At 37.9% G+C, this 70,903-nt stretch overlaps 7 protein-coding genes, 1 long non-coding RNA gene and 3 pseudogenes across 10 annotated transcripts; 8 read left to right on the top strand and 3 right to left on the bottom strand.

Annotated features, from left to right (window-relative positions):
* Positions 1–20,457: 20,457 nt before the first annotated feature.
* On the top strand, positions 20,458–21,852 carry LOC138130915 (transcription factor HES-2-like). Its single transcript, XM_069047628.1, has one exon. The coding sequence runs from the start codon at positions 20,833–20,835 to the stop codon at positions 21,577–21,579; it is 747 nt and encodes a 248-aa protein (XP_068903729.1). The 5' UTR covers positions 20,458–20,832; the 3' UTR covers positions 21,580–21,852.
* Positions 21,853–23,839: 1,987 nt separating this feature from the next.
* Positions 23,840–24,568, top strand: LOC138130920 (10 kDa heat shock protein, mitochondrial). The gene is made up of 3 exons (XM_069047633.1): positions 23,840–24,001; positions 24,061–24,222; positions 24,276–24,568. Exons 1-3 carry the CDS (start codon positions 23,999–24,001, stop codon positions 24,417–24,419), a joined length of 309 nt encoding a protein of 102 aa, XP_068903734.1. The 5' UTR covers positions 23,840–23,998; the 3' UTR covers positions 24,420–24,568.
* A 171-nt stretch (positions 24,569–24,739) lies between these two features.
* On the bottom strand, positions 24,740–30,233 carry mRpS22 (mitochondrial ribosomal protein S22). 2 transcript variants are annotated; one of them, XM_069047624.1, is made up of 3 exons: positions 30,056–30,233; positions 29,080–29,996; positions 24,740–25,585 (listed from the first exon to the last, which is right to left on the bottom strand). In XM_069047624.1, exons 1-2 carry the CDS (start codon positions 30,180–30,182, stop codon positions 29,080–29,082), a joined length of 1,044 nt encoding a protein of 347 aa, XP_068903725.1. In that variant the 5' UTR covers positions 30,183–30,233; the 3' UTR covers positions 24,740–25,585. The 2 variants fall into 2 exon arrangements, with proteins under 2 accessions (XP_068903725.1, XP_068903724.1); XM_069047623.1 differs by having other exon boundaries at positions 24,740–25,567.
* Positions 24,801–25,189, top strand: LOC138130919 (NADH dehydrogenase [ubiquinone] 1 alpha subcomplex subunit 7-like). The gene has a single exon (XM_069047632.1). It carries the CDS (start codon positions 24,801–24,803, stop codon positions 25,110–25,112), a length of 312 nt encoding a protein of 103 aa, XP_068903733.1. The 3' UTR covers positions 25,113–25,189.
* LOC138130912 (D-3-phosphoglycerate dehydrogenase) lies at positions 26,516–29,034 on the top strand. The gene is made up of 6 exons (XM_069047625.1): positions 26,516–26,674; positions 26,765–27,019; positions 27,903–28,054; positions 28,105–28,324; positions 28,469–28,601; positions 28,649–29,034. Exons 2-6 carry the CDS (start codon positions 26,891–26,893, stop codon positions 29,002–29,004), a joined length of 990 nt encoding a protein of 329 aa, XP_068903726.1. The 5' UTR covers positions 26,516–26,674; positions 26,765–26,890; the 3' UTR covers positions 29,005–29,034.
* Positions 30,234–30,281: 48 nt separating the features above from the next.
* On the top strand, positions 30,282–31,785 carry Spf45 (splicing factor 45). Its single transcript, XM_069047622.1, has 2 exons — positions 30,282–31,018; positions 31,071–31,785. Exons 1-2 carry the CDS (start codon positions 30,529–30,531, stop codon positions 31,742–31,744), a joined length of 1,164 nt encoding a protein of 387 aa, XP_068903723.1. The 5' UTR covers positions 30,282–30,528; the 3' UTR covers positions 31,745–31,785.
* On the bottom strand, positions 31,726–33,537 carry LOC138130909 (zinc finger protein ZFP2-like). 2 transcript variants are annotated; one of them, XM_069047620.1, is made up of 2 exons: positions 33,065–33,537; positions 31,726–33,015 (listed from the first exon to the last, which is right to left on the bottom strand). In XM_069047620.1, the coding sequence occupies exons 1-2, from the start codon at positions 33,188–33,190 to the stop codon at positions 31,783–31,785; spliced, it is 1,359 nt and encodes a 452-aa protein (XP_068903721.1). In that variant the 5' UTR covers positions 33,191–33,537; the 3' UTR covers positions 31,726–31,782. The 2 variants fall into 2 exon arrangements, with proteins under 2 accessions (XP_068903721.1, XP_068903722.1); XM_069047621.1 differs by lacking the exon at positions 33,065–33,537 and having other exon boundaries at positions 31,726–32,718; positions 32,781–32,947.
* Positions 33,538–42,185: 8,648 nt separating this feature from the next.
* Positions 42,186–45,676, top strand: LOC138130289 (CTP synthase-like; annotated as a pseudogene).
* A 1,916-nt stretch (positions 45,677–47,592) lies between these two features.
* Positions 47,593–49,178, bottom strand: LOC138130924 (uncharacterized). The gene is made up of 2 exons (XR_011159676.1): positions 49,109–49,178; positions 47,593–48,196 (listed from the first exon to the last, which is right to left on the bottom strand). It is a non-coding gene; the product is annotated as an uncharacterized lncRNA (long non-coding RNA).
* Positions 49,179–56,130: 6,952 nt separating this feature from the next.
* LOC138130288 (kinesin-like protein costa) lies at positions 56,131–58,655 on the top strand (annotated as a pseudogene).
* A 3,899-nt stretch (positions 58,656–62,554) lies between these two features.
* Positions 62,555–63,906, top strand: LOC138130916 (phosphomannomutase 2 pseudogene; annotated as a pseudogene).
* Positions 63,907–70,903: the final 6,997 nt, after the last annotated feature.

The raw sequence follows: 70,903 nt of genomic DNA, 5'->3' as shown, positions 1-70,903 counted from the left end.
TGATTTAGAATAATAATAATAAATTATGTTTCTTTAAATTATGCAGGGGTATTTCACGAATGGCAATGCGCCCGGCAGAATTGAAAATGCAACCCACAATACATTTACATTTTTAAGTCCTTAAAGAGATTTGTTATAAATATCTGGAATTAGATTTATTCCTGTCGGGGAACGATTCTATTAAAATATTTCAGTGAAGGAAAGACTTTCAAACTGTTAGAATCTGTTTTAACAAGATTTTGGCGCTTCACTTGAAAGGAAAGTGTAGTTCAATAAAGGATACCTAAATAAATGTTTCTTGACGTTTGGTACTCTGTTCAGTTTATTAGAGTAACTGTGTGAAGCACAAAGTTCACCAATGAAGACAAATAATGTTGATTTTTTTTTAATATGTAATTGAAAATATATTTATTGTTTTCAACTGTCATAAATTCTCATTTTTCTCCTTCGTAAACTGCCTCTTAACTGCCCTAAAGCAAAATGAGCAGATAACGAACCGTTGCCCTAGACAACACATTCAACGTTACATTTCTGACAAGTCTTGAAAAATTTGTCAAAACTGCCAAAAGCAAACGCGAAACCATTTTTAAAAGATTTGGAAGCTTCAGGGACGTCGTTTCAAACAATAAAATTTTGTATGCAACTCGGTTCTGGGTAAATTGGGCTTTTCTAATTGCCCTCGAGGCCTTAAAACCCTCGCTACGCTCGTGTTTTAATCTTGTCCCACGGGCAATTAGAAAAGCCCAATTTACACAGAAACTCGTTGCATAAATAACTATTAAAATTTTTCTCTATCTTTTGGTTGCCTTATAAATAATGAACTCGTCCGTCTGCAGAGTAAAAACACAAACAACGCAAAAAGTGAGGTTCGATTTAAACAGCCGATGCGTGATTTGTAATCCATGGTGCGTTCACAATCGACTCTTCAACGCCAACTTTGAGGATACATTTAAATGAACACAGTTTTTTTTCATTATTAATACTTTTTTGTCTCTGAACGTAGTCATTCCTATTTTTTTCATTCATTCTGATTCTTTCTCAAATTTGTTAATGTGAAGTCTGTTATTACTTTAAAAGCTTTACCTTATCCAGATATGTTCCAACATTGTGTATCCTTTTTAAATATCTATTATCTTCCTTTTACTCCTATTTTTGGACATTCTCTGCTCTGCTCCCAACTGTCAACAATAACCTTTGCAAAATCTATAATTACTGATTAAGTTGGCAATAAATTCTGGTGAATTTTGGTGACTTTTATGTCATGTTCCAACCAAGAAACCATTTTATTAATAAAAGATTACACAAACCAAGACTTTTAAATTTGAAATGTATCCCAGCTGTCAATCATGTCAATAAAACAAACCGAAATAGATACAATTCACAGTCTTGAAAATTTCATGTAAAATTTGTTATTGCCAAATAAAACAGTTCTTGTTGCTCACCCTTTATTATGTATTAGATTTACATTATCATTCCTCATTTATTTAAAAAATAAACGTTTGTTTTCCACTTGTGTAAACAAAAAATAATCTCTCAATAATTTTTGAAATATGTAATTATTGGACTTGTAAATTCAGACACTAAAATGCATTCAGGTTGTTGAATTGGGTTATGTTTTTCTAAGTTTGAGGTTATAAATAGCGTCAATGCCTAGTGCATTGTTGTCAGTTTTACTAGTTTACAATAGAAGAATACTCATCGCGGGAAATTCTGCAAGATGTTATGTTCGCTTTGATAGATCCGCATGTCAGGCGCTTTAGTGACGAAAATCAGTGTGCCAACGTAAAAAAAAAATAATCATGGCAAAACAACGTGAACGTGTTTATATGAACACATTTATAGTTTATTTTTATTATTATTTTTAAACAAATTGAACAAATGATTAAGGCATCTTGTTAAATTTTTATTGCAGGAGTATGTATAATCATTTCTCAACAGTTATCAAGTAATTATCACGAACACATGCAATTTATTAGTGATAATGACCATCAGTCGTGTTAATGATGCGTGAGGAGAGCTTTTCTATCGAATCTGTAATTTTTTCCTGCAGGAGGAAATTCCTGCTGCTCGCAGGCATCGCCGACGCAACGTGGTGTGGTACGCCGTTATATATCTCGGAAGCGAGATAGAAAGCGTGAAAGTATAAGAGCGCTAACGCTGGATTCGTAATCTTAAATCGTGTGTGCTTATGACACAAGCACAGAGTCCTGAATCTTGCAGGGCTTTTTCCACTTTTATGGATCGGGTTAATGACAGCACCAAATAAAAGAGGGAGGTGTAAATAAAGGAACGGCGGCGCACCGTCGTCACCGCAACTGTCGAAGATATCTAAATTCGAAACTCGGCGGATCCACCATTTGTCACATTTGGTGAAAGCTCGAACGCCGCAACGCTTTCCTCCGATTCGGTCTTCACCACTGCAGCCGCCCATTAACGAGACAAAGGAAAGCCGTACGCCGAATTGAACCAATTTATCGGTGGCGTGTCGTGATTCTTCGCCAAAAAGAAGACATGATACCGGGAATTATTTTTAGAAACGGAATTATTAACGAAAAACGGAGCGGAGGTGGCGATCGCGGGTTTCTGCGTCGTTGGGTGGCGGCGCCTTTTCGACAAATGCGTTCATAAAAATTCTCATTTGGTTAATTAAGGGGAGCGTGGCCCGAAACGCATCCGTTATGTGGAGGGAAATATTACTTAAGCAAAATGTACGAGATTAGTGCATGAGGCGGTCATTAAGCGTAACTACGCACACCCACCTGTACAATAAATCTCGACAAATTATTGTCAAAGGTGTTCTGCAACACTCACAAGAACAACTAAGTCTCCTCGAAATGTGGTTCTTGCATTCTTTCAGCTTTTTATAAAATCAAATGATTTTTGCTATTTGATCGAGATTACTCGAGTTTAATTCATTTCGCAAACCTGACTCATATGCAATCACATTTTTTTTGTTTTTTTTTTTTCTGAAAGAGAAATCTTAAGAATTTACGTTTTTTGTTTGGAGAGGAATGAGACGAGACGAAAGAATCGATTCTTCGACGAGACAAAACCAGAGGCATTACGTTTCTCGGTTATTTTACAGTTTTAAATGAATTTTTAACGGCAAGAATTGCATCGCAACCCTTGCAGGGGTGGTTGGGAGCACGTAATTTATGACTCATCTGTCATTTATGTCTGAATATGCCCCGTACTAATGAAAAAATAAAAGAAAATTTGTGTCAATTATTTCCTTCTCTAGTTTATTAATCCATCATCCTCTTGTGGAGGTCACCGTAAGATTTTTTCTAAATTCCAATCTTAGAATATTCAACAAAATTTATGAAAGCGTCAAAAAAAGGTGCTCAAGTTTCTTAAACATCATACTTTCTTAGTTTCGCTTTCCTGTTTTTTTATTTATTGGATTTATTAATTACATAAAAAAACTCTTATGCATGATAATGTTTCACTGAAATATTATTAGACTTCTTTGTCAGTAGTTAACAAATATTAGAAAAAGAGTTGTAGAGGTGTTGGATTCTCTCGTGGGCTGTGACCTTGGAAATATCTGCGCGAAGGCGGAGCCATAAACCAGTAAAAAATCTGTAAATGGAAACTGAAAACGTCGACTCATAGCCCATGAGAAAATCCAAGACTCGATACTGAGCCTCGAGGGACACCGTTTTTGCAAAACTTTGGAAGCGGAGACATCAATAAACATGAAAATAATGTGAACAACATCGATTTAAATTAATATATTATGTATTGCATTGAATAAATGAATTTGCATTAGGTAGTGATTTTTCTCATTTGAAACCACTTCGGTCAATCGCGCTAGGACCGGCTGCGATCCATTTTTTCTATTTATTTACTCGTCCCGTTTATTTAGACTTCGGCCGAGATGAAGCCACCTTTCATCGCACTCAAAAAATATTATTCCAAGAAATCCGAATTCGAAGTATTATTTTGCGCACTGGAACTGTCAAACTCGCCTGGTATGCTTTGATCTGAATCGGACGTTCCTCGACTCCGCTGAAATGAACCCTTTCACCAGCTCAGCCCGAATTAAAACCGACACCGAGACACTTCACCGTTCGTGATCGCTCCCCGAATTTGGAAATGTTCGGAAGTTGGAACGGACATCTATCCGGGAACTAGTCCGCACTCCGGAAGGCCACTTCCTTTTTGTTTTAAATTAAATTCTCGATTACACCCAGGTGCGTTTCAAATTTAATTCGACGCTTGTGCAGCGTTCCTCTAGTATTGGATTCTCTCATGGGCTGTGACCTTGGAAATATCTGGGTCTACTTGAGACCGATATTCGTCGTTTGCGCAAATATGACTCACAGCCCATGAGAAAATCCAACACTTATACCCCAATTTTTGCAATTTCACAAAAACTCTCGCTTTTCGTGTGGGTCTGCACCTTGCGGCGATCCCCTTTCCTTATTTTTGTTTTTAGGCGTTTTCCCGTGTCAAATCCCGAATTCTCTCCTGCATTATAGAGAGATTTATACTAGCGCCGCCCTTATTACGTATTAATAAACCTGTCAAAGTTGTACACATGTAACGACTGTGAAATTATTCCGTTAGGAAAATATTTCATGTGGCAATTCTGCAGACAAATCAGGAGCTGGCAAACCCACGACGGCAATAATAAAATCTAATACAGAGATGGACATGTTAAAACCCGTAATCCCTTTTCCGAATGGTCCAATCGGAATTTCGCCGCCTCTTTGATTTACCCCTAAACAGTTCTCGCTCTGTTGGCTTCTGAAGTCCACCTTGAAATGTGAATATGTTCGACTTGCTGGGTGACCACGAAGAGCGGATTTGTTTCGTTCCATTGTTTTAAAACGGCTAAGCCGGTGACTGGGTTTAAAATAAGTGGGCGACCCAGATACGGGGACATCTATTATCATCAGCGGATGTTGCAAAAACAAAAAGCTCTAATGGCGAAATGATGCATCCACAAATGTAAACATCGGGGGCGGAATACAAAACGAATTGCTTGGCCGCTGTTTTACTCCATTTTCACATTTTTGTGGTGCACTAGTGGGTTTAGGTGGTGTGCCAGAACGTTCAGTTTTTAACTGGAAAAAAAATTGCAATACTAATATCGAATAAAATTAATAAAGTGATAATGAATGTTGGTGTCAAAGATTCTGACACAGCAACATATGGAGCCACTTTCTGGATGTCCTTCTAATATTATTTTTTCTAAAATTTTCGTACAAAATTCGATGTCATAATTATGAAGAGTGTCTTTCCCAACTTCAAAATCTGTTGATGTTTGAATCATTATTTCAAGTAATGGTAAAACTGTGTTTGCAAAAATTCTGTACAAGAAACATGTCTGTTCAAAATACCCCTAGTGAAGGATCATTCTAAACAATTTTTTTTTTAATTTTGCAATGCTGCTAGAGAAGGAAAAGAAAATTGGTAAGTGATATCTCATGAACTTTATGAACAAAACAGATTGGATTGGTTAAATATGTGTTTTGCAGTCACGGTCCGTGGATCATAACACACGTGAGGAGAAATAGCTATTGTTCGAAAATTGCAAGACGTCATATCAAAGATCAACCTACAAGGGATGCCTGAAAACCATTTGGTGGGAAAAACGAATTGTTCCTGCTTTGAATTATTGAATTAAGTATCGGGCCTTCAAATAAATATATATTTAGAGTAGGCGTAGGCGACATTCTAATTCTTTTAACAGTGTAAAGTAATTTTTGTAGGTAACCATTTATTCTCCGGAGTTGCATAGTATGCATAGTAAGCTTTTTCCCAATTTCATATTGTCATATTCCGTGGAGGGAGAATAGGGAGAATGCACTACAAAAATTAAAAATATTTTCTAACCTAATTTTATTTCGTTAAAATGTCAGGCGTTTCTTGTGTCATTTTTTACGCTGGAAAAATGTTGCAAACAATTGAATTTCCATGGGTTGCTCTAAATATACATTTATTTGAAGGCCCGTTACTAATGAAATAAACTTTGATACTTCGTATTCGCCAGATTTGGCACCGTTGGATCATGATTTTCTTTCAAAACAAAAATATTTAAAGAGGAAGGTTTCTTCAAGTGTTGCAAAAAATAGTATATTAAAATATAAGTTGCAGAAGGCATCTATTCAAGCACGAATTTGAAATTCCGAAACGAGCCGCCTAGCGGCGAGTTGAGGAACAAATGAGTGCTTGAAGGACCTTCTGCAACGAATCTTTTAGGTATTTTCTCTATTTTGCCGCTTTATACCATTTTATAAAAAAATAAAAATAAAAATTTTAAATGTAGGGAATTTTGCGGTGGTTGGTGACATTTTTTATGTGGCATAATAATTTTAGCCGGCTGTGAAAAAAATTAATTTAACACGTCAGATTTTTTTTATTTTCACATTTGATGTTTGAAAATGAATCCTGAAGAAAGTTTATCAATAACGCCGCCCCAAATTAGGCAAATTGCACAAAAGGCGTTAGAAAATTTACTGCTGGAGAAGTCCAAATCCCAGAATGAAAATTAAACGTTTTGTTCATTGTAATTTATTAATTTGCTTTGTTCTCTGCGAGATTTATTTTTTGACGTCTGTCAGTTGACACTTCACGCTACCAACATCAATACTGTAAATTTTACTAGTCTATTCTAAATTCTAACACGCCAACGACGTACGTCATTTGGGTGCTAGAATAGGCTTATTCTAAAAGCAAAATAGAAAAAAGAGTCTTGCAGACCTGCGTTGTGATTTCTTTTGGCTACCTAGATTAAACCAAAGCTAGTGAAGATGTTAAAAATATGGTTTTTGAAGTAAGTTAGAAGAGTGGGATTTTTGTGTATTGAACAGGATGGTGAATTCGTTGCAAAAGCAAAAATAAGAATGTTTATTTGAAAAACAAGATTTGTTTCATTACATATACAGGGGCGTCACCAAAAACGAAACAAGGTGTTCTGTGACACTTTCCGTAATATGGCTATTTCCGTTCGAAGAGTCGATTGTGAACGCATCACGGATTGCAGACCAGATCACGGATCAGCTAACCTCACTTTTTGCGTTGTTTGTGTTTTTAATCTGCAGACTGACGAGTGGTGCGTTCACAATCGACTCTTCAACGCCAACTTTGAGGTGAAATTTAAAAAAAACACCCGACACTTAACAACAAAGAAGACATAACGTTGACGTTGTGTTCGTCACTTCCCACGCCAGAGGGCACTTCGCTCGGTGTGAAAATCTGAAGTTTTCGTTTTCTCTTTGATATTTGGGCGAATGCACAATCTAAAATTAGAATTTTGAAATATTTAAAGGAAAGAAAACACGTTCTGACAGTGTTTGGGTCTTAATTTCTCGTGGTGCGTCGGCCTCCGACGTCCATTTTTCGCCATTTCGCCGCTCTCCATCTTTCAGCTTTCGATAAACAGCGCTGCCCCTCGTGGGCACTTCTGGGCTGCGGCCCAGACCGCGTCGAACCATCGGCGTTTTCCGCGTGTCTGCTACCGTCGCGGCTTATTTTTAACCCAGAAGTAATAAATTTGGCATTTAAGTGTGGCGCGGAAGTCAAACGCGGCGGCGGTTTTTCGAGGCGAAAACCGGAGATCAGCCATCGACACGAATACATGCGATGCTTTTAGCGAGTAATCACTCTGACTGTGATAAATACGGGGGGATTTATGCCGTCCCCGTCCCAGTCTAATTAGTTCCAGCCGGGCATCAGATAAATTAATTCCTTCGACCGTGCACGCTGCACCGCTGCTATTTCTGTACCTGAAATCGGCTGAAAAAGAGGATTTCTTGAGCCCGCGCCGCCCCCGGGGACCGATTAAACCGGCGGCCACGTGTGGCGGCCCAACGAAATTTAATCATTTTTACGCTAATTTTCCGCACCGGGCTATCAGACGCCGCACCGATAAAGAATCATAAATAACTGACGGCGGGCGGCGATCACGTGCGAATATCATTTTTGTATGTGCTAAATATTTGATATTGGAGGCGGCATCGGGGGCTGCTTCGCATAATTGAAATCGAATTTTCAGCTGCCTAGCTATAAATAGGTCGGACGCGATGAAACGGTAATTAAGATACCGCAGAAAAATATCGCATACAGAGTGGACAATAATTAAGCGACGCGTGAAGGTAAACGGCATCGGGTATTGATTTTTTGTGGATTTTGAAAAAGTGATGTGCTTAGAGATCGTTCCGGTCGCAATAACGAGATTGGAGTCACTTCTGACGAAAAAAGAAAACACAAAATTTCGCCGCTCAGACCGTCATCATTTTACAGCGGTGGAAATCGAATTCTCTCGAACCTTTGGCAGTTGAATGATATCGTGTGGACCGATTAAAATAATGAAATGTGGTTATACAGGGTGGAATAATTTTTAATTTTTTATTTAAATTTACAAACACACAAAAGAGGAAGAAACATTTTGATTTGAAAAAAATCGCAGTTATTTTCAAATTTGGGAATTTTAGGGTAGTTCCAATTTGAATAAAAATATATTTTTTTCTTTTCTGAAAAGTAACAATAATTTCAAAACATTCTTTTACAAATTCGTCGAGATTCTTCTAATATTCTGTACAGTATTAATATACAGTATGTCCCCTGATTGTGTTAAAATTTCTAAAATTTTAAATTGTTCGTCTTTAACGAAACTCCCTGTATACGAGAAGATATTTCCATCTTGTCTGTTTACGATCCGCCCACCTAGCAGTTAAAATCGTTTTTCGATTCCCAGCGAACGTCACAATCCCGCAAACACGGAAGAATGACTCACCCTGTATACAAACACGAGTGCCATGCAGTCGTCATGGTTCCGAACCATTAACACGTGACAATAAAAATGTTTGCGCATCCAGAAGAAAAACATTTTGCCGATAGTTCCACTTAAAAATAGCGCCAGATGAAGTACGTTCGTTCCATTATCGCTGGCGATCTAGGTTGAAACTCCTCAAGTTTTCTGCGTCAACGAGACACAGTGGAGAGTTCGATTTCCGCTTGGTGGCGGCGAATTTGCACTTCCCAGTCAATTAAAAGAGGTGTGGTCGCATAAAAATTTTTGGCGGCGAATCGAAGCCGCCACCTGTACGTCTGTCTATAAATAGGCGGCGGTGAAATAGTAATTAAGGACCCTGTGAAAAATCCATGTCCGAGTCGCTGAAGGCTGAAATCCCCAATAGTGCCGGCGCGTAAAATGTATGCGACTCCGGAGGTTGTGTAATATAGCGGTGGCGGCGTCGGGCTAAATCGTCCAGGGCGAAGTCCAGACCTGGGAGGGCCCTGCTCTGTCTGACGGAATAGATTTATCAAAAGCTTCGAGCACAGTAGTCACGGTGGCACGAGAGGCGCTAACCGAGACATTTGCCACAGACAGGTGGCCTCCCACGCAATATCGCATCTGTCTTCGTCTACGGACAGGGGCGTATTACGAGATGGGCCGCGGGCGGAGCGCCGAGGTGCATTATAAATTGCACTGCACCCGGGACGAAGAAAAAGGAACGAGCGAGGAGCTTCCTTTCAATTTATCTTTTATTTCAAACTGATGAAGGATTTCGTCGACGTCTTTTTTCCAGGCTCTGGACTCTTCAAGGCTTGATTATAATTTCGTAAATTGGGCATTATGCAAACGACACGATGGATCGAATTGGGCTGGGCGACCCCAGGCCCCCGCCGGAGGAAGAGGAACTGCACGGTGCAGCTGCAACGATTCGCGGATTACAAATTATCCTTCCTTACCCCAAAACCCGAACGCCAGTAACTTACTCCATATCCTGAACCTGTTCATTTATTCCTGACAAAGATCAAATTCTCTGGAAATTAAGCTTTCACTACTTCGATATTTTTGGGAATAAAAAAGAATTGATTAATTACAACTATCAAAATAAAGGCTCTAAAAAAGCGAAATAACGAAATTATTATCCAATATTTAACTAGTGCCACTGTCGTATGTTGTGGGCGTGTCCATGCTGTCAGATGTGATGTCAAAATCAGAAATAGCGCAAGCTAGATGGTCGTTCAGTGTTAAAAAGTAAACAGTTGTAAGTTGTGATTGTTTGCTATTCACGTTTTGATCATTCTTGTAATATTTCTATATAATGCTCCTGATTAAAAGTATAAAGACTCACTTATACTCTTTATGATATAAAATATTATTGTCTTGAGGTCAGAAACGTAACTTAATTTATTTTGATGAAACGCTCAGTATACTTTCCCTTCGACTGAATAAAAAAAGTCCCAAATTTCAAGTACTCTTCAAACCAATGCGAATAAAATCTTTTAACAATTAGCTCACGAAACCAATCCACATTTCCAGTCCACTCGCCACACATCGTTATCTTATTGGATAAACACAATTTTCCAGCAAGCTTCTCATTGTTCTTGTTATTATTTATCCAAAACTCGATTGAAAGCTGACGTCAGATCCAACCACACCCCACCTACATCAAGTCTTTGTGTTGCAAAATCTCGACGGACATTTCCACCCACTCACGGAAAACTACTAATTTAATTTTTCATTTGCGAAACGCGCTTAATTCCGAACGGATTCGCATTTGACGTGGACGTCGCATCCTTCCTTCAAGAATCCGTCCCCGAAACGTGTATATATTTGCATTCCTTTCCTGGCTTGCACCGTGTAATTGCATTGTTTAAAGTTTTGTTGTACTAATCTCCGCATATATTTCATGAAACAAATGTGGACGGAAAATTGGAAAAGTTTAGGGCGCTATTCGAATTCATCTCCCTTCAAGGGAAAAAATGTGCGGAGCCGTCCCCACTCTTATGCAACTCCTACAGTGTTTTCTACACCCCCAGGAATGCCAACCACACTCTTGATTCATCCACAGATCGACGTCACTTAAATTTGCAACTGTTGACCAATCAAAAGGCTTCTGGGGTTGTTTTTCAAAATAACTTAAACAAGCAAACTGTCAAGGTTGGCGTTGAAGAGTCGATTGTGAACGTACCACGGCTTACAACTCTGATGAAGTGGTTTAAATCTAACCTCACTTTTTGCGTTGTTTGTGTTTTTAATCTGAAGTTGATGACAGATTGACGAGTGGTGCGTTCACAATATACTCTTCCACGCCAGCTTTGACGGGAAATTTAAATGAAATGATTAAGTGCTCAGAAAAATATTTTTTAATTGTTATTTTTTGAGTGATTTTTTCGATTTCGTGGTGGAGGTAACGAGAGCGTTATTTGTAAATTTGGCGGAGTCTTCTCGGAATATTAAAAGCGATGAAGATTTGAAGGTGGCTCATGTCGGAATGCCCCCGTCGGTAATTGCCCGGCGACCCGTAAATTTTTGCCGTCGAAATGGGGCATGAAAGCGATCCGGTGGTCTAAATACGTCTCTGTTACGAACGTGGTGCTGGCGTCACGCTAGCGACGCCCTTGCTCCGTGGAATTCTCTGACCGAGCTGGCACTGTTGTCCTTATCTAACCCGAGGGATACGCCGTAGACTCTCAACGCAAAAGACTAATCAATTTCAACGGCCGCACGAGGCGTTCAACATTCATTTTTGTCGAGTTCCGCCGTCGTCGTCGTCGACGTCGTCGTGGGCTGTTGGAGCCGTCGGCGTGACGTGGCCGCATCCCGCACGCATTTTTGCTTATTTTCGTCCGGTTTACACACGACCCAGGGCTTCGCATAAATCAAATCGATAGTCAAATCGGATCAATCGCCAGGCCGTGCCACAGGGCCGGACGGGGACGTCGAGACGGATCTGAACGTTCATGCGGATGAGCTGGCTGCACGACGTGCGGACGCGATTCCTCCACAATAACAACAATTTTTAAACAAATGGCGTTCGAGAAATGTAACGGAAATGTACGAGAGAACGAAACAAAATAAAAAAAAAGCTCGAGCAAAGTAATTTCAATTATTAAATAAAATTTAAGAAATCTACTCTTCAGTTAATGTTATATATATTTAAATGTGTCTGGAGTAAGTGAAAAGCACTACGACAAAGTTAGAGATAATTCTGCGAAAATGGGGAGAATGTAAATTTTTAGATGTCGATCATTTTACCAGGAAGCTTATAGAATTTTATACTAAAAGGCGTTAATAATATCCGCTGCAAAAATTATTTTAAGAATTGTCTAATTCTAGTTAGTGAAATGCTTCCTTTTGTGAAACTTCTTTTATTTTATCCTGAAGAACAAAAATAAGGTTGCAGAAATTGTCAATCAATATTTAGGATATTTTGAAAAAAGAAAACAACTATTTTAATAGCAAATTACTTAACAGAAACAAAAAGAAAAGAAACTTAGCTAACAGACCCAAAAAAAAAACTGAACATCTCTTTTCGTTCACGTAACCCTAGTAGAAACTTCTTGTTTTATTTTTGAAGTGTATCCACACAATTCCGATGGAAGGAAGTGTAGATCCACCTTTACGTTTTTAAGAACAGTTAACGTTACAAGCACCAATTTCATATTTTTATTTACTAAGACTAAAGTAACAGGCAGTAAGAAAGTAACTACCTCATTTTTTATACGAGTATGATCAACAAAAATGAGTGCATGGTAGAGAGCGTACTGATGTACGGGGCAGAGATCTGGAGATGGAAGAAACAAGAAGAGGTAGAGGGAAGAGTGCAAGAGGAATACCTAGGTTGAGAGGGAGAGCGAGAAAGAGAGCGGCAAAGTTTGAGGACAAAATGGATGGAAGGGAAGAGTGCAGGATACTGACGGAATGCTGGAAAGAAAGGTCAAAGAACACGGAGGAGAAGGAGAGAGAGAAATACTACCAGTGAAAAAGTGGAAAGATTGAGAGCAGAAGGAAAATGGATGAATGTAGAGCTGAGTGAAAGGGACAAAGTTACCGACAAGCAAGGAAGAAGGAAGAGAATCAAAGAATCTAGGTAGAACAAGGTGTGTGAGAGGTGTATGACAGAGGAAATTCCGGAGTATCTGGGAAGAGATGGTGTAAGAGAAAGGAAAATGATGGCGAGATGTGGGAACAAGGAGAGAGAAAACAGGTATTGGATGGAAGGAGAGGAAAAAAGGTGAAGAGAGAGGAACGTGGAGAAATACTGAATGTAGACGGAAGGGAGATAAGATGGATGAAAGGGATATGGAAGAGGGGGGAAAGAACAGAGAAGGAAACAGGTGGGGGATAGGAATAAAATGTTTTTATTTTATTTTTTTGGAATTGTTAAAACACTGAATGAAGACGGAAGGGAGATGTCTTTACTGCGCCAGTCGTGATTCTGAATATTATTTATTTATGAAATGAGTGCGAGATAGACATTTTTCGCGCATGAGGGCGTTATTTGAAGCACGAGCGACGGAGGAGCGAGTGCTTCATTGGGGCGAATGTGCCGAATACGTCTTCTCGTTCGTACAATATTTTTTGAAACGAATTGTCGTATACCCTATATGAATAGGATGGCCAAAGTGTCAATCGAATTAATAGCGATTTATTTTCACTTTTTCGAAATTTTCATCATCCAAATTGGAGAAACGGAGTTTATTATTGTCAAGTCAAATTATTTTCAGAATGCTCAGAAATGCGAATGCTTTTTGGATGATTTTGAAGCACTAGTGCGCGAAATCGATGTTCGTGCACTAGTGCTTCAAAAAATCATCCAAAAAGCATTCGCACTAGTGCGCAAACGTCGATTTCGCGCACTAGTGCTTTAAAATGGCCTGCGATCGCATAGTAGTGCGCGAACATTGATTTCGCGCACTACTATGCGGTCGTGAAATGTCATTTTGAAGATAGTGAGTTCAAAAATTAGATTTATTTAGGTGTTTACAAAGCCAACTAGTCTCATTTGTTGTAGAATTAACAAAAAATTGTTATAACAATATTGATTATCAAAAAATTTATCAAAATTAGCTAAGCCACTGTTTTTTAATAATCTGTGAAACTGTCATTTTGTAAATTTGTTTAGAAAATGAATGTAGCATCTGTTCACGGATAATTAAGGTGAGATTCTAATCTTGTGCGAGCCAAAAGAATAATAAGAATTAGTGCAGCTGCATAAAAAAAATTCCTAAAAATATGTAGTGACAATCTTGCGGCAAATAGAGAAAATATGTTAAATGGAATGGAGCTTTTGTTCTAAAAATTCCGCATTTTAAGCCACTTGTCTAAGCACATTGTCGGCAGCGAAACCGAATTAGCAAAAATGCGGAAGTCCGTCCCTGCGTGTCAAAATTCGACCGCGCCTCGTCCTCCGCATCGACCGAAATAAAGCCATTGAAAAAAAATCAATTAATCCAGCCAAGTGCGACATCTAATTAAATTTCGTTTCGATCGTTTTGATGTTTGGTGAATTGCCGTTTAAAGAGGATGTGACCGAACGGCAGCGATCACCTGGTGCACATATGTGGGTGACCTTACGGCACCGTCGCACCAAATACTCTTTACATATTTACGTTATGTGGGGAAAAATTAATGAAGACGTGTTTTATTCATTGCGCGGTTCGGCTATTGTCTTTTTCGAAGCACATGACTTTTAGGAAATCCGGCGTTATTCTGATGCCTTCGAGCATTGACGTCGGTTTGCTTAACATTATTCTTGTACATACACGGCCAACATTAACGCACATAATTGAGTCTGCTTCATCGGCGAAGAAATCACCTGTCTGTGGCTTGGTTTAGATTTTGGCCGCACCAGACGACACAAATTTGCGGGCGCAAATTCATCCGCAAACAATATTCTTCTCCAGTGTAACGGTAAGAAATCGACAAATACGTGTTAATTAAAATTGCCAGACACTGCAAATCAAATGATCAAATCCTTTTGTTTGTTAAGAAAAGTGCTTCGGTTTTGAGTAGTGAATCGTGATGACTGCCACTAAGGCGATTGAAAAATATTTGACTAGAACTAAGTAAACTTAGAGGAGATGAATTTTTATTTTAAATAACATTTTGGACATACCTAATTGTTCAAATAAAATTTAAACCAGAAAAGCGGTGTTGATAAAGACATTTTTTTCATGAATGAACGCGTTACAATACAATAGAAAGGAAATTATTAACAAACATTATGTTTTATGTAACATTCTGTGACGTAAAGGATATCATTTTTCTTCACTCACTTTCCGTCATTATTTGTCCATCCCTCTTTACATTTAGGAAACGTCAAAAGAGTATATTTATGAATGATTTGGAAATTCTTCCGCAGCAACGACATAATACAACATACTTATAATAAAAACGTTATTTGCATCGAAGAGCCGATTGTGAACGGATTACGGATCAGCTGTTTAAATCTAACCTCACTTTTTACGTTATTTGTGTTTTTAATCTGCAGACCGACGAGTGGTGGTGTGTTCACAATCGTTTCATTTCTTGGATTCGTACATATTTCCCTTTCTCTTTTGAAATTTACTGTATTTTTAAGCCTCACACATCATGACAATGCATAATATACGTAATTATTGATCACATCATTCAGTGAATTTTTTGCGTCGACACTAATAAAATACTCAAACCTTTTATCGTAACGCACCCTACTGTTAGAACGACAAAACCCAATTAGTACAAGTACGAAAATAGAGAAATTAACGACAAAATACCAAATCAAATAGATAAATAAAATAATAACAAGGAAACATTATTTTCTCATTTAAAACTAACATTTGACAATGTTTGTATCTATAACTTGCATCGTTCAGGTCTTATTTTCTAAATTCTAAATAATACAGTTGTTGCTGGTCGCGGTAAACAGGAAAAAAATGTCTTTTCTACGAGCTGGAGGTTCAATTTGTTCACGACCGATGTAGTAAACATGGAGATAGCAATAACTTACAACTTCGTCATTTTAAGAGATTTAAAAGAATTATAGAATGTAAAATATCGTCGGAAGGAGAGTACAGTGGAAAACTACTAGAGCTACCTTAGTTACAACCTGATGAAAATATTTGCTAAACAGCAAGAAATTATAATAAACAATTTTTCCTCACCTACTAAATCATGATCTTTCTCTATTATTAATTTCCAGATTTTAGATTTACTTTTCTTTCTTTAAAAAAGCTATTCTGAAGTCTTTTTACACGGTTGTGTTGTGTTATTCAAAAACTGGCTGGTGTAGGTTATCTGTTCTTTTGATTTTTTCCATCGCCGCCTGTTAATAAGGAGTGAACCCTTGACTCTTAGGCCATAGGGGTAATTAGCCGCCCCCTGCGAAAGCCCCGTCCCCCAGAGCAAACATTTAGTCACGCTCCCCGCCTTGGCGACCTCGTGCTTTTTGACTTTCTCGCCGGCAGCCGCGGTCGCCGTCCCCTCGCCGCCTCGAGCCCCCGTCGCGCTAAATCATGGCCTGATCCGGGCCTGACCGCTCCTGAAATATTGAATATCGACATGATGGAGTATTTATAGTTGGCGAAAACGCGCAAACCGGGCGACCCACGGCCCCCGGAGCCGCACGGGGGCACGTCGCCCATGGCGGCGGCATCCGCAGCCCGACGAACCCAAAATGCTAGGCCGAGGCATATTTAGCGTCGACGGCGTCGGCTCGGCACGGCAGCACAGGGAACAGGTTGGCCGGTAAATGAGCAATAATAAAGCTGGGTAGCGTCGCGACGCTGCGGTGTGGACGAGGCGGCGCGTGTCTGACGCGTCTCGTGTCTAACAAGCGACCCACCCGGCGCCCCGCGTCAACCGCAGCACGGGGCCTCTCAAAATGTGGCGGCGGGGTCGATTTTTCACGCCTCTCGCACGCCGCCCCATCCGCCAGGACAATGGGTCGACGCCGCGCGGCGAGGCCCACCTGGGCAATTAGCGGAACCGGCTTTTCCGGCCTGGGGACGGCGTGATGCGATCAAAATCCGAAGGGAATTCGCCGGAACCGGCGGATTAATTGGTTTCTTTAAATTCCGCACGATTGGGACGGCGAGGGGCTTTGTTTCGATTTTGTTGGGTCGATGCGAACCCACCGACGAAGATTCACCACCCATCTGTCAAAAAATCAATACCGACGCAAAGAGCGGACTTGCTGATTACTGCTGATATCAATTCGTTAATTAAATTTCGAATTGTTATTACTTTTATCATTTATAGACCAACCGTGAACCGTAATCCTCTTGAACCCAAATCAAACTCGCCGAAAAATAAATTTATCCACGCCAAAATATATTACATTACATTTCAAAATGGTGGCCGACGCAGTTGTCCCTGAAAATTCCAATTTAAGTTGGCAGTAAGTTAGGTACGGCCATTTATAGTGATTTTAGAGTTTTTTGGTTTATATTTCAATTGTCAAAAAAACGTCAAGGTCAAGAATATTTTAAAGAACACGTATTATTCCCGGACACGGAATCTTGGCCATCATTTTTTAGACATTTCTATAAAAAATGATGTAAACCAATCATTAGTGTCATTAATTAATGACAATTATTAAAAACCACTTTGAAGTTTTTCTTGTGACATCAAAAAAGCAGGTAAATCGAATCAAAAGTTGGGTTATATTCAATAAAGGCCAGTTCACACATATTTGTCACTTAAATGTCAGTTGTGGCCAAGATTCCGTGTCCGGAATAGTACGATTTCCCTTCTTAGACATAGAATAACGCTTCTAACCAAAAAACATCTGGCAAAATCAGAAAATTTGGTGATTATTAATAAACAATTGTTATTTCTCTCCACGTCACTTATTAGATTTTTATTGATATGTTCAGGTTGTTCTCTGTGAATGAACTGACAGTTCTCCATCACCCCAACTAAAATGTATTCACTTTTATACTTTGCTTGTCATTTCTTTTAGATCATAACCTCAAACTGTCAAAATTGATATTTAGTTACTTTTTTGTGGAACTAACGGCTGCTTTCATAATGTATTTTAAAAGCGGTTTTAAATTTAAAACCACCTTTAACTAAAAATTGTGTTTCATATTCATTAAAGGCGTCTTGAAATCCTTAAAACCCCTTTTAACTTTAAAAGCTCGTTGTCGGCCTTTTATCTCGTTAAAGGTGGATTTAAATGGGGAACATAACCTCAATTACATGACAAGTCACATTTCGCTAGGCTAGTGCATTGCCACAAATTGCTGCTTTTTTTTGTGAATTAGTAGGTACTTACCGAATAATTAAATCAACATTTCGGAAACTTATAGGTATTCAGAAAATAAAGATATTCCATGAATTCATTAGTTTTTATTGCTCAATTGTTTTCTTGCTAATTCAATCTAAGTCTAATAGGTAACAGTTTTTTCCTTTCCTCTCTTCTCTTTAAGTGTAGGATCTTATTTTATACAAGTTTTGTTTTAGATTTATAAAATTCCTCCTTCACTTGAAAGGTTGGATTTGGCATTTTTGGTCGCAATCTTTTATTAATCGGATGTTTTAATTTGGTGCTGCTCCACTAGCAAAATGTAAAATGCAGAATGTAAACAAAAATTAAAATACCTACTCGAAATACAATTCAAAGTCCGAGGGAAACAGTTGCGAGTTACCAAAACTTTCAAACGTTTACTGTAAAATTCCCTAGAATTCCCTAGGAAAATGACTACGTACACACGGTGAATGATTCGTTTTCGAACTAATGCAAATTTTAACTAATGTTTCGATAGTCCGTGTTTATGAAATGCAGTCTCCTTTATTTTAGATTTAAAGTCGCATTTACCTTAAAGGCGCATTTTATTAAAGGAGACTTTAGGGTCGGATTATGAAACCGGCCTTAAATCTAAAGAAGTAAAGGCACGTGTGCATGCTCATGGCCAACTGCGTCGACAACCATTTTGAAATCAATTTTTTTCTAATATTTTTCGTCTTTTTAGATTTAGATTTAGATCGCCACTAAAGTGGAATGTAAGCATTTGACAACGAATATTCACATACGTAATACTAATAACTGCGATACAAAAATAGTCAAAGGAGGGTGTAAACAAAATAATGTTTTGACTTATTTTTTTATTTGCCCACTGATCTAAGCACTAAGCCTTTTCATTATTTACTACCTCAGCTGTTCTTCTGTTTAGTCTCTTTCTTTATCGGTATTTGTAAATAATTGGATAGTTTTGCTTATAACGTGGTGCACCTGATGAACGTCGTCATAAAAATGGTCGGCTACTTCGCCGGCAAAATGTTCCTGAAATCCTTCATAACCTGCAACAAAATTAAATTTAAGTAAAGACATGCCAACTTTGGTATGTGGTCCACTTTTTTTTTGACCTCATTGTAGATATAATATTGTAGTCTTGTCAAGGTAAAACTTTGACAAGACTTCAAATCATTTGAGAATTTAGTTCGAAGCAAAAATTTGAAGACAATAAACTTAATTGCTTAAAAATTAAAACGCTATAATTTTAACTCATAACTCTGATAACCTTTTAGGTTAACAATAAAATCTTCATAATTTCAAGTAAAATGTTGTTTCCTGATACTGTCTTCACAGACAGACCAGGCAAGATTAATTTAGAAAATATTTCACGGTGAATGCAACAAGCGCACTTCCGATATTCCCAGAAAGTGAATGCATGTGTGGGTAGAATTTATCACCCAACACTTCAATGGACTCTTCTTCACAAACGATAATTTAAATTCTGCGGAATGCTTCAGTCTCTTGAGAAATCAACAGATTACTTGGTACTTTCCTGCAGATAAATAACCAAAAAAAAAAAGGTAGTTGCAACAATACGATGCATAATCTTGCTACGCATCAAATATATCTTGGTGCTTGTTAAAATTAGGATTAAATTAAATTAAACCGGAATTTCGTGAGGCAGTTTCATTTGGAGTTCGCACAATGCTGCAATAATTCTGAATTTTAAAATATTTTATTTTTCACTTTAGTATAATTGCATGATAACTCCTAGGATACGAAATACGTAAACATGTCCATAACAACCGGGGAATAAAACAGGGCGTAATAAGAATAAGCGGGCGTAATAAGAATAAACGGGCGTAATGAATTCATAACGCCCTCATCAATTCATAATTGCAAAGATGCCAATTTTTTTTTTTAAAGAACACGTATAGTGAAAAATAAAATCTTGTATGCACCACGGCGTCACCGAATGATTACGCCCATCGAACGATATCCATCTCTCGGGCTAAAGCCCTCGAGCTGGATTCATCGTTCTCCGGGCGTAATCATCGTTGTAACGCCCTTGGTGCATAAATAGCTATTATAACATACTGTTAAAACTATCTTATAACGGGTGTTCATTTAAATGTATCCTCAAAGTTGGCGTTGAAGAGTCGATTGTGAACGCACCACTCGTCAGTCTGCAGAATAAAAGCAGAAAAAAGTTAGAAACAGCGGATGCTTGATGCTTGTTCGTTTCATGGTGCGTTCACAATCGACTCTTTAACGCCTACTTTGAGGATAAATTTAAATGAACACCCGATACTATCTTGCGACATAAGATGACATGACAAGGAATGATGAAAAAATGACTGCATTTGGATTCTTTTTTCTTCCTGTCTTTATTAAGAAATCGATTCTGTTGAAACACGTGCCAATAAAACTGCATTTCCCCGTTTTAAGTTACTTTTTCGTGATCCATTCGCGAATTTTTTTCCGAGTTGTTAATCGTCGGAGGGCGGCGGGAGTCGAAAGTAGCGGCTCCTCGTCCTTGGCTCTGTCATTTCACGGCGGCGGTACTAATTTTTGCGGTGACGAAAGTGCGGTCCCTCGGCAAACATTTTGACGTTCACCGATCGGATCCGTTGGTGTGATGTGGCGGTGTCGGCACGCGACTAAAGCAGCGCCCGTCCCCCGCACTCGATCCTCGCTACCGCACGCGCCACCACCCCCCGTTACTGCCACCGCCGCCTGCCTTGCCGCTCACAGCTCACACAACTCGCCCACTCCGCCTCATTGCACGGCTCGTGCTGCACCAGTACGGTCTATCCTCTCCGACGCCGCACACATCACGTCGCGACCCATGATCCACTGAGTAGTTATGACCGCGAAGAACAAGAGGGCCTCCGAACCGAGAAGAGCCAACAAACCCCTGATGGAGAAGCGCCGCAGGGCGAGAATCAACCAGAGCCTCGCCGCCCTCAAGACCCTCATCCTCGACTCGGCCAAGGCGGACAACACCAAGCACTCCAAGCTGGAGAAGGCCGACATCCTGGAGCTCACCGTGCGCCACTTCCAGCGGCACCGCAGCCTCGACGTCAAGGGGGTCAACCAGTACAAGGCCGGCTACTCGGACTGCGTCCGCGAGGTGCAGAGGTACTTGGACACGCCGGACGCGCAGACCATGACCATCGTCGACGCCGGCGTCCGCCAGCGGCTGCTCCGACACCTGGACAACTGCGTCGCCGAGGTCGACATGGACATCAGGAACGCCGCGCTGCCGCCGCCGCCCCCCGAGGAGCGCCTCCAACCCCCCGATTCGAGCACCCTCGAGGAGGTCAACAACAACCAGAACAGGCTGGACGAGCCCAAGGAGGCGGACCCCCTCGCCCCACCCAACAAGCTCGCCAAGAACTACGACGGCAACTTCGTCCTGCTCCTGCCCGAGCACTACCTCCAGCTCGCCAACGCCCTGGGGGTCAACCTGAGACCCCCGACCGAGCCGGGGCCCGACCCCGGAGCGGCCTCGCCGGAGGGCTCCCCCGAGGCCGCCCAACGCCCCGCCGGCGAGAGGCCCCTCGACTTCAGCAAGAACAACGACAACTGTGATATGTGGAGACCGTGGTGATCCCCCAGACCCCTCGCTGTCTAAACGTACAAAGTGTCATGTTACCACTAGGTTTTCCTTTACAGATGTTAAACTAGGATTTTTTATAATTGTTGCGGACCGAGTCGACCACGACGACTCCCCGGACTAGTCACTCCAAGACTTGCTTGCTTCTATTTCGCTTCATGTTGTGTAAATAACTTGTAAAAACCGTACTGACTGCTTCACTTTTGAAATTGTAAATTTGTAAATGGACTTATTGTAGATATTTATTAAATAAAGAACTTGGAAGTAGTTCGTGTTGGTGGATTAAAAACAACTCGGTATTGGGGTGGTTGCGCGCCGGGGATGATTCAATTACAAATTTGTCGAATCCTCGGCCGGAGAGCCCTTGCGACTTAATCAACCCCGAGGACGTTCCCCGGGTCGGCAGCGTGCCAGATCAAGCAAAATCTCTCAGGGGCGCTCCAGATATTCCGAGATTATTTTTACATTTTTAAAAACGGCGCCTCGTTAGGATATGCGTTTGTTATTTTGTTTTATTGGCGGCGGCCTAAATCTGACGCGGTTTAATTAAAATCGACCTAAGAGATTCGGAGATTTGGAGCGGTATCGCCGGTCGCGTGCAATTAAAATAAATAATGGAGCGTCATCTTCTGTAATAATTTAAAATTATAAATCGCGCCTGAAAAAGTGAATACGCGCTTCGCCCGGGGCCGTTTTATTAAAACGGTCGAGATTAAAACGTGGGGCTAAATTAGAGAATGGTGAAATAGTGTGGTTATTGACGCGGCGTTTAATGGCTGATTTTGAATTATTAAGTGGGTGCATATCGGATATTATCAGCGTGAGTGTTACCCATTTATATTTTAGATATGTTTTATTGATGGATAAAAGCAAGAGCAAATAAAAGGACACGGAACTTACATAAGCTTGGCCCGAAAGCTCGTCGCAGAACGCGGACCGGCCCATCGACACCTAAAACCAGACCCTCATTTACAAATTATTCCAATACGAGATTTGTCTCTCGATAATGGGAACAATATCAATAACGTTTGATGGTTATGCGAAATGGATCATGCACACGATTCGCCGAACCACCCTGGCCGACAAAATATGTTCATTTAATGAGTCAAAAAATTAAAACGCACCATAAAAGCGGTCCGCGGGAGCGGCGGAGCACCTGAGGGCACATCAGCCGGACCCACGAATATGTCAAAATATCGATTCTCGTCGTTAGTTCTGTTCAGAAGCGGTGGGGCTTATTTGAGGTCTTCCGGAGTCAGGGGCAAATAAATGTTGTGCTTTTTGTGCACGTTATAAATATTTTCATATCGATTGCTGCCAACATTAAATATTTATCTGGGTACCAAAAACAGATAATTTGACCAATTTTGACTTCACACAGTTATTAACCGTCTCGTTAGAGGTTTTCAAAAATTCATGAAACACCAAAAACATTGTGTTAACTCGACGTCCTGGTATCAATTAATCAATAGCAAGGATAATAATTTTATTTCATGAGCGAATTAAAAAACAAAGTTTTTGACGTATAAAGCGTACACATTTCTGGTTTAAATGAATTACAATTTTCAAAATTGGTAAGGTTAATTACCTAATCATAAAAAATTCATGGGTTTTCGAACAAAAGTACAACCCTCTTGTTAACACAACTATTTTTGTTGCTATTTCTCAAAGATTATACACATATCTGTAGCAACTACACTTATAATAAATTACTGACACTCTGTATATTATACAGATTAAATTTCATTTACAGCCAGTTTGATAATAAACTTAAAGTCGACTTTATATTAACGTCACTTTAATGGATTGTTGCATATGTTTCTATGGTAAATGGAAAACTTTAATGTTTCTCTGGTTAAAGTAACTTTAGGCTGATTATGAAATTGGGGGTTATACATTTCAATTTAGACTTAATTGGGTGCATTTTACTAACAAAAACCAAAATATGTTTCATGGATGAATAAATTGCATACCTAGATAAATTGTAACAATGTACGAGAATTATACAAAAAAATTTGAATGTGGCTGCAAAGAGTAAAAACCGAAAGAAGATAATTAGTTGTAGGATTATTTATTAGTCCTATTCCTGAACAAATAAAAAAATTATAATATTGACGGTTGCTGTACCCTCTTTCGCACAGTTGCCAAAATACAAATGTTACCCAGCGAACGCTACATTACCGACAATTATTCTAGAACATGAGATGGACGTTCTTCCGACAATAAAAAGAGATGGTGTTATACAACTTGCGTGTGTTAGATAAGGACGCAGTCTTATGTCATATGGAATTAAAGACCTCGTGTGATAACCTGAACGTTGAACGGAATCGTGCTCTTGCCGGCATTTTCTCGAAAGTTCTACGATTGAATCGCATTCTCCTCGTCCGCATTAATTACCTCCGAAAACACAAACATGGTAAGCTTGTTTTGCGTAGTGAAACGATAGTTTTACTTGCATTGTGTTAAAATTTGTAGTCGGGTGCTGCCAAACGTTTGATCCCGCTTTTTGACCGCGTCCTCATTAAAAAAGCTGAGATCGTTACTAAGACGAAAGGTGGGATCGTAATTCCGGAAAAGGCGCAAGCCAAGGTCCTGAAAGGTACTGTGGTAGCTGTGGGGCCAGGATCTAGGAACAATGTAAGATATCTTGTCGTGACTTGAAGCAGAGAGTATTAATAGTTGTTTAACAGAACGGCGATCATGTTCCCTTGACGGTAAAAGTTGGGGACAACGTGCTTCTTCCTGAGTATGGCGGCACTAAAGTAGAGCTTGAAGAAAATCAAGAATACCACCTCTTCCGTGAATCAGACATCTTGGCCAAGGTGGCCCAGTAATCGACTTGTTTTCTATTTTTTATAATTTCGTTACATTCTCCGTGAGAAGTCTGGACCGTAATTCCTAAGTTATCAGTAATCGTGGTTTCACTATATGATCTGTGATGACTTACAAATTACGGCGCATTATTTTCAACAGCGTTGACTATGTTACTGTTGAAAAAGTGTTGTTTTGTAGTCTTTTAGCTTAGGTAATTTTGTGTATATTTCCGAATATATTTGTATTAAAAAACTGCATTTTTATTAAAATTGAACGTGGGAGTTGATGCGCATGCGCGCAGTTATGCAACAAATGTCAAATTTTCCAACCTAACCTACAATTTTCGCAAAAATTTCACCAAATCTGTTACTTAGTGCTGTTATTCTCATTTTCAAGCGAAGATGAGTAAGAATATTCGTGATGTATCTCCGTTTTTGAAAACATGTCGTGACTTTCTGTTGGGGCGAAGCCACACTTTGGCAGTGAGGTTTCAAGATGATCTTGCTACGAGATCTCCACCGTTGCCCGACCTCCCAGACGGGCCTTCGCACTGTCTTAGCGAGAATTATTACTGTGGTAGAGATGCACGACGTGAGGTAGCCCCACCTGAAGTTATAATGCCTGAACAGAAATTAATTGATGCTGGTGAGAGCAGTCAAGGTGCTCAACGACCCCAAAGACGTACTCCCGGACAGGTGTATCACTGGGATTAAACACATGTGGGGTGGCGGTAGAAGTGTTGTGTAAATTATTTAGTTTGTTAATTTAAAATAAAAATTTCATTAAGTAATTGGAGTTATTTTTTATTTTTATTTTTTTGAAAACTGTCAATGAACAAATGAACCAGTTTTAAAGTTACGCTTTGTGCAGGCAATGTTATGTCCAATAAACTAAAAAAATAAAAAAACAGCAATATCTTTCATAAAACCATTTTATTATTTAACAGGCTGGATCGAACTTGGTTTTTCGATTTGCACGTTTTAGGTATCTGATTTTTTATAAACTCAACTGGACAGATGTCTGGTGGATAAGATGGTCTTTTAATGACATGTAATAATTATAACAGTAGGTTATGCTTATGCAATTATGCATTATTCTACAGAATCTGGGCTCTTGCGACCTCGACGAAGAAGCTTCTTATTGAAAACAATCATCTTGAAGGGACACGCTGGATTAAAAGTGAAAGCTATTAAAAAAAAATATTTATATTTATACATATTAAATTAAGAAGCTTGATTTTACGAAATAAAAGATTGTGACAACACTTCTGAAAGGGATGTTATAAAAGGTTTTTTGTTCGACACTGTCAGAATTTGAGAATTTTCTCCTGTGTGAACGAATTTTGATAAATGTCACAACTTGTCAAAACGAAACGTCAAGCGATTTGGAACAAAAAAACGTTGTATTCAGCTCGTGGGCCTTTAAAACGCTCGCTTCACTCGCGTTTTAAATTGGCCCACTCATGCCAAAAAAGCCCAATTTACACACGAACTCGTTAAATAGACTACTAATGGATAAAGGTTAATGTTTAAAATTTTTGTGACGTGATAACTTTGGTGGAGTGAATTTTTTAAGTATTGTTGAAGTGTTTTCCCTAAAGCAAGATCAAAAAGATCAATTTGATCTATATCTGGAGAAAAACTACTATCTGGATGGTATAGATATGCAGTAGAGTACAAAATCATGCTTAGCACTGTGTATTCCGTTAAGTGGACACGTTTCGTTATGTAGAAGTTTTTTGATAATTTTAAGGAAACGTCATTGGAGTCTTTCGTTGGGGACGATTCTTAAAATATTTTGTTAAATTTCCGGAGCATTTTATAAGTTAATCTGAACCTTACTGACGTTCCTGCAAATTGCAAATAATAATCAAAACTCGTGGGATCAATCACCAAAATATTACGATACGAATTCGCAGTGAATGTGTCAAAAACCGAAAAGAAGTAAAATATGTGAGAAGTTTTCCACAAATCAAATTATTTACTATTCCCTCTGATTAGTAGAATTGCCTAATCGCACAATCCGAACGTAAGGAAGATAAAATTTGCGAAACGATCACAAGACGTTGAGGCAACAACAGATAATATGCAATGTGATTAAAGTTAGTTCACGTTCCTGCACTTAATCATGAGTAATAGCAATTACATCAAATCGAAACCGTCACTGTATCGATAAAAAAACTAAATTGATAATCATTTCCAATTTTTGCATTTCTTCTTTGTGCGACTGACCAATTTACCACAAACTCCTGTGCACTGTGATGAGTAGTTGGGAGGTATGTATTCCTCCCAGCAAACCTTTATCTTTCGAATTTTGTAGCGATAAACTGGTTATTGTCTTACATCCACATTCAATATGCTTGCAGTAAACAAGAGTGGGGACACCGAAGGTTGTCCATATATCCATGGCAATCATCGCCGGACTCCAGTTCGCCGTTCGAAACTCGTCGAACAACCCTCGCTAAGTAGACTAATTTTTGTCAGTATTTGCGATGGACATCAAGAAAGTTTTGGTAGCAGATGCCGTCGACGCGGCTTGCGTTAAACTCCTAGAGAAACATTCCATTCAAGTTGACTGCAAATACAAGCTGCCAGTCGAACAACTCATTGCAGAAATTAAGGTGAGGGTGGATTTCTAATAACTCTACTCTAATAGCTGTTGACGCTCGCTATCGGCACGAATGCACAAAAACTTGCCCACTCAAGTTATCAGCGTTTGTTTCTTTTGCATTCCGCAAGACCTGATTCGTTTCCGGGATTTCTTTTTCATTACACTGAAAACGGCTCCTAAATAGACGTAATACCGATCGTTCAAAAGTACATCTTATCGAAGATCTACCTGATTTTTCGGTTCTGATTTATACAACTTTTGATAAAAATTGTGTCATTCATAGATCGTAATCGCCTCAAATGTGCTTAAAATGTGGCAAAACACTTAAATGACATAACAAGTAGAAAAACATATTTTTCTGTGAAATTGCCAAGTGTTTGCGGATCAAAATACTTGAAAGATGGACATTTATTGTATTTTCTTATCTTTATAAGATGTTTAATTCCCAATTGATAATCACCTGTCTAAAGGGTTCAATTAAATGAGTTCTTTAAGAAACAATGATTGAGTGAAATAAAATTTTTTGACTACAATTGGAAAGAAAAAACAAAATGTTAATGTGAAAAAAATAATTTAAACATCTTGCAACAACTTGCCGACGCCAAATCAATGAAAACTATTGCTTAAAATAGTTTTAAACAAACTGTTTACTTTCAGCGAATAAATTATACGAGCTGTTAATTAAAATCGGTAAAATGTTTCCACTGGGTACAAAGTTCAGTAATACTATTGATAATTCTTCACAATGCTCTACATTCCGAAATGTTTGTACCATTTGTATGTATTATTCCTGTTCTAAACTAGCGTACAATGTGGAACACAAGAAGTCGGCGATGATTTTCGACCAATTATCTTTATGGCTGCACCAGATACATTTTCAATTCTAATTTTAGAATTACGACGGCCTTATCGTAAGGTCAGACACCAAAGTGACAGCTGATGTAATAGCCGCCGGCAAAAACCTCAAAGTTATAGGAAGAGCCGGTGCCGGCGTGGACAACATCGACATCAACGCCGCCACCTCCAAGAACGTCGTGGTCCTCAAGTAAGTTTGGAAGAAACTTTGTGCGTCGGTGTTGACGAGAAAAATTCTAGCACTCCTGGGGGTAACGCGATCAGCGCTTGTGAACTGACGTGCTCGTTAATTACGAACCTCGCCCGGAACGTCACGCCCGCCGCCGCCTCCCTCAAAGCGGGACGCTGGGACAGAAAATTGTACACCGGTCACGAACTCAGCGGCAAAGTTTTGGCCATACTCGGTTTGGGAAGGATCGGACGCGAAGTCGCCCTCAGAATGCAGGCCTGGGGCATGAAGGTTCTTAAGACGTGACACTAAAAAGTTCGGGATCAAAGCGTGCCGCGTTTGTCACTCTTGACTCGTCCGAATCAAGCTCAGACGTCACGCTTCCCGAATTTTTTAAACATTCCTAAACAGTTTCGTTTAACAACGTTGTTGTAGACAATCGGGTACGATCCGATCGTGTCTGCCGAAGACTCTAAAAAATTCAACGTGGAGTCTTTGAGCCTGGAGGAAATATGGCCGCTGGCCGACTACATCACGGTCCACACGCCCCTCATTCCGGAGACGAGAAGTGCGTCGAGAAACATTTAAAACACGATTGAGACCGTGATTTTTCAGATTTAATTTGCGACAAAGTGTTCAACTCTTGCAAGAAGGGCGTCCGTATCGTCAACGTTGCCAGAGGGGGAATCATCAACGAGGCGGACTTGTTGCAAGCTTTGAAAGACGGACGGTGCGGTGGCGCTGCTTTGGATGTTTTCGAGAAGGAACCTCCAACCGACCCCGTCACTTTGGAACTGATCCAACACCCGAAAGTCGTGGCAACGCCGCATCTAGGGGCTAGCACTAGTGAGGCGCAAGTACGAGTAGCTGTGGAAGTCTCTGAACAATTCATCGCCCTCACTGGCAAAAGCAAACAATTTACAACAACACCGGGCGTTGTGAATCCGAGCGTGTTGAAAAATCTTAAGTAGTTAGGACAAATAAACGCAATTTGTTATAAATCATGACTCTTATTTTACAAATGGTTCTTAACTAGCGTGAGTTACCTAATTGAGACCGTGAGCTCTCTTGATTCCTGCCTCCAACTCCGCCCGCTCCTTTGTGGCGTTTCTGTACGCTTGAAGCGCCAACTCCAGCGCCCCCTTCTTGGTTGAAATTTTCTTGATGTACTCTTCAACAGCCTGGAAACTGTCGTCACTTTCAAATTTGACTTGATGGATCTGACTATGTAGCTTGACCAAAGCGTGAGCTTCGTCAATGTGCTCACTTTCAATAACGTCCAACAGTAAATTATCAATCATTTTGTGCCATGCTAAGAAAAATGCTAAAGTGCCAAAATGTCTTGTAGATCTTAAGTCATCAAATTTATTATTGTCACTGACGTGTTGGTAAGTTACTGAGACAACTTTCTGGTAAACTGGATCGTTTGGTTCAAACTGGAGACACGCCCGGTCTAGAATGAAGTTATATTCTTGTCTCTTTAGCAGGTCCTCTAGAAAGTGATCCTGGAACATTCTTGGCATTTTAACTGAGCGTCCAGGCATAGGAAAATAGATTTGATTCATTCTGTTTCTTAAGTCCCAATCAGCTTCCTTCAAATTACCGTCAGTATCTCTAACAAGTATGATCCGCTCAGAATCGCGAATTCCATAAGTTATATCAGTAAAGACAAAAGGTGAAGTGTCAAAACCTTGCAAACCTGGATCCCTTGACAAGACTCTATCAATGGGTTTTCGCACGGGAACTACCGGAGGCATTTGTATAATTTCATCAACTTTCTTCTTTACTTCATCGAAAGCCTGTTGCAATTCCTCATCTGTCATGAACTTGTAAACTGGTTGTTCCAGTTTTTCTCCCAATTTTCGTTTTGCGTACACTTTTGCGAGGTCAACTCTTGTCAAAGTCTTGAGAAGAGATTGTACTTCTTTCTTTATGAAAACGGGGCGCGGATCTGGGTTTCCGTCTATAATGTACAGGTTAATCTAACCTCAAATTGTAACAAAAATCTTTTGAGGCACTTACCGTACGGTATCGCCGAGTAACTTAACATCCGCAAGCATGTCCAGATGTTGTTGTTAATTTGTGCTCCTACGTCTAGTTTAACATTATTTAATAACAATTTTTTCGAAAAATGTCTCAAAACAGCCATGGCACTCTACTTACATTCACGCCACCCGTCGTGATTCGAGCTGCTTTACTGGTTGCCTAACTCGTTGATATTTTCAAATAATGATTTTTACTTTCAGAGATTTGCTTGCTTTTATCCTACAAAAATTAACTGTAACTGCTTCTTCTTTTACTTTTTTTTGCATCTTATGTGAATATTGATTCTGTAATTGACAATTTCATTGTTTTGACCTAGACCTAGGCCCCCTCGACAGTCGCGTAATGTTTGACACCAAATAAACTCTAACCTCACTTTATAAAAGATTTCTTGTAAATAGAAATGTGATATTTGTTAATTACTTGTGACAAGTGTTTAGAAGAAATTGAAAATGTCGTTATATGACGATCTCGACGTGAAAGCTAGAACGACAGAAAATGTGTCGGGTTGGTCGTCTGGTATAAAACTTTTGCAGTCGCAGCTCCAGTTGAAGAAAGCCACAGTAACGCAACCCAAGCGTGAACAGCAACGTAAAGTCAGTTTAGCGCCAGTTATCGACTTGAAAAGCAAACGTGACGATGACGATATCTATCCGACTAGTTTTACAAAAGTTAAAAACGAACCAAGCCTACCGACTCTTAGCTCGTCCGTTACTTACGGCGTAGAATACGACTGGAACGTGGACGACGAGTATGATCCTCTGTGGCCCAACGAATTCGACAAGGTCGTGAAAGAATTACGTGAAAATCGCGAGAGGGAGAACGATAAAGAAGAAAAGCGTCGCGAGAGGAAGAGAAAGTCGCGTTTCAGCGACCCCGAAGAACCACTCGTGATGCCGACGCCGCAAATAACTCAGCCCCCACTGGCGAGCGGCTTTGCTGGTAAGTAGCGCATTCCTGAAAGCTGCCCCAGTTGTAATTTCACTCGATTTAGGGCGCTGGGCCGACGAGGACGAAGAAATGGAACCGGCACCGGTCAAGCCGAGAGCGTCCGTTGGTGTAGCGATCGCGCCGCCTCCAAGCCTGCAAGAACCAGTCGAAGTTGCGCCTCTTTTCCCCGCCAAGCCTCCAGCAGCTCCAAGCAATTTTGGGTCGTCCGTCGCGGCGAAAATCATGGCTCGGTACGGCTTCAAAGAGGGGCAGGGCTTGGGCAAGCAGGAGCAAGGAATGGCGAGCGCGTTGCAAGTGGAGAAGACGTCGAAAAGGGGCGGCAGGATCATCCACGAGAAAGAGATTTTGGCGTCGGCGACCTCTCCGGTCGTGGAAAACCCGGCAAACAGCCAGCAGAGTATCACTGAGATCATCAAGAATCCTAGCAAAGTGGTGCTGCTTAAGAACATGGTGGGGCCCGGAGAAGTGGACGACGACTTGGAACCCGAGGTGAAGGACGAGTGCAACCAAAAGTATGGAGAAGTGACGAGCGTCATCATCCACGAGACCCAAGCGGAGAATCACGAAGAGGCGGTTCGCATTTTCGTGGAGTTCAGGAGAATCGAGAGTGCGATTAAAGCCGTGGTTGATCTGAACGGGAGGTTTTTCGGGGGCAGACAAGTCAAAGCGAATTTTTACGACACAGAGAAGTTTGACAATTTGCAGTTGATGGATTAAGATTTATTGTGCCCTAGTTGAAATTAAATTTTAAAAAATCATCCGTTGGTATTTGCCCCGTGAACCTTCATGTGCGTGTTGAGAGTATTGCTTTGGGTAAACCTCATTCCACAAATTTTACAGGTGTACGGTCTTTCTCCTGTATGAATCCTTATGTGAATCTTCAAAGTGGAAGACTCCCTGAATGCCTTGCCACAGTACATACAACAATGATTCTTCTCCCCTGTGTGAATCCTCCTGTGCGACGTCATGTGTGACGACGCTCTGAATTTTTTCCCGCACAAGTCGCACTGGTACGGCCTTTCATCCGTGTGGGTCCTCATGTGAATCTTTAGCTCGGCCGGCGTGCCGAAACACTTTTTACAAACACTGCAGGTGTGCTTCAAGGGTCTTTTTTCCCCTGTGTGGTGCCTCAGATGATTCTTCAACTGGTCTTTCGTGGGGTACGCTTTCCCGCAGTCGTTACACATGTAAGGACACTCGTGAGTGTGCTTGGTCCTTACGTGACTTTCCAGATTCACCTTTTGCGAGAACGATCTGCCGCAATCGCGACAAATAAAAGCGCGCTCGCCTCTGTGTATTTTTTTGTGAGTTTCGAGGGAGCCGCTATACGGGAACGACTTTTGACAGATGTCGCACGTGTAGGGCTTGTCTCCAGTGTGCGTTTTCATGTGGATCTGTACTTGAGCTGGGGTGGCAAAAGCTCGGGAGCAAACTTCGCACGAGAAAGGTTTTTCTCCAGTGTGGGTGCGGATATGTATCGTCAGCTTGTTGCGCTCGTAAAATCGCAAGCCACACTCGTTACATTGATGCTTTTTGTCTTTGGTGTGTCTGCGTACGTGTTTGGTGAGGTTTCCGGGTTCGATAAATCTTTTACCGCAAATATTACAAACGTGAGGCCTAACACCGGTGTGGATTTTCATGTGGCGGCGCAGGGAGTGAATCGTTTTCACTTGCTTCTGGCAGGTAGTGCACTGGAATATTTCATCTGTCAGGGATTGCTTCGAATCTGATTTGTAAAGCGAATCTTCCTCACTCTTAGAGTCACAATCTGAAGCTTCATTCTTATGGTCTAGATCCTCAAACTGAGTGTCCATCTGAAGCGAAGAATCAATTTTACTGTTTTGAAAATGACACTTTTGGCGCTCTTGCAGAATGCTGCGTAATGTACCGTCGCTTTTTATTGCTTGCAGCTTGAAAGAGTACCAACGGTTCACTTCTTGAACGCACAAATTACAGAGTAAGTTGGAAAGACCGTCGTTTTCCTGAATCTGGAAAACCGAATTTGTTGGGAAAGTAAAATCGCAGCTCGTCGCTCACCTGAAGGGTTGTGAGCTCCTTTAATCTTTCGGCGAGACATTCTTCAAATAATTGTGTCATTTCGTTATTTTCATTTAAACACACTCGGCAGATTCTGTCGATTTGCAGATTTGTCCACACGTTCATTTTCAATATAGACGAAAAACTCGTAGAAAGAGTTGTTTATAAACAAACTACCGTTGACATTACGAAAATGAGGTTAGGAGTGCTGTCAGCTGGGGATTATTTCTTTTTTGTAAAATACCGGGTGATCAAGAAGGACTGTTTAAGTTGGCAGTACAATTAAGAAAAATTTTTAATTCGTTTATTTATAACACTGCAACTGGATATGTTTTGTTGGTTTATTTGACAAATATCTGATATAGGTATAGCATTAACAACGACAAGCCACCAACAACCGGAAGTTACTCCTGTTATACGATTTAAAATACGATCCAGTGTTACCAACTTAAACAGTCCTTCTTGATCACCCCGTAGAATTACTTTAATAAATTAGTAGGTAGAAAATCACAAAGCGAAAGCACCGAGTGTAACAATCATGCACTCCCGAGGTGCATATACTTTTTTTGCACGACCCAACGATTTTAATTGAAAATTGAATTCAATAAAATTGTCAGGTGACCCTTCATCGATCAATTGCTTTCTTTTCATTATTGCTGAAATGAATGTTCAGATTATTAATTTATTGCAGTTGTAAGTTATTGCGAATCTGTAAATTATCAAACTTTAATCCTTTAAAATTCGTTTTATAGAGGTTGTAGGTTGTAATAATGGATCAACGTGTTGTGTTTGTCAGTCCTTTCCTTAGCTTAGCGGTCCTTAGTGAAAGGACCCTGAAAGTTTTTCGGTCTTATCTTATAAGTTTTCAATGCCGTTCATCTTTAACTTCACCTTTATATACTTTCTGGGATTTGTTCCATTAGGTACCTAACTATTGTATTCTTGTTATTTCCAATATAATAATCTCATTTTGTTTTTATGATGTTGAATCAAATTATAACTCAATTTCGCTACTGAATGAAACATTTGTTTCCAAATAAACCGTTGTTAGATTATAATTGACTTACAAGTATAATTGACTGACAAGTTTCGTGCGTTTCCTTTATATTCTGCTAAATTTTATGTAGTGCGTTATTTTATTACTAAATATTAAGTGTTTTTTATGTGAAAATTATTGACATACCTAAGTATTTCTAAATTAAATAATAATAATAATAATAGTTCTTACTGCAAATACAGCAGTTTTATTTTTTCCCTCAACGCAAACCGGAAAGTTTCTTCATTTTATACAATGTTCTTTAGAGGTTATTTTGGATGGGCAGTATCAAATTGCGGTGGCGGTCGAGTCTTAATCTTTTAGGGGAAGCAGGTAGGTACTGATTTCCAAATAAGTAAATAGCAGCGCTTGTCATTTTACCCCCCAGAGAGTGGGCAGGTAGACGATTGTAAATAATAACTATCCCTTACCTCCGGCTTTTGAAAAATTTGAAATACAGAAAACAGAAATATTCTTGGTGGACAAGTCTCATTTTTCAGGAGAACGATTTTAAAATATTGTTGTCCATTTTGATGATATAAGAATGTTACAATTCTTCTCGATCAAATCAGTCAAGAAATTCTAGAAAATGTACGTTTTATAAGCATGTATTTTTACAGTTTTCAAATTTGAATTCTCTAGTTGTGTTGTCTTTTCCATCACAAACTTCAACTTCAAACCTCCCGTTTTTTTGTATGGGGCTACACTAACTTGCTTATTCAAGTTCTGTAAAAAGCATGACGAAGTTCACGAACGTGTGAAAAATGCCTCAAGAATAATTCATTATGTAAATGCTTAATTGTAGTCTTGGAGATTTTACGAGTAACAGAATGCGTGATTTCCTAATGCTTGTATCGATAACCGAGAGGGCTTGTAATGTGGTTATGTTTTTTCGAAGACTTTCGCTTTTTACAACAGGTTTACATTGCGAATTTAAAAATTCAAAATTCACCTCATTCCGGCCTGTGGTCGACGCTAATGAAGAGCAAATGAAAGTAAAATGGTAAAAAAGCCACAATGAAAACGATTACCACGCAAGAAATTTGACACTGACACTGAATTGTGTCGAAAAAACGTACTATTGCGGCCAAAAAATTTCGTCCGTCACTTTCAAGGCCCTGACATGAAGTGTAAACTACCCTTAAACACCAATAACCTCGCTTTGTTATCGTTATTGTCATTTTGACAATCTGTCATTCAGTCCATCAGTTCAAATTTTGTGAATACAAAGGACAAGTTCCACTCTTACACAATTACCACACGACCGCTAGTCGCTAGTGGCACTAGAGACTAGAGGCAGACTTGCGGCTATTTTTGGATTAAAGTACCAAACAGAGAACCGTGGAAATTACACGAGTATGCCGTAGTTTTTAAAAAATCAAACGAAAAACATTAAGGCAAAGACAAGGAAATGAAACATTTATTTTTGTTTAAGTACTTAGCTAAATCAAAAGATAAAATGAATGAAGTTTAAAATCAATACTTGGTCATTGCTCCATTGGCGTCAATAACTCGTCTTACACGACGCGAGATGGAGAGGCATAAATCTCTGTGATAATTCCTATGTAATGATTGCCATGCATTAGTAATCGCAGTTAAAAGTTCTGCCCTATTCCGAATTACTTGTCGTTGTTGCAAATTACGAACCAAAAATCTGGACTGCGACTTGGCCAATCAAGAACGTTTATGCTACCATTCTGCTACCCTATGTGCTGAATGCATTGAACAATTGTCTTGTTGAAATATGAAGTTAAAATTCGGAAAAATTCTTGAAACTAAAGGCATCATCACGTCTTCAAGAATCCTAACATAAACATCACTGTTGAGCCGATCTTCTAGAGACAACATTAGCCCAGGTCTATCTACTAAAATCCATGCCCATATGTTTGCCGAAAATCGACCGCTCCTTTCCGTTGTATTTGCTTGTATTTACCTCTTCAACAGCCGTCATAAAAGGGCTATTGCGTAATCTATTGAGAAGCATATTATCTTCTTGTGCAGTAAATGTGCTAGGCCTCCCTGAGCCTTGGCGTCTTTCAATAGTTCCATTCCATTTTGTCTCCATTTCTGAAGAATGGACGAAATTGTACTTTTAGGTATACGAAGGTCCATCGAAATCTGAGCTTGGGACATTCCTCTTTGTGCAAGAGTTACTATTTTGATTTTATTAAAATTTGATACCGATGGCATTTTGCTTGACTTTCAAAAGTGACAAGTAAAAACATCAATCATAATGACAATAAGGAATGGACTACACCGATTTTTTTGAAATGACGGAAAAATGACGGCCGAAATTTTTTGGCCGCCATAGTACGAAGACAAAGCACGTTTACTTTTAGCGTACTTACTCTCTTTTCGTACTTAATAAATTTGTAACAAAGAAATTTTACTTTTAATTTTTCTGCATTATTCTTTATTTCAGCATTATAATCTTCTTTTGTTTTGATGATGTACAATAGAATTACCAACTGGTATCAATTTCACTACCGAAATTTAGCGGATTTTACTTGTATCGTGGGTTTGCTTTATCTTCTGTGTGATAATTGATAAAATTTTCTCTCAGTATAAATTAATACACAGATCAATGATTCACAACTTTTATGTTGTATACATAAGTATGTACTATGTATTTATTATGTATTGTCGGGTCCTGGGGGCCCCCGTGGGATCTTGGGACCTGAAACAAGGAGACAAAACAGAATTACGAAAAAAATGGCGGGAGATACCTGGTCGGGAATCGATGTGCTGGGCAAGTCCTGGTGTCACATGGCCAAGAGTTTTGAATCCACTATCTAACTCCTGGAGGTTCTCGGATAGCTCCATGTAGAAGAGAATGGCAGTTGGGGGAGGGTGCTTGAGTTTGAGTTTGGGAAAGGTTAATGTTGCAAAAGTCCGAAGAGTTTCGTTAAATTAAGCATTTTTCGTTTCTCCATAATTTCAACAAAATATACAATATTCTTAAGATCAATTTATTAGAGGTGAAATATTTGTCAGTTGTAAGTTTTAATGTTTCTTAAAATTTTTGTCCGCACAATAATCCTTAATTTGCCGTGGGTCCGTGAAAAGATAATAAACGTCCAACTGGGGAAAATCGCCCTAGTCAAACACGTGTTGGGGAATTTTAGTTGATTATTTCCTTCATGTGTCTAGCAACCAATTGCGTGACAAATATTGACCAATCAAAACGAGAAAACAAAAAATAACGATAAAATTTCTCTAAAATGCACACTGTGCAATAATCGGATAAAAAATGTCTGTACCTGATTTTTTTTTAATCAATTATTTTGAATAAAAAGGATTGGAAATGATGCGTTTGTTTTCATTCTATTCAGAAAATAATCAGCTGTATACCCCTCGTGCAAAATTTTAATATCGGCAAATTTTTTGCTAATGAACTCAAACATCCATAAATTATTTAGTCAGAAGACCAATTATTATCAAATAAGAGCACGAGACGAAGTCGACCTCATTTATGGATGTTTTCGTTCATTAGCAAAACATTTTCCGATAAAAAATTTTGCACTTGGGATATAATATGTGACTATTTCCTTCGAAAAATTTAAGCCAATCTAAAAGCTCGAATATTTGAATTTTAGCCAATAGCGATCGAATTACAGCGGAAATACTGCACTAGTGCAATTATTGATAATTTGCACTAGTGCAAATGTGATAAGCGTCAACGACAACATAAAAATTTAATGAACAACCAATTTTTAAACACAGAATTACGTTTATTTGTACTTACTTATTATGTAAATTTTTCTCACGAAATAGTCTGCAAAATATCCTCTCGTGCATGTCAAATTGTCGATAATTTGATGTTGGTAAATTTCCGATCGAGAGAAACACCAAATTAACATTCACTAGACCAAGTTATTTTATGTAAAGCTCACATTTTTGTCAAATGTAAAATAGAATGGCGAGAACTGTACATTATCAACAAAAGACTTCATCGTCGAAAATAACCAAAATCGTTTGAATTTGCATTTAGAAAAGTAATAGAATCAAACAGAAAATGAGTTGGTAGAAAACACAGAAAGGTAACATAATTTAGTTCAAAATTATGGTGGAAAACAAAAACGGTTCCATAAAATTTTCAAAAATATGGAAGAACCATCGCGATTGGCTGAAGTAATCCATTTTGAATATAAGCAAATGGATTGGTCATTTTGGTCGAGTAGGGGTGAGAAAGTGGGGTGTTTGAGAAAAAGGAAGCGGAACCGTGACAGAGGGTCTCTCGGGGTTTGATTTCCAAAGTTGTAGCTGGAGGTACGATCAGTACCTCCAGCAGTCACGTCCGTGACCACGTGTTTTATAATTACAAGGTAAGTTATTTCTTTATTAGCATTGAAGAGTTAATTTCTTGCACTAAATTAAAAGCAAATCAGAAGAAAAATTTTTCATTTAATTTGTTTTAAATTCACCACACGCCAAAGTAATTATAATTGTAATAACCAATATATGTCATTAGTTTGTGGGTTTGATCTCCAAAGTAGCTAGAGGTACATTCAGGTTTAGTACTATTACGATCATAAAATTTTGGACATCAAACTTCTGTCACATTAAAAAAATTGTCACATGAAAGATGAAATTGTTGTCAATTTGATACCGGTTTAAAATATATTTTTTGTAATATGCGAGTACATTTGGGTATTTGTTTTATATTTTTTATTAATTAACCTCGTTCTATTCCATTTGTTTAATTTTTACAACTTTTTGAATATTTTCTCGGTAAATCTGACATTCACATTTTCAAAATTGACACAATCAAAATTGAGGTTATTAATACATAAGGGTCGTTTTAGAATGTCTGACAGCACGATGACATTAGTGTCCAAAATTTTTTGATCGCAATAGTACCACGTGTTTTACTACTACAAGGTAAATTATTTCTCTAATTCTTCTAGTTTTCTACTTCATTTGCATTGAAGATTTCATTTCTTGGACTAAAGTAAATTAGTTTCTTCGAGAATTCAGAAGAAAACGTTCATTTTGTTCTAAATTCATTTCTCGCTAAGGTGATATAATAATTGTAAATAATTTTTTGTACTCACTGAGCCGTATGATTTCTCTTTCATTAAAGTTAAAGAACGTCGTAAGTTGTTTTGTCTCTGTCTATACAGGGTGTCCCAAAAATGGCGTACAAACTACTTAGAGGTTGTTTTTGTAAGAGGTACACACCATATAGTTGCGCAGTAAACCAATGTTGGTTTGCTCGTGCCCCACTCTGCTAAATCAATCAGCTGTTCGTACATTCAGTGGCGTCCTGTTTTTCAGCTGTGGCAGCCAAGTTTAATTTGTGTTGTAACAAATGATAAAAACTGTATTTCTTAATAGAAACCTGTACCCTAGAACATTGTTCTCTGTAAGACAAATGGAATAGAACGAGGTTTTAAATAATAAAAAATATAAAATAAATTGAAATAACTTGGTTACGCCACTGCTCATAACTATGACGTCAACTTCGCGCAGGTTGTTGGCTCCGCCTATGTACCTCTTACAAAAACAACCTCTACTACCTTATCGAGGATGCTTAAATGTACATGAAAAAAATATGGAAAAAATGTTTCCGACAAAAAAATCAATTATTTTTATTATTATTATTAACGATAATACAATGTAAACAATGATATATTCATACATCATTACCTTGCAATGTTACCGTAGAGGATTTAAAATAATTTTTTCGATTTCCAAAACTTCAAAAATCTCTATGATCTTGTACTTTGTGATAATATGTACGATGAGACGTATATAGCTGTCATGACAATTTCATACATATACCGGGTATCAACCACCAAACCTGGCCATAGGCACATTACACATATTAAAATAATATATGAGTTGCTACGAAATATATTATTGTGTAATGTCATATTGACAGCTATAATTATCATCCGTACAAACAATGCCATCAGGAAACTTTTGATGTAGGTAACGTAGAAAGTAGAAATACTTTTGAAATTTGAAAAAGGGAAGAACGATCAGAACAGTATTATGCTCAATTATTACTGGGCAAATTTGACGAAACAATAATATGTTTCATAGCAACTCATATATTATTTTAATATGTGCAATGTGCCTATGGCCAGGTTTGGTGGTTGATACCCGGTATGTATTTCAAAATAATTGACCTGTTAAGTGCCACATTCAAAGACCGCCAAATCAGAAAATAAGTCCAATAGAATTTTTTCAACATTTTTCTGGCGTTTATGGTAATCTCTTCTACACCGTAGTGCACCGTCAGTACGCCATTTTTGGGACACCTGTATATGCCTGGCATATACTCTCACTTTGTCTAATCAATTATTTAGCTAATCAAAGGCTTAACGTATGGGAAATCATACGGCCCATTAAGGGTCCTCATCTCAAAATAAAAATTCCAGTTTCGAGGAATTTGGGTTGCATACTCTGTAAATGTTGACAGCTGAACCTTCTCAGCGGGAGTTACTTACGGTCACAAAAAGCTAAGAGCGGTCTTCCAGGTAAATTGATTGTAAAATGCAAATTTTCTTGGCGAGAAATATTGTTTCTTTAGTTTTGGAGATATCTCATAGTTTCTAAATACTAGGTAGCGGTCTAGTGGTAGAGGTACAGGTAAAATTTGTGGGACAATGATTATTTTCGGATCACAGGCTATGAATTTAAATAATAATAGATTTCAAAAATTTGAAGCAGATTATACATATGAGAATCGCCCTCAAATGTCACATGATTTACATTGACAAATCACAACTCCGAATTGTTTGAATAGCAACCAATCACAATTTAATTAAGCGGAAATTTTCCCTAGGGAAAATTTCCGATATAATTGCCCTAGGGAAAAATTTTTTCGGGCGATTCTCTTCCGAATATACCTCGGGACAGATATATATCGCCAGAAATTTTTTCTTGCAGTCCAACACTCGTGTTTGTCGCTCAAAATTACCCTCGGGCTGAAGCCCTCGTGTAATTTTCTTGCGGCAAACACTCGTCTGTCAGGACTGCTCGAAAAAATTTCCGGCAATATATCTGTCCCTTGGTATATTATATATGAAAATGAATAGATTAGAAATCGATCCTTTGATAACGAGGTTTTTATCACTGAATGAGAAGCTGGGGAAGTAGTTACTCGTATACTTAGTCCAATTTTTACCCTTTTGAGGTGACGTCACGATTTCCTTCCTCGCTTTATGAAACGACAGAAATAGAAAAAAACAAAAAAGCGGTAGGTCCAATTTTTTACCCATTTGCGATGACGTCAATATTTAGTAAATTCACGTATAGTTCAATTTTTACCCTTTTGCGATGACGTCATTATCTAGTAACTTTACGTATGTTTGAGCTACTCGTTTATTTTAAATATTAAAAAAGATTTTGACTACTTGTTTTTGACTAGCCAATGTTAAAATAATTCTGAATGATTGTGATCAGGTTTGCTTTACTTTATTATTTACAGCATTTCCAAGAAGTGACTTTTGTCGGTTTTACCTCAAATAACTTATGGCAACGTGGCTTTGATTTTTCTTTCTTATTTCCATGGATACAACAAAATTGAAATATTTATAGCGTAACAAATATGTAGGTTATTTATTAAAATTTAACATAAAATAACATTTTTAATTTACAATGTAGGTTCATATCTTCTACAAAAAAGAAGATTGAACATTTTTACCTGATATTTTTACTTAACAGCGTACTGGTAAGCTGTTCCGCGAATTTTGGGGCACCCGGTATAATATATTTAAAAAAATTATTATTATGGTGTATTTATTATTACTATGTTTGTTCAAGTTTGCCTCCTCAACAATAAAACCCACGAGCCGCCACTGCGCTACACTCCCGAAAATATCCCCAAGAGAAGTTTCAACGAGAAGTTGACGAAGAAAGAGGACATCAGGGAGATCGAGGTGTTGCGGAGAGGCGAAAATGCGATTGAGGAACTCAATGAGGAGCTCGGATTGGCGTTTGACGCTGCCGATCTCAAATACTACACGAATTTGTTCAAGAACGTCCTCAAGCGCAACCCCACCAACGTGGAGCTGTTCGATCTCGCCCAGTCAAATAGTAAGCACAGCAGACAGACACTGGTTCTTCAAGGGGAAGATGATCGTGGATGGGGTGGAACACGAAGAGTCTCTGATCGTCGACACCCAGAAGCACACCAATCCTAACAACGTGATCAAATTTAGCGACAACAGCAGGTGAATTCACAAAAAAATATTAAAATTGACTACACATGCCATTTAAAAAAATCACGTTAGCCTTGTATCGTCAAAACAAATGATGTTAGAAAATTGAAAAAAATCTCATATGATAGAATTTATAAACACTTCTAACTGTGTGCCCGGCGGAGACGAGTTCCTCCCGGTACCCAAAATATCCTAATCTTGGATGCAGGTAGTTCAAGGAACTACCTTGAAATTAGAACTCAAACAAGTTAAAAATGAGACCGCTAGGAGTAATTTTGAAATTGCAATTGTTTAATCGTAACGACCAATTTATTGCCTTAATCGAAAAATCAAGATTTCTCTGCAATTGATTATGTCAAAAGGAATAGATAGAACTGTCGAGCAGCTTTTCAACTTCAAATTTTGTGAACATCGTCAAAAATTTACGTGGACGGTACGTTTTCACACTGTACACATTTTTTTAAATGATTATTTACTGTTCACGGATATAAAAATATAATTTACCTTCCAATAATTTCGAAGAAAATTTTGTTTCCCGTTACTATTCTCTTTTCCGAAAATTGCAGACATTGCAGATGATTAATTAGTTACCTCCTTAAAAGTCCCAGGTAAGGGATAGTTATTATTTATAATCGTCTACCTGCCCACTCCCTGGGGGGTAAAATGACAAACGCTGCTATTTACTTATTTGGAAATCAGTACCTGCTTCCCAAGAAAAGTATATTTTTGCACAGTTTTCTAGCAAAAATGTTGTTCAATGTTCAACCGACATTACCATCGAAAAATAAAATTGTTGTATTGAACATGATTGTACTATCGGTGGACATTAAAAGCTGGGACATCCAAAATTTGCTCATTGTGTCTCAGACTTTTGAATTGTCACTCAAAATTAAAATTGTCATTAAAGAACTGAACTTTAACTTGATGTTTTTGACAATATGTCATAATTTTCATAACCTTATTTGTAAAAAGCCAAATTTACACAATGTATATTTTTGAATTTTGACTTTATACAAATTTGATGCTTGTCCCAGTTTTTTATGTCCACCGATAGTACCTATAATTCCTTAGTTTATTTATCTGCACGTTAATAAGTAATATTTGTACTAGTAAATGATCCATACAAAACTCCTTTAATTTTGGTAACATTTTTAAATAAAATTCTTCATCTTTATATATAATTGTTCTTGTACAATGAGGGACATGGAATCCTGGGCAGTCTGCTATTGTCATTTCAAAAAGTGTCAATGTAAATGCACCTTTACTATCATTATGATTGATATTTTCAAAAAAACTGTCAAATTAATTTAAGCTTGTTTATGAGTAGCTAAGGTATGGTTTAGAAATTTTGACAACTGAATGACACATCTGCCCAGTTTTCCGTGTCCAAAAATGGTTTGAATATTTTCATCAGAACAAAAGTTAACAGGGGGTATAAGTTTTACCATGCAAATCCCTATGGCAACAGTTAAAAAAAGAGAGTGTGTCGTACAGACGCACGATAGAAGTGAAACTTTTGTATTACAGGAAAATCAGAATATTGTAAATTATCACTGATAGGTGCAAGAGGAGGTGGCTGAGCCGAGGTGCTAGTTGCTGGTTCATTGCTGATTCTATTGTGGCCAAGTTAGCTTCTCAGTGTGAAGATCTTTATGGTGAAAGCTTGAAAGTATTTCAAAGAGAAAATTTAAAACAGCTATGGGAAAAAGATTGGATTCCACTGGTAAATTTTATGTCAGATTGTAAGTTAAAAATAATAACAATAAAATATAGATTGCAGGAAAACAAGCAGCTCTTCATGCAGTAGCTGAATATTATCAAAGTTTGGTTTGTAGAAATAGCAAGTTGATAGGTGAAGAAATAGCCAGACTAGAGCAGGCAGTTGCGCTTTTTCAAACAGCCCAACAGAGGTCAGGCAAACCATCCCTGTTTCAAGAACTGCAACACAAAGCTCAAAGAAACTTAACTGAAGTAAAAAAAGACAATGATTTTATTTACCATGAAAGAATCCCAGATATTAAGTCTGTGGATCCCATTGGTAAAGCCCAACCAGCTAAAGTGTTACCTCTACCTCAGTACATGAGTCAAAATTTTAATGATTTGTTCAGTGAGCTGGTTCCAGTTGCTCTACATCAAGCTTTAGCTGCTTATGATGTCAGAAAAACCGAAATAGTTAATGCAGAAATTGGACGTCTCAGAGAATCTACTACTACACTTAATGGGTACTGACAATTGTATTTCATAAATCATTATAAATGTATTTATTATGTTTGATAGAATATTAGCTTCATTAAATTTGCCAGCGGCTATTGAAGTTATGGTTCAGGTCTGCCACCTTCAATCTTGGAAAAAGCGAACGCAAATTTTTGGACGATGGAGGTGAAGTAGACTTAGATTTAGGAAATTATGAAAGATTCTTAAATATCACATTGCACCGTGATAATAATATAACAACAGGAACAATTTATCAAGCTGTAATAGAGAAAGAAAGGCATGGAGATTACTTAGGAAAAACAGTTCAAGGTAAAATTTATTCTAAAATGAGAAATTATTATAAATGTTGAAATATGTTAGTGGTTCCACACATAACAGACGCCATACAGGAGTGGGTAGTACGGGTGGCGAAAATTCCTGTTTCTGATTCAGGAAAAATTCCTGAAGTCTGCATAATTGAATTAGGAGGAACATTGAAAGTATGGCTTTTGTTGAAGCATTCAGACAATTCCAATTTAGAGTCAAACGTGAAAATTTTTGTGTTGCTCATGTTTCGTTAGTACCACAGGTAACTTATTATAAAGGGTTGAAGTACCATTAAATTAACTACCGCTATTTTTATTTCAGCCACGTACTACAGGAGAGCATAAAACAAAACCAACCCAATCTTCTGTTAGAGAACTTAGGGGCCTAGGTTTATCACCTGATATTATCGTTTGTCGTTCAGAAAAACCAATTGGTCCGAATGTTAAAGATAAAATATCAAACTTTTGTCATGTAGCACCTGAACAAATAATTAGTATTCCGGATCTACGTTCCATTTATGAAGTTCCTGTATTTATGGAGTCACATGGTATAGCTGAATACCTATGTAGTCGTTTAGATTTGGGTGCGAAGGTTCTACCTCCGATGAGAAAGTACATGAGACAGTGGATTGAACTAACAGAACGAATTGAACATTTGAAATATGAAGTTACCGTTGCTTTAGTCGGAAAATATACCAGACTAGAAGACTCATACACATCTATTACTAAAGCTTTACAGCATGCCTCTAACAAAATAGGATATAAAGTTATTATTAAATTCATTGAAGCGTCTAATTTGGAAAAATCAATGTTGACAGAAGACCCTGCAGCTTACCACAATGCGTGGCACCAGCTCTGTAAATGCGAGTAAGTTTCACTATTCTGCTTAAAATGTCGTCATCCGATTTGATCTAAAATACAGCATTTACGATTGTTTCAAATTCGGACTATCTATGAAAATCTGACATTTTAGTTAGCACTATTGTGATTTGTCATAATAAATCTATTTTAGGTTATAATAATTGAACCGAACACCGTTGCCGGTTTGCTACTTTTTTTAAATAAGTGAGCGCATTAGGAACAATAATATACTCTTGTGTCAAAAATGGATTACTCCCTAGGATTTAGGGATATTCGTTACTAGGTTGCCATAAATTTGGTTAGGTTGGTGGCTATGTGGTTTCTGGTGACAAACAAAAGATATCCCAAAAATGTAAGACAGCAAATTAATTGTAACAGTTGCAAATTACTAATTTCTCGCTAAGTGATAGATGATTTTTCGTTTCACAATCAATTTTGGTTACTGGCGGCATATTTATTTGGATTTAATCTCTCAATTCAAAATAACCAACCTTAGGCATTCAAAATAACTTTTGAAAATTCTAGTTACACACAACATGAAAAACGTTATTTCCCTAAAAGTTAGAATTCTAGGGAGTAATCCATTTTTGACACGAGAGTAAAACTTTAATTGAAATGAAACATATGTATAGTGAAATTTTTTTAATAAACAATTGTCAATGTCAAAATTAAGTAAAAAAACCACTCTGTACCACCCTAAAATGTGCACATATGGACCAGCTGTATAACAATTTGACACCAAATCATAGTTAAGGTTATGTTCATTTCACTTACTGTACCTTTCTTCCGCGAATTCATTTGCAAAACAAATTGAATGAGAATACAGCAGAAATCTTTTTCGAATTTGAAATAAATTCTCGCTCGTCAGGACGCAGGCTCAGTTACATTAAAAAAATGTTGACACTCAGTGTGACTAACCGTATTATCATAAAAATCACTGTTTGGCTTATACCAACATGACAACGTTTTGACAATTGTTTATTAAAAAAATTCAATTATACCGAGTGACTATAAATGATTGAAAATTATTTTGTTATGTTGGTAACACATTTGAAATCTTTAGTTGGCTACATCGTTGGCATGACACACGTAATTTTTAAAATTGAAACAAACGTCAAAAAAATCTAAATTGACAATGTACTTCGTGACTTAACCTAACCTAAATAGAAATGACTGACAGATAATGCACGACAAGACTTGCACTACCAACTGCATCAGTGTTGCCAATCCACTATTTTCTTTCAATCATTTATAGTCACTCGGTACATATTTGTCGCGCAGTTCTCGTTTAAGAACATTCCTAAAGGGCCCTATACACCTAGCGTTTTGTTTGCAGTACTTGTATGCGCATTCATGTTTCCAATACATATGATGATCACATACTACAGGATTTGATAAAACACATGTATAGTACTAACATTGTATTCATGCATGCTGTTAAGTGTGTGTCTAATATATGTTCTTGGTACTTTATTTTGTATGTAAAGACAAGTGGATTTTTTAATATTAAAAACTCGACCACACACCCAGGAGCTGTCACTTTCAGCAAACATGTGTGACGAGAACGTCAAGCTCGCTTGTGTTGCTGTAATAATAGCAGAATTAACTGATGAACAGCCGAAAAAGAAGAAACGTAAAGTGTGGTGTAAAGAGTGGCTATTGCAGAGAAGTAGATTATCACATATAGAATTAATAAAAGAGCTACGAAGTTCGTCTCAAGATTATTTTAACTACTTGAGGATGTCTGAAGACAACTTTATGATTTTGTTAGAAAAAGTTAGACCTCTTATCGAGAAAGAGGATACAGTTCTGAGGGCAGCTATTACAGCTGAAGAACGGTTAGCAGTAACAATTCGTTTTTTGACCACTGGACGATCATATGAAGACCTTAAATTTTCTGCGATAATTTCTCCACAGGCACTTGGGAAAATTATTCCCGAAACGTGCAAAGCTATTTATTCAGTACTGAAGAATGAATACATGAAGGTAAACTGTTTATTATATCTTATTACAATGAATATTAGTATTACATAATGTTATCAGTATTATAATTATGAAGTTGAGTATATATTTTCGGCGAAGGAATATCCGGCGAAGTTTGTTGTGGATAATAAACCATCGAGGGGGATGATAATGACGATGGTGTACGTGAGAGCAATTGTGAATCAGGTGAAAGAACATTTGGTATCATTTTGACAGTGTGAAGTGTTAATTGTCCAAGTTCTCCGTAGAACAACACTTCTGATATAATTTTCTCTGCTAATAGCTGCTGTTCGCGAGACATCACTTTCAGCTTAACAGCAACATTGCTACCAAATATTTCACACCGGTCATTGCTTTTGTTTTGAGTTAAAGTTTCACAGGCTAAACCAAGAAGTCTCTCCTTATTAGTTCTCTCCTCTTGTCCTGTATTTTTCCTTTTTAAACATCTTTTATTTGGTTTTATTTGGTTTGTCGTTGAGTGCTGAGTGAACGGATCGATTGATGGTTGATTTTCTTCGTTTTTATCACTCACCGTAGAGTCTTCTTCAAAATTTGCGATTTCCTGAAACATCATTTTTTATTTTAGTTTCCACGAACAGAACAGGAATGGTTAAAAATAGAGACGGATTTTCAAGAAGTTTGGAATTTTCCTCATTGCGTTGGATCGCTAGATGGCAAGCATATAAGAATCGTTCCACCACCAGGAAGCGGAAGCTACTTCTACAATTATAAAGGCTTTTTCAGCATTGTTCTCATGGCATGCGTAGATGCTAATTGCAAATTTTTGATGGTAGATGTGGGTGTCAATGGACGAGTGTCGGATGGTGGTGTTATTGAACAAACAACGTTTTACAACAAACTACAAAATTCCAATTTAAAACTTCCTAACAGTGAACCTCTACCAAGGAGTAGAGATAATAGGGAGATTCCACGGGTCTTTCTAGGAGACGATGCATTTGCCTTGAGTAACAACATTATGAAACCCTTTAGTCATCGCACGCTGGCATATGAAGAAAAAATTTTTAACTATAGATTGTCAAGGGCACGGCGGGTCGTCGAAAATGCTTTCGGAATATTATCTTCGCGTTTTAGAATTTTTCATACCGCCATTAATTTGAAGCCGGACAAGGTTGAGACAATAGTTTTAGTATGTTGTGCCCTACACAATTTTTTACGTGAAAATGCAAGAAGTACGTACTCCCCACCCCAACTCATCGATTCTGAAAACATTGAAAGTGGAACAATAATTGAAGGCGCATGGCGAACTGAACCTCAACATTTGGTACCACTAGAAATAACAAGAGGCAGAAATGCACCCTTGGAAGCAAAATCTATCAGAGATCATCTTAAACGATATTTTATGAATGAAGGAAAGGTATTATTTCAAGACCGAATGGTACAACACTAACTTAAAATTTTATAATACCCATTTCTATTATGCGTAAAAATGCAAATAAAATAGAAAGATACATACCTCCGTCTCATTATCCTCATTGTCGGAATCCATTGAACTTTTTCCTTTTCGTGGAGTTTCTTGGTCAACCGTAAAAGGTAGCAAATCAAAATACCACAAATGTGGCTCGTAAACTTGTTCACTGGACATGCCGGAGTGTGTACAATCTTTCACTTTTTTTAACTCTCGCCGGAAAGCAGAACGCAGAGAATTAATTTTTCTGATCACCATGTCTCTATCAGCAGTAGGTTCAATTTCTTTTAGCTTACTTATCAATTTCTCGTAAGCCTCATTTCGCAGATTCCGGTTACTATAGTCCTTACTTTTAACTTTCCATAGACTCGGAGACAATCTAAGAAGTTATAAACGTGTATATACTATTAAATTATTATAAGTCAGCTAGGAAAATAAATTTTCATGTCTTTAATTCTGTGCTATCATTTCAAATAGGTACCTACTTAATTTCTTTTTGCTTTTTAATCAAAAGCAAAGAAACTGCTTAATCAATAAAACATACATACCTGTACAACTGTATAAACTCTTCGATGAATTTCCGACTATAATTTCTAATGTCACTCATCTTGATTTTTTACAAAAATCAGTGTTTGTTTCTCTAGAAACTGTATCGATGTTCACCGACTGAACTCGAAGTTAAGCCGCACCGCAAAAATATCAAACACGTTTGATAGACTTATATTTGTATGAACATACATCGCGACAGACAAAAATCGGTCACTCACTGTGATTTTACTAAATTTTGTTTGAGCAAACCGTGTGCTGTCATACAAATTTTCACTCGTGTGTGGACAAGACTTGTATCTCATACGAATTTACGCAATCAAGTTTGATAAACATGCCAGAAAGTGTGTGTTTCTGACAAACTTGTATCACATACTTGCATGCGCAAGCAAGTCCTGCAAACAAAACGCTAGGTGTATAGGGGCCTTAATACAGGGTTATTATTACATATTATAAATGATTGTAGTCGAAGCAGGCCATGCCCATGTTATGAAATTTTTGCCACTTTCATGTCAATTTTTGTCGCTGTGACTCATTTTTTAGGTGAAAAGTGGGGTAATGAGAATTTTATTAATTTAACCTTCAACTGACCTTGCAATGACCTTCATATATCCCTCCTTCGGTCCGTTTTCTCTAAATTATTGAATATTTTCCTTACCCTAAAAATATAATTTACACTGTGCTATCAATGAGCTTGAGTGACCTTCAAATGACCTTCACGTGCCCTTCAAATGACCTTCAACTGACCTTGAAAACACGTCTTCTGCAGCTTTTTAACGTGATTATCGTGATTTTATTACCCACCCAGCACCCCTATTCACTCCACTGTCCCGTTAGTGTCACGGGGTAATGGGGCATTTGCACAAGGTTTGAGTGGTGGGAAACGATGCAGGAGGACGCCCTGAGGCTGTCTAGCCAGAAAAAACGCGAAAATTCCAGAAGTAGTTAAAGTGAACAATTACCATTTTATTTTCCCTAATAGTAAAAGTCTTCCTGTGGTGACTAATAGCCCTAACGTCCCTGAAGCGTGACTAAAATCATTAATTGTTCCAGACCAGTAACAAAAATGCCAACATTAGACAACGCCAACGAAATTCGGGCAAAAATCGCGTACAACGGCGAAGTTTTGATCACGTACATTGACCACAATGTACAATTTCACGAGTTTATATGTGAAATTATGGGGATATGTCGCTTTGGCCCCAACCAGTTGTTCACAGTGAAATGGATTGATGAAGAAGGAGATCCATGCATACTATCATCAGAAGCTGAATTTAATGAAGCGTTAAGATTATACGCGCTAAATCAGGACAACGAAATGATTATTCATGGTAAGTGTAATTGTCCCAATTTTAGGTAATTGTTCACTTTAACTACTTTTGGAATTTTCACATTTTTTCTGGCTAGACAGTCTTAGGACGTCCTCCTACATCGTTTCCCACCAGTCAAACCTTGTGCAAATGAAAATTTTCCTTACCCTTTAGTTATACTAAGACTTGGCGCGACCTTGAAACACAACAAGAGAGAAAAAAAAGGCATTTGCACAAGGTTTGAATGGTGGGACACGATCTAGGAGGACGCCCTGAGGCTGTCTAGCCAGAAAAAACGCAAAAATTCCAGAAGTAGTTAAAGTGAACAATTACCCATTTATCGATTATGCCCAACACTAGAAAATACTTTAATTTAAATTGGCAGAAATTATGCCTTGCTGTCAAATACGGACGAACGGTATGTCGTCTTCTTGATCCAGGCGTGACGTCACTGCATATATTTCGGATATAAACTATACTCTGAATACTGATTATGAACTTGTGTGTACAATCTGGACCAACATATTAAAAATAACACTGACAGCACGGATGTCATTGAAAACGACTATTTCGTGGTTAGGAAAATTAGTAGATTTAGTACCGAAGTATAAGTGCTTATTCACAATGGACATACGCCTAAGAACGACATAACAGATACATTATTCATAGTGCTTAATCACAATGGACATAAGCCTAAGAACTACATAACAGATACGTAATTCATAAAGATGAACAAATGGAAATCAATGTAAGTGCTTGTTCACAATGGACATAAGACATAAGAAATACATAAGAGATACCTATTATCCGTTTATTAAACAATTGGAAAATAATGTATGTGTTCATATAACTCGAATATGATTCTCCATGCCTTTTTGTATACAACAATAATGTTCACTGAGGTCACTTCTCGTAAGTTACGTAAAAATTAATAGTACCGAGTGACTATAAATGATTGAAGGAAAATAGGGGATTGCCAACACTGATGCAGTTGGTAGTGCAAGTCTTCTCGTGCATCATCTGTCAATCATTTCTATTTAGGTTAGGTTAAGTCACGAAGTACCGGGTGATCAAGAAGGACTGTTTAAGTTGGCAGTACAATTAAGACATTTTTTTAATTCGGTTATTTAGAACACTACTACTATTGCGGCCAAAAAATTTCGTCCGTCACTTTTAAGGCCCTGACATGAAGTGTAAACTACCCTTAAACACCAATAACCTCGCTTTGTTATCGTTATTGTCATTTTGACAATCTGTCATTCAGTCCATCAGTTCAAATTTTGTGAATACAAAGGACAAGTTCCACTCTTACACAATTACCACACGACCGCTAGTCGCTAGTGGCACTAGAGACTAGAGGCAGACTTGCGGCTATTTTTGGATTAAAGTACCAAACAGAGAACCGTGGAAATTACACGAGTATGCCGTAGTTTTTAAAAAATCAAACGAAAAACATTAAGGCAAAGACAAGGAAATGAAACATTTATTTTTGTTTAAGTACTTAGCTAAATCAAAAGATAAAATGAATGAAGTTTAAAATCAATACTTGGTCATTGCTCCATTGGCGTCAATAACTCGTCTTACACGACGCGAGATGGAGAGGCATAAATCTCTGTGATAATTCCTATGTAATGATTGCCATGCATTAGTAATCGCAGTTAAAAGTTCTGCCCTATTCCGAATCACTTGTCGTCGCTGTTGCAAATTAGGAACCAAAAATCTGGACTGCGACTTGGCCAATCAAGAACGTTTATGCTACCATTCTGCTACCCTATGTGCTGAATGCATTGAACAATTGTCTTGTTGAAATATGAAGTTAAAATTCGGAAAAATTCTTGAAACTAAAGGCATCATCACGTCTTCAAGAATCCTAACATAAACATCACTGTTGAGCCGATCTTCTAGAGACAACATTAGCCCAGGTCTATCTACTAAAATCCATGCCCATATGTTTGCCGAAAATCGACCGCTCCTTTCCGTTGTATTTGCTTGTATTTACCCCTTCAACAGCCGTCATAAAAGGGCTATTGCGTAATCTATTGAGAAGCATATTATCTTCTTCTGCAGTAAATGTGCTAGGCCTCCCTGAGCCTTGGCGTCTTTCAATAGTTCCATTCCATTTTGTCTCCATTTCTGAAGAATGGACGAAATTGTACTTTTAGGTATACGAAGGTCCATCGAAATCTGAGCTTGGGACATTCCTCTTTGTGCAAGAGTTACTATTTTGATTTTATTAAAATTTGATACCGATGGCATTTTGCTTGACTTTCAAAAGTGACAAGTAAAAACATCAATCATAATGACAATAAGGAATGGACTACACCGATTTTTTTGAAATGACGAAAAAATGACGGCCGAAATTTTTTGGCCGCCATAGTACATGTATCATGAATTTATTATGCCTTATGTCAAGCTTATGTCCATTGGTCGTCAAAATCATGCTTTGACGCAATGGAAAATGCTCCATTGTAAAACGGTTGTAAATATTATAACCTATCATCATGTTGTATGACATTAATTGACAGTAATTAATTAATTTTTTGACATTTTGTTGACATGGGCGTAATCAGGCAGGGAAAAATTTTTAATTTGTGACAATCTAACCAAATTTTGAAATGACATTGACGACCAGAATTTTTTGCTCGCAACACTACATTCAATTTAATGTACAGTTGGGAGCACGGAATTTCGCACACCAATTTGTATGTCTATCTAGTCTAAGCTTTGTTGTCATTATAATCAATCATGACATATGTGATTATGACTGAAATTTGTTGACAATTGCTTCGAAAGGTTATGTTTGTAATCAATTTAATAAGTGAAAGAAATTAAAAATTGTCAAATTAACAGGAGCATAAAATAACCACAAAGTAACCAACAATAAATAAACGTACCGCTTTTTTTGTTTTTTTCTGTTTCTGTCATTTCAAAGAGAATAAGCGAGTAAGGAAATCGTGACGTCACCTCAAAAGGGTAAGAATTGGACAATACGTTTATTTATTTTTGATCAATTCAAATTTTTTTCTCATCCTAGCTCAATCATACGTGAAGTTACTAGATAATGACGTCATCGCAAATGGGTGCAATCTTGACTCTAGAACTAGATAGTAGTTGACGTTGCGTAGTACAAACGTTCCTATAAATCGAATTACAACTCTCTATTTGGTGTAGGATGTATAAGTGGAGCTAGGATTACTTTGTGTACAAAACTATTGAATTATTGAATTAATAAAATGTTTAAAAATGTAAAATTTAATTTAGTTAGCCTTGGAAATGTTGTCTTTAGCCATCGTTAGTTGTTTCCCGTTTGTATTTTGACTGAAAATAAATAAAAATAAAAGTCAATAATAAGTGTAAAAATAAGAGATTTAACTGGAACATAATACATTGCAATAAAAATATAAATAGTTATTTATTTAACGAGTTCGTGTGTAATTTTGCCTTTTTTGGCATGAGCGGACCAGTTTAAAACTCGAGTGAAACGAGAGTTTTAAAGGTCCACGAGTGCCAAAAAAAGCCCAAATTACACAAGAACGAGTTGAATACAACGTTTTTTTGTTCGACGAGCCCCTTAAAGGCTCCAAATCGCTAAAAATCTTTAAAATTAGCTTGACGTTTCGTTTTGACAAGTTGTCAAATTTATCAAAATCCGTTCATACAGGAGAAAATTCTCAAATTCTAACAGTGTCGAACAAAAATAATTTTATGCTAAAAAGATTTTGAAAATGGTGGCGATGTGAGCATGTGTTACATCACTGAATTCACAAAAAAAATACTCTTTCAAAAATATTAAAATTGACTACACATGCCATTTAAAAAAAATCCTGATCGTTCATTTTCTAACAAATTTTCTACAAAATTTAGCATTGTGTCAAACTAGCTTTATACTGGGTGGGGCATCGTATACGCACACGCGAGAAATCGCGACTTCTAATTAAATTAAATTGTCTAAATTTTATATACCTAACTTACTAATTATTGATAAGGACATTTGAGAATTTTTATTTTTTTTTTGTTAATAAATAAGGCCGGTACAGTTTTATTAATTTTCTGAAATTAACTGTTAATTTACCCATACAGTTTTTACACTAAATGAATCTGTATCTGCTAGCGCATCAAACCCTGGTGGCACAATTACAAATTTTGACTTGGTTAGCTAAATAATTCGCTTTTTTATTTAAACGTAAACCAGACGCGTGATTTATGGCATCTACAAGCCTTCACTTTATAGAATGGTCCTCCGTTTTGTGGACAACAACCCAGACAGTGTCATCAAGATAACATCAGACAATCCCAGCGACAACGAACAGGAATTCCAAGTTCAGTTTAAAAACACAACGTCTGTTCCGGCTTTCGTGTCTGTTTCAGGAGCAACCGGAAACACTCCTTCACCGTTCGTTATGAATCCTGGACGTTGGCAAATCAGTATAAAAATCGAAGAAAATCTATTACTGGTAGCGTAAACAACAACCATCATGTCATCAAATAAATTTCACATCAAGAGCGTTTTGGACTGTCATTCGACGCAAGTGTTTAAATGGAGCAAATGACATTTGAAAGCACTCTTGATCTGAAATGTATGTGATGGCACGATACTTCCACCAATTTGTTCATTTATGCTGGTTTTTTGGGCAGGATTACTTCGTGCTCCTCCCTGATGACTTTTATTTGGCGGCAATTTTGAACAAGAAAGTAGAAAAACCTTGCGCCATCGACGAAAAAGGGCTGTGTCGCGACTACACCTACTTGAATCTGACCCAGTTCTCAACAACTTACGGGTTCGGGGGGTACATACAGACTGGTCGTAAATTAGACAAACTGAGAGAGTACTTCCAGGATACTGACGTAAGTAGTCAGTTTGAATTTAGTAGTGTTTTAATGAAGATAGTAGTTATTTATGCAACGAGGTTCTGTGTAAATTGGAAAAGCCCAATTTGCACAGAAACGAGTTGCATACAAACTTTTATTGTTTGAAACGACGTCCCCAAAGCTTCCAAATCTATTAAAAATGATTTCGCATTTGCTTTTGATAATTTTGACAAATTTTTCGAGAAATGTCACTTTGAATGTGTTGTCTAGGGCAACGGTTGGTTATCTGCTATTTTTTGCTTTAGAGCAGTTAGAAGGCAGTTTACAAAGGAGAAAAATGAGAATTTATGACAGTTGAAAACAATAAATACTTTTATTTTTCACTTTAGTATAATTGCATGATAACTCCTAGGATACGAAATACGTAAACATGTCCATAACAACCGGGGAATAATACAGGGCGTAATAAGAATAAGCGGGCGTAATGAATTCATAACGCCCTCATCAATTCAAAATTGCAAAAATGCCAATTTTTTTTTTCAAGAACACAAGTTGATTCAGTTGGACATGTCGAATATCGCCCCCAAATGTGCGCACACTCTGTTCACGCTGACCTTGGAGCAGCAATGGTTGGTGGATACCACCATCCATCACCGCATCCCCACCGCTAGTTTCGCCGATCTTGCGGGAAGCGAAAAAGTCTTGGTTTACGACAGTAACGGCATGATGCAAACCATACCCACAGATCTGGGCATACAGACTCTGCAGAGGTGCATCATGACGCTCTCAGAGACTTGCGGGACTCAATACAATCACTACAACTTCGTACCGTACACGCAGTCCGTTTTGACGACTCTGCTGCGCCAAAACTCTACTGATGTGTTGCGTTTCGCCTTTCATCCAAGATTTCACCGAGACTTTGTACACTTTGCAACTGGCGTTGCGCGCCCAGATGATCAAAAATTTCGTCACCATCAACTCGTATACGACTTTCGAGTCGCTACAAGAAAATTGCGACGTTTTCGGATTGCAATTTGCCGCCAATCAACTTTTGAAATTGGTGTCAAACGCGGAGGAACTATTCCAAAGACTAGTCTCTAACGATATGTTACCCAGGAGCGAGCAAGAGCAGATTTCTCAATGGTTGATGCTCAAGCAAGAATGCGAAGACTGTCTGAGCGAGAACTCGGAGCCGCATCGGTCGCTGGAACGGATAGAAGAAGAGATCGAAGGCAGCTACGAAAGTAACGCGAGCGAGGCCATTGAAGAGGAAGAGAAGGAAAGTCTGTCTGTTGGATAAAGTACAAGGTCTGATGGAGGTCTTCAGGGTTAGCACTGATAAACTGGTCGCGCAAGCAAACGCGTCTAACGTTAATGTGAATTCTTGTGCCAAAGAGAGCGCGAATAATGAGTATCGCTTGAAAGGGGCGAGGGGTCGCAGAGGGAGTATCCATTCCGCCGAAGAACTAGCACCAGCTTTGTCGCTAAATACGTCGAAGATTAGCGAAGAGTTTGTCAGTCAAGAAAGTGAGAAAGTTGCAGAAGCAACGCATCTCACGTACGAGACGAAGAAGAAGATTCTCAAACAGATCGTGGCGGCGCTGGAGTTGAATCAAAAGAAGATTTCGGATCTCGAGAAGACGATCAAAATGAAGGAGAATCTGATGGAGAGGTTGCTCCAGCATAAAGACACGAAGTCGAGCGCTCACAGCAAGTTCGAACAAAAGTGTCAGATGCTGAGGAACGAGTACAAAAATGCAGAGTTGAAGTTTCTCCAAGCGCGACTTCAGAAGAATCACCTGTTGGAGGGAAAATACAAGAATGAGGTGGTAGCTTTGGAGAAAAAACTCAAAGATACGGAATCTCTGAAGAATCTCACGGAAGACTGGAATAAATTGCTGGAGTTGGGAAGCAGTTTGCACACTTCCAAGAAGCAGTTGGAGAAGTTGAAGAAGTACAAACAGGAGAAGGAGAAGTACAAGCAGTTGTACGAAAAGCAAATCAGGGAGGAGAAGTTGAAGATGAGTAACAAAGGGAGTTGCGACAGTTTTGAAAAGCAGAAAAGCCCCGACATGAAAGCTCTCGCTTGGTTCAACAAGTCCAACACGACGATAGACTCGAACGTGTCGCTCAGCACCGAAGAATTGTAGTGTTTGAGACACGAGATTCGTAATTTAAGGAAGACGAGAGATTACCTGTTGGAGTTGCGGTGCAAGATCGATCTAAAGTCGCAGAACAAGAAAATCCTAAATGAATCTGAAGAGCGCAAGCTGTTGCAGTACGAAGAGGCCGTAGAGGCGATAGACCTGATCATAGAATACAAAAACTCGATAATATGCGGCCACCAACCGTTCAAAGAGTTGGAGGAGCAAAGCGACAAGATGCTGATGGAGCGCTTCCTCAAGCTGAGCGAGACCGAAATGAGGATCCTGCTCCACAAGTACTTCGAAAAAATTCTCGACTTGCGCAGCAGCAGCAAGAAACTGGAAATGCAAATCCTCGACATCGAGAATCAGCACGAGAACATGGCGTACAGGGTGCAGAATCTAAGTCACACGCTTCAATTGGTGCGGTCGGAGGCCGAGAGACGAATAGTGTCTTTGCAGCAGCAACAGGAAGAGAAGCTCTATCTGGTCTTGCGGAATCTGGCCGGCGAAGATAACGAGAACGTGAGGAACTTAATATTTATTTGTGATTCCTCTTTCGCTCTAATTACCAACCACAATTATGGATTGAAAGAAAACGCTTTTTTTTTTGTTTGCGTTTTCTCTTATTTTTCTCGGTTTGTAACCGCAGGCTTGGAGAAGATTCCGAGGATTTTCATATCGCGTCTTGTGTCTGGCGGTCTAGCAGAATCCACCGACCACCGATCTTGTGAAGCCGGCCAATCACAGAACGGTTGCTCCGGCACGGCGAGGGAGCTTCAGTAGAAACTCCCAGCTTTCCAGTGGTTCTCAACAGTTAAACACCACAGCCGGTAAGATTAAAGAAACATTCCGCTTTTATTCCAAATGTATTTGCGATTGGAGAGTAAATAATAATAATAGTAATAATAATTTTAGCAATTTGATCCTAGCCATCAAACAGCCGTTCAGCAACTCTCTGAACCAAGTCAAATGCTTAAACATGCGGTGGTCAATTTAATCAATTTATCAAGACGACGCTGATTTAGCGACCCGAGCGACACCAGAATTGATCAAATTGTTGAACGATGAAGATCAAGCAGTGGTTTCGCAAGCTGCTGCCATGGTGGTATTCCAATTATCAAAAAAAAAAGAAGATAATTATCGTGAAGTCGGCCAATCAGAGAACGGTTGCTTCGGTGCGCCGACGCAGATTCAGTCGAAACTCTCAGCTTTCCAGCGGTTCTCAACAGTTACATACCACGGCCGGTAAGATTAAAGAAACATTCCACTTTTATTCCAAATGTATTTGCGATTGGAGAGTAAATAATAGTAATAATAATAAATAATAATTTTAGCAATTTGATCCAGCCATCAAACAGCCGTTCAGCGACTCTCTGAACCAAGTCAAATGCTTAAACATGCGGTGGTCAATTTAATCAATTTATCAAGACGACGCTGATTTAGCGACCCGAGCGATACCAGAATTGATCAAATTGTTGAACGATGAAGATGAAGTAGTGGTTTCGCAAGCTGCCATGGTGGTACACCAATTATAAAAAAAAGAAGAAGATAATTATCGTGAAGTCGGCCAGTCAGAGAACGGGTTGCTTCGGTGCGCCGAGGCAGATTCAGTCGAAACTCTCAGTTTTCCAGTGGTTCTCAACAGTTACACACCACGGCCGGTAAGATTAAAGAAACATTCCGCTTTTATTCCAAATGTATTTGCGATTGGAGAGTAAATAAACATAATAGTAGTAGTAATAATAATAATAATAATGATATCAATGATTTTAGCACTGCCACGCCACTTTCCATAATATAAAAAATGCTATACGCAGGGCGTTAGTCTCATACCCAAGCGACGAACACTTATTGCCCATCAACAATGACGATAATTTACGCAGGGAGTTAACGAACGCAAAACCCCTTCTGAGGCTAATTAATTTGTTAATAACATTCTACTTACATTCGGACCAGCGAAACAAAAGTTTAGAATTAAACTCTGTTGCAATTCTGTAAGTATGTATAATAATAATGATTAGGTAAGTATAATATAAAATAATATAATATAAAAATCCCTTGGATTTTACATCAGGGATGGGACCAGCGTGCGAGTCACGCAAATTGGTCAGTACTCAGAATTAAAAAAAAAACACTATTAACAAAATATATTTAAAATTGCCAATTACATTAGTTCTTTGATAATACCGAGTGACTATAAATGATTGAAAATTATTTTGTTATGTTGGTAACACATTTGAAATCTTTAGTTGGCGACATCGTTGGCATGACACACGTAATTTTTAAAACTGAAACAAACGTCAAAAAAATCTAAATCGACAATGTACTTCGTGACTTAACCTAACCTAAATAGAAATGACTGACAGATAATGCACGACAAGACTTGCACTACCAACTGCATCAGTGTTGCCAATCCACTATTTTCTTTCAATCATTTATAGTCACTCGGTAGTTATATCATAAATATACAGTACTATGGCGGACAATAAATTTAGGCCGGCAAATTTCTGACATTTAAAAAAAGTCAATGCAAGCGACCATTTATTGTCATTATGACTGATGTGTCAGTTTGTCAAACTGAAGGTTTTCAAGCTGTTTGGCGTTTCCTTCGTCCTTTTCGTAACTTATAGATCATGACGCACTAGCATAACTGATTTTTAGTAGCACTTCTGTCTGGTGCACGCTTCTTTTCCCAATTTTAATTTTGATTATCGCTGTGACGATGACAAGAATGACAAAAATTGAAAATGGGGTTTGTTGAACATAATGCCAGCTTCACATTTTGATGTCAAGGCAATGACAGGCCGGCCTAAATTTATTGTCCGCCATAGTACATAGTAATAGTAAATAAAAGAGTGTAAATTGTTTTTGAAGAAATTTTGTTTTTTTATCATTGAGAGTTTAATAAATGTCTTACTTTGCGAGGCATTTTTAATAACACGTTCAAATTTTAGCTGCGAGTTTGCGTACTTTAAAGGACATTAAAAATGACAGACGTTGACTGGTATAGCCAATAGGTATCATTAAATTCCCTAAATTTAGTAAAATTTTATATTTACAAACCTAAATCAACAGGTCGTGGTTATTTGATTAAAAAAATGATGGACAGACGAATGGCATTTTTAAGAAACTACTGTCGGGTAACAAAGTACACTTTTCCAGTACTAAAGACCATGCCAAAATAACGTGAATGGTGTGTTTTTTAATAGAATTTCAAATTACTAACACGTCCTCAGAAGGTACTGATGGTGTTGCAAACAACTTCAAAATTCAAGTGTCTAAAACCACAGAATAGAGAACAACAGAATTAAGCATCGTTTTTCGGCAAAATGGTAGATAGAAAAGTTGTTCCTTTTGACGAGTTCTATTACCAGTTAAAATGCATGTAATTATTTCTGTTACACGTTGTATATGTATACCATTTGGCGACTGGTACCATTGAAGAAATGTTAATAGACTTGAAGGGTAATCGAAAACATATTTTCCGACGACCACTATGAAAAATGCGTAAATTCGCACAAATAACTATTATTGAAAGTTGGCTATTGCATGCAAATAGCGAATAGCAATGAAACTGGTTAGCCAACCAGATACCTTCTAGCCTGTGCGCAATGAAATGATTGCACACAGTTGTAGTAACCATGGCCACCAATGTATGTTTTGTCCGCAGCTCTGTCGAATAATATTTGAAGTTTGAAGGAATACCGAATATTAGCATGTTTTTTTTGTGGTCGTCGGAAAAGTATCGTGTATACCACGTGTTGAAAATTCGATTTCACACTCGTTTGCTTAAGCCACGCGCCTACGGCTTGTGGCTCAATTCTGCAAACTCGTGTGAAATCTTTCATTTTCAACTCTTGATATACAATATACTATTTTAGATATTTAAAAAAAATCGAACTCAACACTAAAAGAGCGCATTTGTATTGTTTAGGAAATGGTGTGGTCATCCACTTGCCGGGGTTGTTCGACGAGCTGGAGAAGAACGAAAAGAAGGGTTTGAAAGAATGGAAAGATCGATTGATCATATCATATTGTTTGATTTTCACCAACAAGTAGACGGCCTACAAGAACAAGAGAACACCCAAGAAGGTCAAAGCCTGGGGACTACCAAGAAAGGCATCGGACCAACTTATTCGTCAAAAGTGACAAGAAATGGTATACGAATCGGCGAGCTTCTGGGGGACTTTTCCCAGTTTAGTGAAAAGTGTGTATTTATTTGTTCTTTTCGATTGTTGTTACCTATACATTATGAAGATTTCAGATTTCAAGGTCTCGTGACTATGTATCAGAGAATGTTTCCGAGTTTGACAGTTGATGTGGAAAGTGAGTTGGCCAAATATAAGAGTTACGCAGAGAGAGTGAGACCGTTGGTGCGGGACACTGTGTCTTACTTAGACAAGGCCATCAAGACGGGAAAGAGAGTTCTGGTAGAAGAGGTCTGTAAGCATGTATAATAATAATGATTAGGTATAATATAAATATTTAAGGTCGCAGCCAGATAATAATAATAATGATCGACCAAGACTTATTGCCCATCAACAATGACGATAATTTACGCAAGGCGTTAACGAACGCAAAACCCCTTCTGAGGGTCATTACACAGAGAAAAGGTACTTGAAAAAAAAAGTTCTTCTCAAAATTCTAAAATTCAATTTTGAAATTTTCTATGTTCCAGGTAGATAAGAATCACTCGAGATAATGAAGTGACGTGTCAGAAGTGGTTTTTTCGGCGTAAACCGTCGACGAAATTAGCAGTAAGAAGGCTAAACCGGCCGTGTCCATCTTGCAATTTGGAGCGAAATTCAAAATGTCTCCCAAAAAAATCTTGTGTCTTTTCGACGTGGACGGCACGCTGACCAAGGCCCGACAATCGATCAGCCGAGAACTGGACGAGTTCATCCAAACAAAGCTGAAACCGTTGTTCACGCTGGGCCTAGTTGGGGGGTCAGACTTCAAGAAGATCGCTGAACAAATGAACGGCGACGACGTGATCTTCCGCTTTGACTACGTCTTCCCCGAGAACGGACTCGTCCAGTACAAGTTCGGCAAGGAGGTGGAGCACCAGAGCAGTTCATAAACTACACCTTGAGCTATCTGTCCACGGTGGTGGTCCCGGTGAAGCGGGGCACGTTCGTCGAGCTACGCGCCGGAATGCTCAACATCTCCCCGATAGGACGGTCGTGCTCGCAAGAGGAGCGCGAGAGTTTCGACAAGTACGACAAAGAATACAAGAAGCGCTTTCCCGACATCGGCCTGGCGTAGGAGGGCAGATCAGCTTCGACGTGTTCCCGAAAGGCTGGGACAAGACTTACTGCTTGCGCCACCTGGAGAACGAAGGCTACGACAAAATACACTTCTTCGGTGACAAAACCGACAAAGGGGGCAACGACCACGAGATAGACTTCCTATATCATCAAACAAACTTTTACCACAACCGCTCGACCACAACGAAATAAGGAAGAAGATGACGGAAGAAAAAGAAGCTCAGAAAAGAAATTATGACAACAGGCACAGAGGAAGAGAAAATGTTGACTTAGAAAAAGGGGACAGAGTGTGGATTATCAACATGAAAAGAGAGGGCACAGTACAAGGGAAGACAAACGAGCCCCGATCATTCCAAATCGAAACCGAACAAGGGGTGGTGAGAAGAAATAGAAAACATCTCCAATTACTACCACCTACAGTCCTACACCATCAACAACCCAGCCCGTTGAAAGCGTTTCCAGAGCAATACGTGTAAAGCTCATACGATTTTTTTTTCATATTCCGGAATTTTTAATAGTTTGTATAAGTGATTACAAGTGAGGAACAAATAAAATATTCAACAATACACGCATGGTAACGGGTTTTACTGGCTTCAGAAGGTGACTGGCTCGCCTTCGGCTCTCCAGTCATATCCTTCTGTCGCCAGTAAAAACCCTTTTTATCATGCTAGTAATGTTAAATACTATTACTGTTGTACTTAACAATTACATGATTTTCATGTAGAAGGTCTTAGCCAAACTTATTAAAAATAAATCATTACAACCTTTTTATATTTATTTACTTATTACCGAAATATTAACAAGAGTAAGTCCAATTCATCAAGTTCATGAGTTCCCGTTAATCCAATAAATTAAAGTGATAACTATCATATTTTATTTTTATACTTACATAAAACTCAAAAACTCCTTAAAAAAAATAAGCTACAATATGAGAAAGCTTTAAAATTAGACTTAGCAAATAAACAATTATATATTAGGGCATCGTGGATGCTGAGTACTGAGTTTTCGAAAAAATGGTAAATAGAAAAGTAATTTGTTTTGATGAGTTCTATCACCGTTTAAATTTTCTTAACGCATTTCAATAACACGCTGTATAATTGACAAGCGAAAAATAAAATATATTATTATTTTCCATATGCTTTTACTTTAAGTGGTTGCTATGCCTATTATGTTAAATATTATTTCTGTTGTGTCAGTTGTTTCAAAATAATGAGGCTGATAGTGTCAAAGTTAACTCCTTTCGTAATAATTACCTGGATCTTATAGACAAAAAGATATATACAGAGTGGCTACGAAAATTGGAGTTACTTTTCTTTACATCGCCAAGAGATGTCGCTGTTTTTACAACAAAAGATTTGAGGATCACAAATTATATTTAATTAAATGGCAACATTCAGTTCAATATTTCGTCACTATTTTTAACAATTGTCAATGTCACTGCCAGTTTAAAATTGTGAGTTTCAATATTGAGCAGCGAATAAGTGCTTATCATAAAATGGTATGATCCTGCTAAAGAAGGTCGTTTTGGTAGAACAACAGCTGTATAAGTGCAGGATCATTAGCGGGCAACATATCCTAATCGGCTACAACCAACATTTAGCTATATTTTTTGAAAGCATAGTTACGTAAAAAAAAACAATGTTGACAGCAATTCCATTTCTTTTTTTCCTATAGTTCCATCTTTTGGACAAATGTGGAAAAGTGAATCCAATTTTCGTAGCCAGCCTGTAATGATAAAAAATGTATCTCAATAAAAATGTTGCTGTAAGAAACAAACTATTAAGTCAAAAAATTGTTTCGCTTTATGCCTTCATAAAAAAAAAAATAACTAGAAAATAGTTAAATCAAGCAAAACTTTAACTATGTCACTATACAGTGAGCGCAAAAAGTTTGCGATAATGTACCTTTATATCTAGGGGGACATTTTTTTAACACTGAACATAGTCCATACTTATTCCCAGGGATGGGCGGTGTCGACAATTTGTGTCGACTATGTCATTGTCGACGCGTCGACAATTACCTAGATGTCGACAAATTGGGAGCTGTCAACAATGTCGACAATGTCAACAATGTCGAGATTCCGATAATTAAAGTTTTAATTGTATTCAGAAAACATCCTTACTCTCGAAATAAAAATTTAAGAAAAGTGACAGTTTTAAATGCACTCTATGTAAATTTAAAAAAAAAAATCCAAAACAATCAAATCGAACATGGTCCGCATTAACAATTTGGTTAAGTTGGAAATAATGCCAAAGCTGAGTACGGTTGGTCAATAAGGAGGATTGGGCCAAATTTATACAATTACCTATCATTTAAGAAACCAAATACGAAATTCATTTTTACCGTTACGTTTTAAAATTATATTATTAGAAAAGTTTTCGCTAGGGGACTGCGGCCGGTCCGGATCGAGTTAGGTAGAAAATTTCAAGGCAAAACCGAACATCTGGCAGCTTCAAAAAATTGCACCCTTTAACGCTTCAAATTGTTGTAAACAACACCGACCCAAACAAAGCCTTTAATAAACATTTTAATGCCGAGTATGACACTTTGTATCCAATGTTTCGCAGTGCAGCAGTTGTGCTGCACACTTTCAAGATATAGGATATTTATTTGACTCTGAAGGCCGATCTAATAAAACTATAATATTCACCACATATAGGAAGAGGCATTGTGTAGGTGTATTTCCCAAAGTATTACAATTAAATCTGAATTTACTAAGAACGATCCCTGTAATTGAGGAAAGGACTGTGCGTTCGGAGTTTCTACCTGATTTGACAAGAATTATGAATGAGACAAAAATGACCCTTATGGTAAAACATTTTTAAGGTAAAATTACAATAAAACAGTCGGTACCAACATCTTCATCTGGTGTCCCATCGGTTTATTAGTCTGGCCTTCAGTCACATAAATATCCTAAAAAATGCAACACCAAGAAAACAATTTGCAGACCCTTTGACGGCTTTCAATTAGTTGTTCTCCGATGCCACCCGGCACCCGCACAAAGCTTCCGTATTTACATAGTTGCCTGTCTACCTATGACACTTATCACAGCTGATATGAAGTACGAGTAGGAGCAATTGTATTAAAAAAAATAGCTGTTCACGATTGATTTAAACACGCAGCAGGCCAAAATATTTTTTTGTTAGTTTGGCGTCAGGTCTCGTCATATGACCTTTCGTTATTAAATATTCGTCTTGTTGTCAATTCCGTAATTGATTTAGTACAATTCAATTATAACCTAAAATAGATTTATTACGCTAAATCACAATATTGATTATTGATTGCCAACTTAAATGTCAGATTTTCATAGACATTTCGAATTTGAAATAATTGTGAATGTTGTATAATAAATTGTTGGCATATACAGTGAGTTTTTTTTAAGACTGGCCATAGGGTTTTACATGCTAATTTTTCAACCCCCTGTTAACTTTTGTTCTGATGAAAATATTGAAACCATTTTTGGAACAAAGTTGGAAGATTTTTTAAACTATCGGATAGATTACAATTCAATACCCCAAACTGTCGAAAAAGTTGTGAAAAAATATTTTTTAGCGCGCCGAAAGCGTCCAAAAGTGGAGATCGTCAGGTGCTGGTTGAGCCGACAATGGCGCTACTCTGGCGGCCGCTCGACGTATTATTATTTTGGCGCCCTAAAAATATTTTTTATTATACCTGAATCATAATCCCGGTTTTTGACACTAAAATGCGTGCGAAAAAGGGCCCTTAAAACACTAAAGCTTTAAGGGTCGCTTAGGTAACAACAAATTCACCTATATTTTGAACAATGGTAAATACACAATTTATAATAGCAACGAAACAACAACAATTGACCATTTCTATATCAACGATTAATGACACAGATTACTTCGGAAAAGGTATTTCAATTTAATTTTTTTGTTATAATTTTCAGATTGTAGTGCAGGTATAATAAAAAATAGCGTATGATACACGTTTATAAGGGCCTTTAAAGCACTTGCGACGTTAAAAGCACTCCGCTACGCGTCGTGCTCTTAAACTCGTCTCGCGTGCTTTAAAGGCTTCCTTATAAACTTGTATCATAATATACTATTTTTCACAACTTTTTCGACCGTTTGGGATATTGAATTATAATCTATCTGATAGTTTAACAAATCTTCCAAGTTTATTCCAAAAATGGTTTGAATATTCTCATCGGAACAAAAGTTAACAGGGGGTTGAAAAATTAGCATGTAAAACCCTATGGCCAGTCTTAAAAAAAACTCACTGTATACGACAGTGCATGTGAGATTTAAGTCATACGTAACCTCACATTACATATTACAATTTCCGACATTGTCGATATTGTTGACGCAGTGTCGACATTGTCGACATTGTCGACATTGTCGACATTGTCGACATTGTCGACATTGATGACATTGATGACGTATTGTCGACGTGTCGATGTCGACAAATAAAGTCGACGCGTCGACGCCCATCCCTGCAGTTATTCCCTATGTTCAGTTTTAAAAAGCATAGCCACGCTTGTAAAGGCTTCCTTATAAACTTGTATCATAATATACTACGAGTATTTTAAGATGAAGCGTTTAGTTTCAAATTTGCAATTCTCGCCCTTTGACTACACATTTGACAAAAATTAATTTGGTGTTTCTCTTAGTTCCTTGATTTTACTGGAATTCCGTAAATTGTCGGACGAATGTTTTATTCTTACGTTTTTCCCCATGAACATTTGTTACCCTATCGCCTATCGCTTGAGTTTGTCCCACGGACGCGTACCATTTCACAGAAGGTCGATACATCACCACTTTTAAAAATTGTTGTGCCGACAAACGCCTTGAGAAACATAAAATTTACAACTGGTGAAAATTCCGCCCCCAATGAATGGTTACTAAGATCGTTTGGTTGAAATTGGAGATGACGGAAAACATTTTGTCATTTGTCGGAATTCTTTGCTGGTCGTAGGCTTCTTCCTCGAGTTGACAGTGGAGTTCAACAACTTAGCCCCCTTGTTGAAGTTGTCTGCGGTCATTTCGATTTCTCGAATACACAAGCTTTGTTTATTGGAAGTTCTTCACAACTTCTGTTGATTGTTTTGACTATGTGTCTGCAGTACCCGTGTGTGTGGTAAGGCATTTTCTTGTAGTCGCCTTTGTGGCTGTCAACTGCGACTTTTCTGATGTTCCTTTTTATTAAAAAGAAGTACATAGTAGATAAATGAATTCTGATCGTAAAAATGATGAAATTTCCATGTCTTACAAAAAATATCGGGTAATGTCTATTACAATACCAATAAAATTAATAAACAATTAAATATTTTAAATATCTGTCAATATATAGTATTGCAATGATTGCAATTATTAAGAAAAAAAAACAAAAGAAAAACAAAGTAGTTAGAATAGTGTTGAAATCGCCAGGTATATTCTTATAAAGTTGTAGTTAATTTAAATTGAAAAAAATATATATATATGTAGATAGTAGACATTCTATATAAAGAGCCGCACTTTGAAACTTTGCTTAAACTAGTGCTAACATTGAAGCAATAATGAAGATAGCAGTGTTGCTTTTAACTATGATATTTTTCGGTAAGTATAACAAATTTCTTTCACCTTGTGCAATGGAACTAAACAGTTAAATAGTAATATATAGGGTCGCTAAAAAGTATGGATACAGCTAAATATTTTCAGAGTTAGAAGTATATAAATTCTATCATTTGAGATTTTTTCAATTTTCTAACGGCTTGAAGATACAAGGATAACTTGATTTTTTTTAACGGCACTGGGAGTCAAATTTAACATTTGTGAAAAGAGTCATTTTTTGTGATTTCAGTGATGTAACACATGTAAACACAGGTAAAAAAAATTATGTATTTTGCGCTGGAACTTTTTATTTTTTTTTATTAAAATGTATTCTGTTTCGGTTAAATGTCTAATTTTTACACTTATCATTAACTTTTATTTATTTTTTGGTCAAAATACAGGCTGCAAAAAACTAACGATAGATAAATACATTTCCGAGACTAACTAAATTTTATATTGTTCAAATTTTATTACTTTGATATTTTTAAATTTTTCAATTAAAATAAGATATGCACGTGTTACATCACCGAATTCACAAAAAAAAATTAAATTTGATCCCCCATGCCATTTAAAAAAAATCAAGTTAGTCTTGTATTTTCAAAACAAATGACGTTAGAAAATTGAAAAAATCATAGATGATAGAATTTAAATACTTCTAACTGCATGCCAAATTTCAAGAACAGGTTGTTATTAAAAAAGTTAATTATGTTCAATATGGGATAGGCAGCAATAAACATAAAAGTATGAGTTCTAATACTTCTAATTTGTTTGTTAGCCATTTGCAATGGTGAGGAGGAAACAAGGATTATTGGTGGCGAGGAGCTAGACGATATCAGCGACTATTTGTTTGTGGTAGCTTTGGTAAGTGACAAAGGCATCTTTATCTGTGGAGGAACACTGATTGACTCACGCCATGTATTAACGGCAGCTCATTGCATGTCTGGGTTCGTATAATAGTTATTTACATTAGAGTACAGTAGGGGTATTTTACAGCGCGAAAACTAGGTTGTATATTCCCTATTAGGATTATAATTATTTATTAGTAAATAAAAATTAAAAAAAAACATTTATGGTGAAAATAATAGATGTAAACGTGTTTTCTACACTAAATTAAAGTAAAGTATGAACACATTAGAGAGATATTGCATTCAAACTTTATTTAAGTACATAATACGTTAATAAATGCATGCGCTATGAAATAACGCTACGCTTTAACGGCATAGTGATTTAAAGTTATTGCAATTTATCAAGGCGTTAACGTTATTAAAAGACATTGCAAAGTTGACAAGTGTGTCAAAAATGGACGAAATCTTAGAAGCTGCAATTTTAGGTGCTGTATATGACGATGATATTGAAGAAGCAGCATTTCTAACTTATTTCGGTCAAATCGCACTCAAACTTTTTTGAATTGTCAAACTGTTGACATATGAGAAATGTCAAAAATAACGTTAACGTCTTGCGGTATACGTTCGCAATTTACGTAAAGCGCAATCGTTATTACCGTCTACGTGCTAAAAATTGACACTTAGATGTCAAAATAACGTCTTTCTAAATACTGCTAACCGTCATATGACACTGCAATATCTCTCTATTAATTTTAAAGTAACATTGTAAATTCACCGTAACCGCACTCCCCCAGAAATTTACAATGTCCGTCGGTAAATCGCAACTATCTTAACCTAAATTGAAAGGTAAAGGTGTGTTTTAAGTAGGAAAATCAGTAACGCGTTCATATAGCGTTTTGATTTTCAATACGCCACATAAAACTGAACATTTTTAGAAACATCCGCAAAGTAGTTGTTGGCAGCAATGACCTGATAAGTAACGGAAAGGATTATTCTGTAAAACGATTCATACCTCATCCGAATGCCACCGTACGTCCTAAAGTTACCAACGACGTAGCTGTTATAATCTTATCGGAAGATGTGTCAGAGATAACCAAGTTTCCAAAAAGAGCGAAAGCTTTACTGAACGATTTTGATACGCCTTGTAAATTGCTGGGCAAAGGATACACACAAAGTTATTATGGTGACCCTTCAAGGAAGCTGAAATTAGCTTACGTCAAACCGGTACCCCGTTCTGAATGTCAATATGAATGGAAAAGAATCCAATCAACTTACGAACTTAAACCGAAGTCACTTTGTGCCATCGCCGTCAATGGGAGATTTTGTTTGGGAGACTCGGGAGGTCCATTGTTCTGTAACGAAGAACT

Source organism: Tenebrio molitor, chromosome 5, assembly GCF_963966145.1.
Source record: "Tenebrio molitor chromosome 5, icTenMoli1.1, whole genome shotgun sequence".
NCBI classification, from domain to species: Eukaryota; Metazoa; Arthropoda; class Insecta; order Coleoptera; family Tenebrionidae; genus Tenebrio; species Tenebrio molitor.
This window is presented reverse-complemented; position numbering and strand designations above follow the sequence as displayed.

What these genes read in the sequence shown, in the direction of transcription:
- LOC138130915 (XM_069047628.1), top strand. Translation starts at nt 20,833, where the DNA reads ATGACCGCGAAGAACAAGAGGGCCTCCGAACCGAGAAGAGCCAACAAA.
- LOC138130920 (XM_069047633.1), top strand. An exon ending in GGCCAGGATCTAGGAACAAT is followed by an intron (nt 24,223 to 24,275) that starts GTAAGATATCTT and finishes GTTGTTTAACAG; the next exon opens with AACGGCGATCATGTTCCCTT.
- LOC138130919 (XM_069047632.1), top strand. Translation starts at nt 24,801, where the DNA reads ATGAGTAAGAATATTCGTGATGTATCTCCGTTTTTGAAAACATGTCGT.
- LOC138130912 (XM_069047625.1), top strand. Translation starts at nt 26,891, where the DNA reads ATGGACATCAAGAAAGTTTTGGTAGCAGATGCCGTCGACGCGGCTTGC. An exon ending in TGCAGGCCTGGGGCATGAAG is followed by an intron (nt 28,325 to 28,468) that starts GTTCTTAAGACG and finishes ACGTTGTTGTAG; the next exon opens with ACAATCGGGTACGATCCGAT. An exon ending in CCTCATTCCGGAGACGAGAA is followed by an intron (nt 28,602 to 28,648) that starts GTGCGTCGAGAA and finishes GTGATTTTTCAG; the next exon opens with ATTTAATTTGCGACAAAGTG.
- mRpS22 (XM_069047624.1), bottom strand. Translation starts at nt 30,182, where the DNA reads ATGGCTGTTTTGAGACATTTTTCGAAAAAATTGTTATTAAATAATGTT. An exon ending in TTACTCGGCGATACCGTACG is followed by an intron (nt 29,997 to 30,055) that starts GTAAGTGCCTCA and finishes TGTACATTATAG; the next exon opens with ACGGAAACCCAGATCCGCGC.
- Spf45 (XM_069047622.1), top strand. Translation starts at nt 30,529, where the DNA reads ATGTCGTTATATGACGATCTCGACGTGAAAGCTAGAACGACAGAAAAT. An exon ending in ACTGGCGAGCGGCTTTGCTG is followed by an intron (nt 31,019 to 31,070) that starts GTAAGTAGCGCA and finishes CACTCGATTTAG; the next exon opens with GGCGCTGGGCCGACGAGGAC.
- LOC138130909 (XM_069047620.1), bottom strand. Translation starts at nt 33,190, where the DNA reads ATGAACGTGTGGACAAATCTGCAAATCGACAGAATCTGCCGAGTGTGT. An exon ending in AGGAGCTCACAACCCTTCAG is followed by an intron (nt 33,016 to 33,064) that starts GTGAGCGACGAG and finishes TCGGTTTTCCAG; the next exon opens with ATTCAGGAAAACGACGGTCT.